The following is a 72,089-nucleotide window of genomic DNA, read 5'->3' on the forward strand; positions in this document are numbered from 1 at the left end:
CTCAAGTTTTATTTTTGTTGCCCAGTTTTGGAATCAGGATAATATTGGCTTCATAGAATGAGTTTGGAAGTGCTGCCTCTTTTTCTATTTCATGAAATAAATCGAAGAGTATTGATATTAGTTCTTCATTAAAGGTCTTGTAGAACTCTGCTGTGTATCCATCCGGACCTGGGTTTTTTTTTTTCTTTTTTTTTTGGTTGGTAGACTTCTGATGGTGTCTTCTATTTCATCACTTGATATTGGTCTGTTTAAATTGTGTATATCCTCTTGATTCAATCTGGGCAAATCATATGACTTAAGAAATTTGTTGATGCCTTCAATATCTTCTATTTTATTAGAGTTTAAGTTTTCAAAGTAATTTTTAATTATCCTCTGTATTTCTGTAGTGTCTGTTGAGATATTACCTTTTTCATCAAGTTTGCTAGTAATTTGAGTTTTCTCTCTTTTTCTCTTCGCTAGCATAGCTAAGGTCTGTAAATTTTCTTTATTTTTTCAAAGAACCAACTTTTTGTTGATTTTTTAAATTGTTTCTATTTCATTGATTTCAGCTCTAATTTTAATTATTTCCTGTCTTCAACTGCTAAAAGGCAAGTTTTAAGAGTATGATATGCTCATTTAACCAAAGTATGTCTGGTAGAATTATGAGGAATTTTATAATTTAAAATTATATTTTATTATTACAAAATTGTGAAAAAGCACAAGATGTATATGGAGGGGCATATTTGTTTTTAAATTAGCAGGGTTGCCCATGGTGGCAAAGCAGACTAATAAATAAGAAATGTAATCAGATACCCTTTTAGACCTATGGGCACTAGCCCTAATGAACCCAGAATGAGTATCAATAAAAACATAAAGAAAGAAACAAGGATGAAAAGGAGGGAAATGGGTAACATCCATTTATCAAAGTACATTGCAATGTAGGTCTTGTGGATTTATAGATATCCACACAGGGGTGTGGTAGGGTACACACTGAGAACAGTTGTTAACTATAGCATGAGCCTGTTGTAAAGAGATGGAAAACATCTTCATTAGTGTTCAAGTATTTTGATGAAAAAAATCCATGGGATTTTATAGCATCTTAAAAGACAAAAGGGATTTTACAGCTTTATCTGTGTGAGTGTTACCTTTAGTCAAAGGTTCAGCAATTTTGGTGTGGTTTTTTTATATGAGAGGGAGATAAAGGGTTAAAAAAGAGATAGTAAGTTGGAATCCAAATGAGGACATAACACAGCTATAAAAATAAGAGGAACAAGTTTAGTTATCTATGGGGACAAGTGCATGGACTACTGCATACATGGCATAGGTTAATGGCGTCTGAGTGGCAGGCCGCTCTGCTCATGCTCATGCCACTTACCCTGTAGGCACAGCCCTGGGCATGAGGTCATGTGTTGCAGTTTCTGCACTTGCTCCATGGCCTACTCCTGAATTGGTCACTGGAAGGACAGTTAGAAGAAATTGCATTGGTGGCTGCCTGAATTCTGCTTAGCTACTGCCTGAATATATATATATATATATATATATATATATATATATATATATATATATATAGTAATTGTACAATAAAATGAGACCTGCTTTCTGATTAGCGGCTCTGCAGCCACATCCTCTACCCTGTTCCGTGGACTTCCTTGATGGACAAGAGAGAGCCAATCTGTAATAATGTTTAAAGTATTAAAAAATATAGTCATAGTGCCAGGATAATGGTAGTTAACTTAGTTTGTTGTGGAGAGATTTGAGGTAGGGTATAATAGTCTATTTCTCATTAATAAGAACCAATATTATTATTTTTTGTTTACCTCCACCCGTTTATATTGTTATTTCATCTACAAGAGGAACAGTAGAAATCAAGGAAGAAAAAGTATGTGTAAGTGAGGCATGTAAGAATTAGTTGGTGTTAAAATATCTGTTAATATAACTTGATGGTAGAGATATGAAATTTTTTATAAGTAAGGTATAAAACATAAATGTCTATGCCTGTTAAGGATAAAATTTCAGTATGATCATTAGTAATTAATTGAGTATACATGTCAGTAAAAGGCAAAATATCATAGCCTGAAAAGTGAGGATTATATAATATATATATATATATATATATATATATATATATATATATATATATATATTTAGTTATGTTGCAAAGGCTCACTTGTGACCCTGAGTTTCATAGTATTTGTATATATATATATATATAAATTTTTTGGTTATATTAGTAACTACTGTTGTAAAAGCAATGACAATGGCACATTAGATATTGAAAGTTGACCCATCATTATTGTTTATAATCCTTCTTAATTTTCTGTAAAGTCTATTTTAAAAAGGAGTTAAATTAAAAAAAGGAGGTAGCATTCTGTTCCTTTAACAACTGGAAAAACTGAGAGATCAGTTTGGCATTAGCTGTAATTTTTAATTTACATATTGAAGAAACTAAACTCTTGATGATTAATCCCTTTTATGTTAAACATGAAAACATAGGAAAAACATGTTGAAAAGTATTAATCATCCCTGTTTTCTTGAAGAAAATTTTTAGAAGTAATGGACATTATATCACAGACATTTTTTTAGAAATTAAAATTTTATTTTTTGGTCACTAGAAAAACCCATAAGTTAGAACCTTAAAGACATTTATATTTTTATTTGATGACTTGATTTGAATTAAGTTATTTGGATTCATTTTTTAATTTCAATTTTTTTTCATGAACGCTCCTTTGTCTAAATGTCAACTTTGATATCAAGTACATAATATATAGACACAGGATAGGCCTGTGTATTTGGAAATGCTAGGTTTAATACCTAACGGCTATGATGGATACTGAAATCAGTGGTTTCAGATAGGCGGCTATTTGTGTGTGATGCTTACCAGAAACATGCCCAACATCATCAAGTCCATATCTTCCTAAGGATTTATTAAAAGAAAATTTCAAATGTATGTGAGAGTTAACTCTGGAGAAATTGGCCTTTGGATAAAGACAGAATGTAAAAACCTGTATAGTTAGATGAAATAAGACTGATCAGAAAAATACATCAGCTTAAATAGAATACTTAAAAACCTATATTGCCGTAATACTGACTATCAGGTCAGAGTGTACTTGTAGTTTAGATAAGAGTCAGTTGGAAGCCTGTGAAATTTTTAAGAAAAAACTTTTTCTCAAAAAGAAAGCTTGTATATTTAGAATGTTTTTCCTTTTGTCTTTCTGTGCTGTAACATTAGGGAGGAATTAGTCAAGAAAGCCAGCTGAACATAGACAGTAGCCATGTAGTTTGGATTTAAGAGAGACACTTTTCTCCTTTTGGCTTAACTAGTTTTTTATAAGTCTAGTAAATCTTGTAGGTCCTGTAATTTACATTTTAAATATAAGGCTAGGAAAGTTAGAGATCCAGCAGAAGTTGAAAGGTAAGTAAAACTGTTGTAACCATTTTTTTTTTCTTTTATAATTCTCTTAAAGCATGGTGTTGCAATTTATATACTTTGTGGAGAGTTCTTTCTTTTTTGTTTTAAATCTTGCAAATCTAGTAATACTTTCCATATACAGTTGAATATAAGTGATGATTTGTTGTGGATTAGAAAGGATAGAGCCTGGTAGCCCCAGGGAGCCTTTGGATATTTTTTATTTTTATTTCCTTTGCCCTAGACTGGGTGGCCTCTTGAGCCCATGCATAAAGCCATACCATAAAAGTATTACCATGACATTAGTATTTGTGTCTGATAACCCTGTAATTGACTGCTCATTTAAATAGTAAATTCAGGTCTACTTATAGTAACTGATAAACAATTTCAATGACATTAGAGTCAAATCTTGTACTTCTCCTTTCATTTAAAGGTTGTAATTCTTTCAATATAGCAAAAAGTAACTGTTCATGTTTTGGCTGGTTAGCAGAGTTTATCTTAATAGGATAGACAGGTAAGCTATGAGATTCCCCCTCTTCCACAGCTTGTCCAAAACACTAAATTAACTGAGAACTAGCTGGGGCTGGGCGTCTGCCTCAGACAGCCACAGAGGCAACTACAGTGAATTTGTCAGAAGAGTTGTATATATGCATGGGAGGCTCCAGGACAACTCCAGGCAGAATGTTGTTGCCAGGGCTGTTGTGCAGCTGCAGGAGGAGCAGCAGGGGATTTAAAGGGGCTGCATAGTTAGGCACAGAAAGAGAAGAGCAGGTAGGTTGAAAAAGAGAGGTTTTTGTCAATTGCATCTCTATAAAGAAACAAAGTTTGAAGGACTGGTATAGAAGTTTGTGGCTTCTCATGAAGTGTTTCGCCTATTTTTTTTTCCAGTCTTTCAAATTTAGTGTCCCACTTTCTGGGGAAAAAGGACAGCAAGAGCTTATCTCTGTCAGCAAGGCAGTAAGATCAGCATTATGTATGGCATGTCCAGTCTTGGGAAGTAGGAGAGAAAGCTCAGCTTGATGATGTCCTTGAGCATCATAAGATAGAGAATTACCCATAGCCTACTGATTAGGGATGGGTACCAGCCAATGAAAGAGATGCATGTCAAAGGCCTGTTCCAGGAATAAGTAAGTTATTTTTCCTCCCATTAACCTGTCAAAATCTGGAAGGGTCTCTATTAAGGCGGATTCTTTTGTCCCACTCTGTGGACTGGGAGGCCTTTTGGGGCAAGAACTCTTCTTGTGCCCCAACAGTGGTTGTCAAGCCACAGTGGCCAGCAGAAAACCACATGCATACTGGACACTACATCCCACAAACACCATCTACCTCCCAGTGTGCCCAGGTTCAAGTATATTGACTTGTGCACCCTAGAGAGGGGTGCAGCCATGTACCGTTCTGCCCCATGGGCCACCCAGCATCATATCAAACAAGTTAAAATACCTCTAACTTACACTGCCACACCTTACACCCTCCAAAATATACACTGGTACCACACCCTGGATTTGACAGCCCTGGATACATGGAGTTTTTCTTCAGCAGAGCACACAAGACTATACCTCCTAACACGGTATAACTAGGCTGCTTACTCGGTATAACTAGGCTGCTTACTCACAGAAAATCAGGTGTCCTCTCCTCTGAACCAACAGGAAGCTACTAGGGACCCAAGTATACCAAAGATGGAGGGAGCCTCCTAGAATTTTTTTAGAGCTGGTGTGAACACTATTGCCACAACCAGAGAAACATAGACTTAAAGCTGAAGATTGGTGGGCATCTTCTAAAGGTCCCAAATTCTGGTGAAATACAAACAAGCAAGACTCAATAAGAAATTTTTCCACTTTGGCTTGGATATTACATAGAGCACTAATATCAGTTTTGATCTTTTTGAATCCATAAATGTTATCTTTTATCAATATTACACCCTCATCAATATTTGATTGTATTCTTGTAATATTTTAAAGTTTGGAAACAATTTTATTTTTGTTTTTCTAGGTCAGAGTTGCTCCTCTTAGCCCCACTTTCCCCTCTTACATTATCTGCTACTAACACAAATTCCTCCATCCATCTTTCTTTTTAACTTGGTTTTTATTTTTATTTTTTCTTTCATTCTTTCTGTCCATTTAATCTCTTCTTTTCATCTCCTACATAATGTAACAGTAACTTTACTATCTTTAATAACTCATTTCCCAACCTATTCCAGAATGTTACAATTTTATACCCAGAATATGAACCTATTCCAGAATGTTACTACATTTTTATACCCAGAATATGATAACAGTAGAGAATTTTTTCATCAAGTTCCACTTGACCTAAGGTTTATTAGTGTAAAGTTTGCTCTGAAGATACTAAGTATACTGGTCAAAAACTACCCACAATCCACATGACTCCCACTTATCAAGAGTGAAAGATGGCCTGGCAAGGTGGTGCACACCTATAATCCCAGTGGCTCAGGAGACTGAGGTAGGAGGTTGGTGAGTTCAAAGCCAGCCTCATCAATAGTGAGGTGCTAAGCAACTCAGTAAGACCCAGTCTCTCAATAAAATACAGAATAGGGCTGGGGATGTGGCTCAGTGGTCAAGTACCCTTGAGTTCAATCCCTGGTACCAAAAAAAAAAAAAAAAAGTGAAAAATGCTTTTTAGCGGCCCCAGCAAACTTCCGGCTGATTGGCTCCTCTCCGGTGAAGCTGATTGGGCTGTTTCCCCACCCTTTCAGACCACAGAGCTGCTCACTGGGGTACACTTTTGGCTCTGCCCATGCGACCCAGCCAATCAGCCTCAAGAGCGGGAAGGGAGGGGGTTGAGAGGCTGGCAGGAAGCTGGTAGTGGCCTTTGGGCTCTGATGGAATTCCTGAAGAGGTCCTGTGGTGCGGTGTGTGCATTCTAAAAATAAAGTTCATTCCTGCTTGATAAGTGGCTTGTGAATTGTGCCCAGCCAGACTTCGGCATTTGGTGGCCTGTACGAGGACTGCTGCTCCTAGCTGGGGGCTGACAATGCATCCACCTGCCCCAGCCCCAGCTTCCCCTCTGTAAAAGCAGGAGTGATGGTTGCTGCCCCTCAGGACTGAAGACCATAAGGTAGTGTACAGATGCCCAGCACAGGGCGGCCTGGGAGCCGGTGCCTGGCAGGGCTGCTGGGCTGCCCTCGGAGGTGACTGGTTCTGTGCAGCACAAGATGGTACTGGTTTCTCTTGGGGCTGCCAGCTGCTTCTTTGATTCTCTTCTTCTTTCCACAGGACTCAGATATGCTTGCTTGTCATAATTATTGGCACTGGGCTTTATACTTAATTGAAAAGGTAAGATGGCCACCCTGTGGGCACCCTCACTGTGAAGACTTGGAGGAAGAAGTGCTGTCTAGGGTTTGTTGTCTGCCTCTGCCTCACAGTGGCTGGGATCATGGGTATGTGCCACACACAGCTTGTGCCTGTATTCTCACTGCACCCATCTCATGAGGTCTGGTGTGGGATTTTCCACTTGGGGTGTCATGTCAGTGCTCAGAGGTTCTGGATTTCAGGTTTGGGGTTTTCGGTGTAGGGCTGCTTCAGTGATGCTGAGAATGGGAACAGCAGATGATACATGCTGAATGGGAGTATCAATACCTGGATATTCACCCAGCCCAGGGCACTTACACAAAGAAGCTCACTCAATTGTCTCTTGTTTAAAAGTAGAAATAATAACTAGGCGTGGAGCCTCATGCCTGTAATCCCAGGAGCTCAGGATGTTTTTGCAGTAAGATCACAAGTTCAAGGCCAGCCTGAGCAACATAATGAGGCACTAGGCAACTGAGGAAGACTCTGTCTCAAAATAAAAAAATAATGGGCTGGAGGTGAGGTTCACTGGTTAAGCTCTTGGGTTCTATTCTTGGTACAAAAAACAATAGTAGAGGTAATAATCATCTCAGAAGATGGGTACACACAAATATAAAAAAACAAGTGAACCTACCACCCTACATAACCCACAACACTTCGACTGATCTCATTGACACCACAGTGAATAAAATGTTGAGAATTAAGAAAGTTCATAGTTAAAATACTCAGTGAACTAAAAATATGTAAGGAGTTTAAAAATACAGGAAGTAAAAGATGATTTCAAAAAAGAGATTCTGAAAAGGAATCAAAGAGAAATCCTGAAAAGATTCAGTAAACCAAATTAAAAATTAAGTGGAAAACATCACTAATAAATTAGACCACTTTGAAGATGGATTCTCAGACCTTGAAGTCAAAGTGTGTAATTTAAAAAAATAAAGTCAACAGTAAAGATGTTAAGAGGCCATGACCTGAATATTCTTAGATAACAAAGAATCATTGGCATAGATGAAGGCACCAAAATACAAAATATATGAATGCACAAACTTCAATATACCAAAAATTTGCAAAACATTTAAAATGAGATGGAAATCCAAATATAGAGCCTCTTAGAACCCAAAATAGGAGGGATCAATAAAGATCTTCTCCAAAACACAGTATAATAAAATGCCTAATATACAGATTAAGGTTAGAATTTTAAAAGGTTCAGGATGAAGGAGGATGTCACATTTTGAGGAAAACGAGTTAGAATTTCAAATGCATTCACAGTTCAAACCCTAAAAGCAGGGAGGGCTTGGAATCATATAAACCAACCAAGATTAACATATCCAGCAAAATTTGTCCTTCAGAATTTAAAAGGAAATAAAAAACTTCTATACTAAATGTAAAAGAATTCAAATAACCAAAAGCTTGCACTATGAAATTTACTCAATGAAATATTTCATGCAAAAGAAAGAATCAGAACCAGTAGAGGGATGAAACTCCCTAGAAGAATACTCAACTAAAAGAGAATCAAGTCTTGGCTTGAAGGCCAAAAAATAAATAAAAATGGCAGGAAATATAAATCATCTCTATATTATCAATGTAAATAAGAATCCTTTGCATGCCATGAAATCCTACAAACATTTCCACTAAGAGTTTGCTAACATAAATACAAAATTGGTAAGAACAAGTTGACAGGGATTCCAAACCCCATTACTCCTCTCAGTACTATGAGGCAGTACACTGCAGAAAACAATGGAAACTCAAAGTGTGTGAATTTTACCCTAGTGGCCCCAAGGTCAGGGGTCAGGTACCCTCCTTACTCAGAGTAGATGGTATCTTCTCTACATGGTCCTGCTCTCATATTCACCTGCTTAATGCCTACAGGTTCTGGCCTCACCCTCCCAGACTACTTGTCAGTGTTGCAAGTTCCTAGTTCCTGGTGTCTGCTGGGGCCCAGGTTTACGAAGCTTGCTGCAATCAGTCTGTGGGTACTAGCAGCCTCTTCACTGGTGGTCACTGTTTCCCAAATACCCTGTGAAACTGGAATATGATGAGTTGAAAAAAAACCTCAACTAGACTCTAACACAGCCTTGCTCAAACATCTATTTTTCTCAAAGAAAACAATCCTAGAAGCATGTTTACACGTTTAATTGTGAGAAATAGTGTGTATTTTGTGAATGCATGATTCCATTTGATTTGGAGATATTTGTTCATGTAGAAGAGAACAATAAACCCAAGAAAGTAAATATCCTTATATGAAACAGTTTAAATCTGACAGGATGTACTCTCACAGTGGTTGGATCACAACTTTTGCACTTGACTTTTGAGTGCTTGTAGTTAAACGTTTGTTTTTCTTCATTAATAAGTCAGAGGTTTGCTGCATTTTTCCAAATAGCATGGAATTTTCCAGAATTGTATCATAAATGTATAGAATATGTCTTCCAGCCCAGAATACACTAGTAAGATGGTATTAGGTGTTAGAAACAGAACTTTTCTCTGAACTCCTCACTCTATGACCTCAGTTCATGGAGAATATCCCCATAGGAAAACAAAAACCTGTAGGAATTTCCTTAGTGACATATTTGCCACTGGGCAAAGACACTTTGGTAAATATTCCAGTGCACATATACTGTTAGGAAGTCCTAGAAACTGCAGTAGTGATTATTCACAGTGTGTGTAGAGTTAGGCTTTGCAGTTTCATTTGCATCTTTTATGATAGCATGCTCCTGTGTGTGTAATTTACTTGATTCATTAACCATCATCCATAAAGCCATTCCCCTACCCCAGTGCAACTGAAGAGTGGGCATCCCTGATAAGGGAGGACCTTGGCTTGAAGGCCAGACTTGCCTCAGAAGGATCTGGTTTTGCCCAACACTTTTGGCTGCAATGGGCAGTGCAAATATCCCAAGTGATTTTGGAAAGCATTGGGCCAACTAGATGGTGCTTCATACAGCACTATGTCAAACAGAACATGTATTGTTTGCTCTAGAATCCAGGGTGCTCCTTGAGAGACTACTTACTGCATAGGCTCAGGAGGAGCTCGGGAAACTAGTGCCCTGTGGAAGGAATACTCCTTGGCTTGCTTAAAGTCTTCTGCAAAGTAAAGAAATCACAGTTGTGTTTGGACACATTTCTGGAGTCAATGCAGCTGATCCCCTCTCCCTCACTTTCCTATAAGAGCTACATTGAGTTACTAATTTTCAACTTCCAGTATACCCAGACATGATTACAAACTGTTTTTATTGATCAGTTGACATTGTGTTTAAAGTCTCAAAGCAGAGCAAGAAGGGTTGAGGGACAGGGAAGAGGAACAGGAAATGGAGAATTTAGAATTGCTGGAACCAAACTGACCAGTGTGCCAGGTGCCGGTGGTGCACACCTGTAATCTCAGCAGCTTGGGAAGCTGAGGATCACAATTTCAAAGCCAGCCTTGGCAATTTAGCAAATCAGTAAGCCACTTAGGGAGATCCTGTCTTAAAGTAAAACATAAAAATGTTCTGGGAATGTGCCTCAGTGGCTAAGTGACCATGTGTTCAAACCCCAGTACCAAAAAAAGAAAAAAAAAAAGAAAAAAAGAAAGTAAAAGAAAAAAAGAAAGAATAAGAAACAATTTTGACCAATGCTATGGACATATATATGTAAATAAAGTACAATGAATGAATTTCACCTTTATCTATAAATCAGTAGTTTAAGACGCTTCAAATAAATTGAAGGAAGGCTTGTAGATTAGAAGTATGGGAAAGGGGGTACTAGGAGAGCTGGGAAACGAGTAGTACTAGGGACTGAAGTGGAGGCAATTACGTTCTATGTATGTATGATTATGTAAAAGGAAAATTCTGATATTATGTGTAAGATATTAATGAAAACATTCAGAAAACTCTTCCAGACCTGTGGTTATTTATTGCTTTTTACTATTACTGTAGTTTCACTTGCCTTTTTTCCCCCTTAATTAAGATTGACAAGGGACTGGGGTTGTGGCTCAGTGGTAGAGTGCTTGCCTAGCACATGTGAGGCTCTGGGTTTCATCCTCAGCACCATATATAAATAAAACAGATAAAATAAAGGTATTGTGTCTGTCTACAACTAAGAAAAAAATTAAAGGTTGTTAAGCTGTGTGCAGTGGTGCATGCATGAAATCCTAGAGATTACCCAGGCTGAGGCAGGAGAAGTCCAAAATTTAAGTATCCTGGGCAACTTATTGAGAATGTATCTCAATATAAAGAAACTAAAAATAAGGCCTGGGACTGTTCTCAAGGGCAGGGTGCCCTGGGTTCCATCCTGGGTTCCCTCATTACTGCAGAAGAAAAAAAGAAGATTGAGAGCCACAAATTCAATGATTATTTGAATGTTTTATCAATTTATTCCTGATATTACATTTCCAAAGTCATTCATTTCTTTCATTTTAGTAATATTTTTGATACTTTTAAGATGAGAATGTTTTTGTCACTCTTGCTCATCTCTTAACATAAATACTAAGATGTCTTATTTTAAATCTGTCAGGTTTGTGTACGATACCTGCTCTGTCTTCTGACTTACCCTGTAGTGCTCCTTTAACTGACATACCTGTGACTATTTCTGTTTGGATATCCATACAGGGAAACCTTCACTAATAATCTCAGCTAGATATTTCATGACTTCTCCAATCTTTCTGGAAATTCAAATTCTCTGAGCCTTCCAAGCAGAGAGCTTGGAAGACCTTCTGTCACAAATGCATAACCTACTATTTCTGGTGTCTGTCTGCAGTACTCAGATGCTCAATCAGTTGCCACATTCTCTCCTGTTCTCAGGGTCCCCTATTTCAGCTCTCTGTGTCACAGGAGAAAGAAAGCAATCACCTGAAACACCAGAATGTTGGATTGATGTTCCCTTTTCTGACTCCCAAGGAGAACATTGAGAATTTGTTATTTTCTCCTGATCATACCAGATTGTGTCCACTTAAGAATAGGCTGTTCTGGGTACTTGTTCCTCCCCACTTTCAATAAGGCTGTTCTTACTTTTGCATTCTGTACTGATGTTGTCTTAGCTGTACTAACATTATTTGGATGGGATGGAGGGATGTCCATACCTCTAGGTATGGTTGTGAAAGAGAAGTCATTTTGCAGAGCTGCTAATTTACATGGAGTCTATGCCCTTTTTTCATTGTTCAGTGTATAAATGTAAAATGTGGTGAATGTAGTTTTGTCTAGATTTGCTAAAGTGAAAATCAATGGTAACTTTGGGTAGTAGAAGGTTAGAGGAGTACTTATGAACAAATGTTTAGCAAGTTCAAGAATGAACTAAGAGCCTGAGATATAGCTGAATGGTAGTGAATGCCCTGGAATTGACTCAAGGATTTAAAAGGACAATGAAGTCAGGGAGTACAGACCCTCCTTCTCAATGAATTAAAACTAAATGGCATAATTGTGGGTGATCTAATTTTTATCTTGTTTAACTGTATCTTTGAATTCTGATATAATAATCATGCAATATATTTACCACACTTCAAAGAGTCTTAAATTACATATATGGGGTACCAAAAATACTAGACTGAGGTTTTAAGTAATAAATTCATAAAATTATAAACTAAACAAAACCCCCTTGAATGTATCTCACCAATTTCTTATTAAATCTATTAATTTACTAGTTTTTGTGAATAAAGAGCATATTAAAAACAATTTGAGGGCAATATTTCTTGAATGATAAAAGTACTTTAATTTGAGGATATTTTAAGCTAATCAAACATACGAAGTATGCAATCATATTGAGATACTACATTTAATAACAGTAACCAAGGGAGAGAGATTCAGAAAATAATCTTATTTTATAAACTGAATTTTTGTGAATTGTATATGTTTTGCACAGCCACACCATCATCTATAAAAAGGAACGTGACATGCGTGCAGAGTGCCACTGAAGGGAAGATCCCCTGCATTAGCAGTCCCTTGGGTTTAACACAAGATCTGAAAATTAGTGCCTGTACACCCAAACGAGTTCATTGCCTTTTTTTGTAAATGGAGGTTTTTTTTTCTTTTTGTTTTGCAGTGGTTGTAGTGAACCCAGAGCCTGATGCCTTCTAGGAAAGTGCTCTACTACTGTACTATGCCTCTATCCCTGAAAATAAAGTTGTGTTGGATTACATTCACATACCTTCACTTAACATTTATAGCACAATCAGTCTACACCCACAGAGGAACTTCTGGTCCACACAGCCTAAACTATTTTCTATCTGGCGCTCTGCAGAAAACTTTTGTCAACTCCTTGTTTAGTATATCAAAGTCCCTTTAAGTCCCTTGTTTAGTATGTCAAAGAACCAATTTAATATGCTTTACTAAATACACTGAAGTATTAGTGGGGCATGGATCCCCATGGGCAATCCCTTAGTGACATTCAGATTAATTTGATGGCCCTCTATATGAGCACTCATGCACTGGGAACAAAAACCAAAAATATAACAACCAATAGTAACAAGGTACAGTGCCAGTAGCAGGCAGCTTCCTTTGGCAATTTAGCAATTGTTACAGATATTTGAAATAAATTTGCTTAAGATGTGTTATCTATCTAGAGTGCTTTAATTATACTTCACACTATTATTATTTTCTACAGTTCTAAAATTTTAAACATGGTTGCATACTACATTGTTTTATGGATGTGAAAATAGAATGTTTTTCTTATTGAGTAGTAATAAGATTATCTCCAATTTGATATGATAAATACTATAATAAATGCACTTAGAACACACGTATATATATGTGAAATAGATTTGTATAAATGTTCCTAACACATATATTACATATCCTTTATGCATGTTATCTATATGAAACATATATTCAGCTGTGTATGTTATATATAATATAAAATAAATGTGCTTAACACAACAATTCCAAGGGCAATATTCACAACTACAACAAATAGTGCTCACATCTTTCTCCCCGAATGTGAATCAGAGCTTCTCGGGAAAAAAAAAAAAAAAAAAAAAAAAGACTGATTCTGGGTCCAAAGTAGAGAAAATACAAGGTGATCTGGGGAAATGTTGTTGTGCCAGAGAGTCGGAAAGTACTCAAAGATGAGTGAGAACATAACAAATAAACATAGAATCACCTTGAAATGGCCACCATTACCCAAATTTGGGGTGTGCAAAATACCAAAACAATAAGCTGACTTTTCTCTCCCATTTGTGTTTTGTTGTATTTGTCTATGTTGACTAAATGAAAGAATAAGAAAATCATCATTGGGTAAATCACTATGGTAATAATTTGATTCAAACAAGAACCATCAATGAAATGCTAAATCTAGAGGGTGATATTTTGAGACCAGCCAGATTTCTACAGAGTTTCAAAGTATCTCTGCATAAGATGTTTATGAATCACAAAGGGAAAATAGAAACTATAGCATGGACCAAACTGGCAGATATTCCTTAACCAAATAGTCAAAGTCAATATTGGCCAGGCATGAAACCAAGTAATTGCCTCCATAGTTTCTTGTGACTGTGTAACTGAGGCCACCAGCTGTTTGCTCATTTGACTAGGAGCTTCCTTTAAGTCCTAGAGGATGCTTGCTCTTCCTGGAGGCTGTAAAGAGTTCTCAGCCATGTGGGCTTCCTCAACATGGCTGCTTGCTTATCAAATCAGGGGTCTGGCAGTGAAGACTGAATATGCTACATTGGGAAGAACTCAACATCACTAGTGGACATTTCTGCCTTGATGGCTGAACCTGAATCCAAACATCAGGAAACATCATCTGATCCCAGACTGAGGAAAAATCCATGAGACTACTGACCTATACCATTCAACATTATATATGTCATGAACAGCACAGAAAGTCTCAGTGCCTGTGTCAGATTAAAGGATACTAAAGAAAGAAGACCTCTGGACACAATGAATCACAAATTGTGAAAATCCCTAATCTTGGATTTACTATGGTTGTTAAGGGCATTGCTGAGATAAGTGGCAAATCTAAATGAAGTTTATATATTAGATATTCTTAGTTAAATTTTAATTTCCTGGTTTAGGTGATTATATTGCGGTTTTATAATACCTTGTTTTTAGGAGACCCTCATATTTAGAAATAAAACAGTATCATGTGTAACTCACAAACATTTCAGAGAAACTAGACTATGTTATATACCTACATTTATATTTATTTACAAAAAGAGAATAATGGGGGGCTGGGACTCTAGCTCAATGAAATAGTCTAGCATGTGTGAGGCACTGTGCATTCTATCCATCTACAATGACAAAAAAATTAGAAAAAAAGAGAATAGTGGAGAAGGGATAAAGCAATAATAATAAACTGTTAATATTTGGGAAGAAGTATCTAGAGATTCTTTGCATTATAATGTGTATAAGTCTGAAATTATTAAACCAGGGCATTTATAAAAAGAAAAATGAGTATAAAATGATATTAACACATAGTACATGAATAAGATAAGCCCTGGATCCATATGGGTAAAATAAATGAATAAATTCAAAGTTGCATGAGGAGCACAAACATTTATATAGTCTCAAGTTATATATCCATAAAACATGAAATAATTATGAGGTGAAAAGACAACATCACACAAGAGAAAAATCTCAAGATCCCCCTTTTTAGTGATCCCAGGTTAATATCATCAGTAATGGGAAAATTAAACTTATAGGATACATGATGGGTTTAGAAGAGAATCACAAAATTATTTGATACTCTTCACAGAAAGTGTGATCTAAGTGTAATCATAAAAAAACACATAAAAAATCCACTTGAGATAAATTCTAAAAGAGATGTCCTTAAAAGATTCCATCCATGTCATGAAAGTTAAGGAAAGACTGAGAAATGTTTGAGACTTCAGGAATCTAAGGAATACAATACTAAGTGCATTCTCCAGATCCCAATGAAATCCCTTTGGCTAGAAAGGACAAGTCACAAAACTTCAAAAGAATCTGAGGATTAAGTGATTGATAGAATGTATTAGTATTGACTTTTTCTTGTGAAAGTTGTATGGAAGTTATGGAGCATGTTCTGACTTAAAAGAAATATTTTAGTAATCACGAATGATGGCAAGTCTCAGAAATTTACGCTCAAATGGTTTAGAGAAACAAAGTTCTTTTTAATAGAACCTGGAACATTAATTTTAAAATTATTTCCAAAAAATTAAAGTTGAAGAACCAAACAAAAAGGGAAATATTTTAAGGCTTTAGACATTCTTTCTCATCAGGAAAAAAAACATGTCAATGCTTAAAATAAAAAATTAGAAAAAGTATATAAGGTTGACTGCACTAAAATAATTATAATACATTAAAACATTGCTATAGCTGCGTGGTTAGGATCCGGGCAGGAGAGGCGGCTGCTCGCAGAGCGAGAGCTAGGCCTCCCGGAGGAGCCGATGATGGAGTAGCTGATGGCTGCGGGACTAGACAAGAGGAAGTGAGGGGTAAGGAAAGAATAATACAAGTGGAAGAAGTGTTTTACAGTAAAGGGGGTTGAGAGAGAAGAGGGGAGGGGAGGGGAGGGGAGGGGGGATAGTAGAGAATAGGATAGAGAGCAGAATTCATCAGACACTAGAATGGCAATATGTAAATCAATGGAAATGTAATTGATGTAACTGATGTGATTCAGCAATCTGTATACGGGGTAAAAATGGGAGTTCATAACCCTTTTGAATCAAACTGTGAAATATATCAAATTAGATGTAATGTTTTGAACTACCAACAATAAAAAAAAAAAATTGCTATAGCCACAGTCTTGATGTGGCAAAATAATGTCTGCCTAAACTCTTAGGTACATATTTAGAAATAAAAATTGGGAAATAAAAGTAATCCATCAATAATGTGAATTTAATTCCATAAAGTTATTAACAACACTTGGTTGTTAGGGTAGTGTTTAATCAGTTGTCATTTGGGCAGTTTTAGTACATAAAACTCAAATTGATGTGCACTTGCACTTCAAATTTAGTTGTAGGTACTAAGAAAGTTTTAATTTTTTTAACTTAATATGTGCTCACTTTATTCAACTTTGTGAAATTGTATATTACACACACACACACACACACACACTCTCACACACACAAACACACACATACATACAGACATTATCATCACCAAAAAGAAAGTCTAATTCCATTGTAGTGGGAAAATATAACATAACATTTTAGGACCCCTAAGCTTAGTAAATAATGCCAGCAATTAATAAATGGGATGACATCCAATGAAAAAGCTTCTCCACAGCAAAGGGAGTAACTAGGTATGTGAACACAGAGCCTATAAAACAGGAGAAAATCTTTGCTAGCTACTCTTCCGATGGAGGATTAATACATAAAGTATATGAAAACCTCAAACAGTTTACACACAAAAAAATCAAATGACCCAATTAGTAAGTGGGCAAATAAAGTAAACAGAGGCCAACAAATTTATGAAAAATGTCCCACACATCACTAGCAATAAGGGAAACGGAAATTAAAACTATACTGATTTCATTTCAAACCAGTCAGAATGACAAATATCAAGGATACATATATAATAACATAACACGAGGATGTGGAGAAAAAAGAATGCTTGTACTGTTGTTGGGATGGTAAATTAGTATAACCACTACTCAGTATGGAGGTTTCTCAACATATTAGGCATGGAACTGTCACACGACCCAGCAATACCATCTTCCAGTGTTTATCCTGAAGAATTAATGTCATCTTTGTACAGTGACACATGCATGTCCATCTTTTTAACAGCACAATCCACAATTGCCAAATTATGGAAATAGCCTAGGTGTTCATCAAAGGTGAAAGAGTGAAGAAAATGTGCTGAATATACACAATGGAATTTTATTCAGCCAGAAAGAAAAATGAAATTATGTCATTTGCAGCAAAATGGATTATGTTAAGCAAAATAAACTCAGAAGGTCAAATGTTGTATGCTTTCTCTCACATGCAGAAGCTAGAGAGGAAAAAGGTAAAGAAATGTTGGAATAAAATCATGAAAATAAAAGGGAGACCAGTAAAGGAAAAAGATCTAGGGGCAGGAGGTAGGGATGGGCGGGGAGTGTTAGTGACATTGGCCAAATTATATTATAGTTTGGGTAGTTTGAGAGTACATAAAAGTCCAATGGGTACATATTACAACTAAATTCAAATTTAGTTGTAGGAGCCAAGAAAGATTCAATTTTTAAATTTAATATATGCTAATTTTATTCAACCTATTGAATTTGTGTATTCCATATATACATGGAAATACCCATTATCACCAACAACAATTAAATCCACTTGAGTGGAAAAAATAACAATTCATTTTTCTATATAGCCCCTGGATTAAAGAGGAATTTGGAATAATGACAACATATTTTGCTACAAAGAAATATTTTACAGTGAATATAGTAAAGTTGTACTGAGAGAAAACATAGTCTTCTATTTATTTTTGAAAGTCTAAAAATGAATAATATAAGTTTACTAATCAATGATTGACCAGGCTGAGTACATTAAATATAAAGTTAAAAAAGCAGAAATAATTTAAAAAGCATGATTAAGAAATATGTAAAACTAAATGTGTAGAAACGTAAATAAAAGCAAACTTGAAATGTTAAACTAGAAATACAGAAGCATTATAAAAACATAAAATAAAAATATAAGGTCAGAATTTAAAAAAGTAATACCCAAGGTAGAAAATATTCCTAAATGATAATAAAATAACTTGATATTTTTACTGGAATGTTTGCAGAAGTTCTATTAAGTCTAGGTACAAATTCTATAGCAAATGGAACAAAGTGCATTATTATTATATTCTGTCTCTCTAAGATTTCACAGTTTACTAAAACATTACTTTGAAATATAATTTGCCCATTGTTGAACACTGAGTTAATTATCAATGTGCCTGAGTAACAGAGCTTTGGGTTTCCCCATTCTTCATTCCTCAGTTCAACATTCATATGATCAGGTAGCATCAGAATGATAAGATTATTATGAGAATGTTCACTCTTTACATGTTCAATCCCCAGTACTGAAAAACAAAAACAAATAAATAAGTTCAATCAAGAGAATAATAATAAAATCATAATAAAAATCAAGTATAATGGAAATCCAAAGAATGCTAGGCACTGAAATTAGTATCCTAAAACGCTTTTTATTGTTTAAAATTTTTAGATTTTAGATTTTAAATGTCCATTTTCATACATATTTGACTTGTGACTTATCTAGTTTCTTCTTAATTCCCGTGTCTCCTCTTCTAAATTAAGGTGACAATCAGATGAAACTTCAAGTGAAGCCCGTTCTTGTTGAAGTGGTCTCACTGCCACCTGGTAAGATATTTCTGTTAATGATTTTATAAATCACCTTATGATTTCTGGATATTAACCACACTTAACTCTTACATAGTTCTCTGAAAAATATCACCACATACATCAATCTATCTTCTGTGGATGTGCTCTTATTTCTGGATTCTGTTGAGGACACAGAAGGTGTTGTCTTCAAGTATGATCACTTTTATGTTCTTTAGACAACAGATTCAGCCCTCTAACTGTTCCTACCCTGATGCAATGCTTGACAACCTACTGAATTCTCAAACATACATGAGTATGTGGATTGGATTTGGACTGGTGAATTCTACAGAGAACATTACCCCCTTTTTTCTTAGAGGCTCAAATTGACAGAGTTCCTCACACATTCACTCCTCTGCTCAAGTCTTTCCAAAATATTCCCAACTAAGAATAAAAAGGAGACCCTGGGTGACCTGGCCTCCACCTACTTCCCTGACCACAGCTCCTAAAACTTGCTCCACTCCTCACTCCATTCCTGGTGTACCTGAGTCCTGCCACACTTTGCTAGTCTCAAAATGGGGATTCAATGCCCAATTAGTGAACCACAGAGAGCTATAATTATCTTTGCATTGGACGAAGTTGTATCCTTTACGACACTAACAGTTAAGTCTGAACAAGTTGTCTGCAAATATGCACGATTAATGACAGAAACGATGGGTAGCTTAAATCAACTATGATTTTCCAGCCATTAATCCCATTATGATTTCACAAAAAGTAGATGCTTTGAAAGAGGTGAGTGGTCATAAAAAATTGAGATGGTGATTTTCAATTCTACTACTACTGCCATGAATAAAAGAACTAAGCAGAATAGATAAAATGCTAGTGAAGGAGAATTATTACAAAATATATCATCTGCACTTTGGCTCAGCTGTCAAAATAGCCCACTTAACTCAATCTACATATGAGCATTTCTTTTTGTCAACTTCATCATGGTCTTAAAACAAGGGAACATCAAGGTATTACAAATATTATTCAAGGGTGGGACATAGTTCACTGGGAGAGAATGTGCTAAGCCTGTGCAAGAACTTGGGTTCAATTCCCAGCAGTGTAAGAGAGAGTGATAAAGTAAACATGGTAAGTCCTTAACACATGAAGGCTATGTGGGAATTCTTGGTACTGTAGCAATCTTTCTGTAAGTCTAAAATTGAAAGATTATCAAAATATCTTTTCATGTTTGGTTTGCTTAATTACATTCCAATAGAGATCCATACATTATATTTGGTTGGTGTGGACCTTCTGGGTCTTCTAATCTACAACAGTTCATATTTCTTTTCTTAGTGCTGCTTATTTCTGTGTGAAAGTGGATCATTTGTTTGGTTTGGTTTGGATTTTTTCCTTGCATGACATGTTCCTGGAAACTATTTCATAGCTTGATTTAATATTGTTTTTCCTGAATGCATTTTATTTTTTATTTGTTTTAATTAGTTACACATGACAATACAATGATCTTGACATATCATATATTTGAATCAGATGGGGAATAATTTCTCATTTTTCTGAATGTACAGGTTGCAGAATCACATCGGTCATGCAGTCATGTATATACATACAGCAATTATAATGTCTATTTTATTCTGTTGTCCTTCCTTTCCTCCCTTCCCCTCTCCTCCCCTCCCATCAGTTCTCTCTACCCAATCTAACGTGACACAATTTTTTTCCCTCACTTCGTCATACATGTATTCTGTATAACGATGAGGGTCTCCTTACATTTTCCATGCAATTCCCCTTCTCCCTTCCTTTCCCTCCCACCTCTCTTCCCTATCTAGAGGTAATCTTTTCATGCTCTTCCTCCCTACCCCATTTTGAGTCACCCCTCTTATATCAGGGAAAACATTTGTTTTTTAGGGATTGGCTAACTTCACTTAGCATAGTCTGCTCTAATGCTATTCATTTCCCTGCAAATGCCATGATATTGTTATTTTTTAGTGCTGAGTAATATTCCATTGTGTATATATGCCAATATTTTTTATCCATTCATCCATTGAAGGGCATATCTAGGTTGGTTCCATAGTCTAGCTATTGTACATTATGCTTCTATAAACATTGATGTGGCTGTGTCCCTGTAGTATGCTGTTTTTCAAACTAATTTTTTTTTTCTCAGCAAGATAAATAATATGTGAGGTGAATAGGGAGCCTACATCCTGGGAACAAATTTTTACCCTCACACATCAAATAGAGCTCTAATCTCTAAGGTATAACAAAAAAATCAAATAACCCAATCAACAAATGGGCCAAGGACCTCAAAAGAAACTTCTTAGAAGAGGATGTACAATCAACAAATACAGGAAAAAATGCTCACCATCTCTAGCAATCAGAGAAATGCAAATTAAAACTACTCTAAGATACCATCTCACTTCAGTAAGAATGGCAGCCATTATGAAGCCAAACAACAAGTGCTGGCGAGGATGGTGGGGGGGGCAGGGAAGGTACACTCATACATTGCTGGTGGGACTGCAAATTAGTGTTGGAGGGCAGTATGGAGATTCCTTGGAAAGCTTGGAATGGAACCACCATTTGACCCAGCTATTCCTCTTCTCAGACTATACCCCAAAGACCTAAAAGCTTAATTAAATTTGAATTCAAGTGAATAACTACATTTTTAATATCAGTATAGGTATATTAAATATTTGTAAATTAACATCTTCAAGCTTCATAGGAAACACAATGCCTTTTTTACTCAATGTACAGCATTGAGTAAAAATATCTCAGATTCAACATTTTCAATTTTTTTGGTAAATTTTGAATGCAGTACTATGTGCCTCTGAATTTTTAGTTTTAATCACCACATAATTGTACATATTTATAAGGTACAGTGTGATATTTCAAAGCATGTATACAATGAATAATGACCAGAGCAGGGAAATAAGCAGACATCACTTCAAGCATGGATTATTTCTTTGTGTTGGGAATTAGGTCAAATGTGAATTTTGCAGAAGTGAGGTTTTTTGGAGTTGATAGAGCAAATACATTTATAGTGTATGGATTTTTCCACACAATTAGATTCAACATTTAGTCATAAGCAAATATTACTTTGAATTCTCCATTAAAGGTAATTCATATGTTTTTATGCTTGATACTTACTGTTCTTTCTGTCTTCTCATTTTCATATTGATTCAGTTTTTCTTCAATACGATCACATTTATTGATTAATTTGTGGTTTTTAGTTTCAGCTAGACGTTTTTCTCCAATATCACGACATTGCTGTTGGATACTTATTACTGTGTCTTTGTTGACAGATTCGTTGTGAGGTTTGTGCAATTGCTGTTGAAGCAATGTATTTTCAGTCTGTGGTGGTGATCTCTCCCCTATGGAATCCTGCTTCCCATCACATTTATTCACTTTAGTTTGTTCATTGTGATATGTGTATTTAATTTTCTTTATCTGACACTGTGCTTGCCTTAGGTCTCTACTTTGTAGAGTTTCTAAATTCAAAATCATTTCTTTAACAGCATGTCTTGTCTGACGGACATTATTTTTTAGGATACAGAATCTTTTTTCATTCTTAATAAATCGTTCAGCAACAAGGTCACTATGAGCTTTGAGGAGAGAGATAGCAAACTTCATTTTGGCCTGTGAACGCAAGTATTCCTCTCTGGCTGACTGGAAAGCAAATTCTTGGTATTCTCTGGATGTCTGGCCTTCATAATGATGGATGGGTGCAGCAGCCAACGTGGCACGGTACGACTTCAATTCTGTTTCCAGCCTTTCCCTGTTTTCTTTTTCATACTGCAGTTGAAATTTTAGGGTTGTTGTCTCATCTTTCATCTTATTAAATTGTTCATTATCCTGGAATGGATTCGCTCCAGCTGTTTCCTCTTTCTGCTTGATTGTCTTTTGAAGGTCATCATACTTACCTTTTAAAATTTCAAAAGCCTCAAGGTATTTCTTTTCCTTTTCTTGGTTCTCATGTTTTATTCTTTCTATTTCTAGTATTTTCCTAGCAATCATTTCCGCCTGACATTTATACAACAGATCTTTTTCCATTTTATTGCTAGTAGAAACCTAAGCAAAACCAAGGAAATAGTTAGCTAGCACTCAATTCCAAAAATTATATATATATATAATTTTCTCCAGTTGGATATCCATTCATTGCAACACTTAATATATATGGAGAAAAATTAGAGCTAAACTTCAGACCTTATAAAAGCATATATTCCCAGAAGTTCAAAAAGTTAATTGAAGAAAGGGAATCTATAAGAGTACAAAAGAAATGATGAGTTATAAGAATCTCAGAATTAAAGAACACTTTTCCTGAAGTACAACAGACCCAAGACATAGAATCAGTGATTAATGGCTGTGACCATGTTTAAAAAAAGGTTTACATTCTAATATATAGAACCAAGCCATAGTAAGAGCCTTAGCTGTACATATACTTGACTGATAAAAATTTTCCAAAATTTTTTGGTTCTCCATTTCTGAAAATGTTCTATACACATTCTACTTCTCAAAAATAGAAACACAAATTGACAAGAATATGTGAAAAATCTTCAGCATCTCTAGAAATTAAGGAAATGCAAATCAAAATTACACTAAGATTTCATCTCACTCCAGTTAGAATACCAATGATCAGGAACATGAATAATGACAAATATTGGTGAGGATGTGGGAGAAAGGCACTCTCTTTACATTGAGGCTGGGACTACAAACTAGTACAACCAGTCTCAAAAGCAATGTGGAGATTACTCAAAAAACTATGAATGGAATCACCATGTGATGCAGCTATTCCAACTCCTCCTTGAATATCCAAAATATCTAAAATCAGCATACCACGGCAATACCCTTCAAGGTTTATTGCAGAACAGTTCACAGTAGCCAAGCTATGGAACCAGGCCAGATGTCCATTAATGGATGAGCAGATTAAAAAAATGTGGTAAATATACACCACAGAGTTTTTACTCAGCCATAAAATAGAATGTTAGAAGGGCATTTGCCAGTAAATGGATAGAAATGGGGAAAATCATGCTAAGTGAAATAAACCCCACTGAAAATCAAAGGTGGAATGTTTTCTTTCATAGGTGGAAGCTAGAGCATAATATGGGAAAGAAGCCAGTGGGAGAGGAGATCAAAGAGCAGAAAGATACAGGAAAGATGAGTGAAGTAGATGTAGGAGAATGAGAGGTAGGAAGGAAGAAAAGGGGAAGATAAATGGAATGAATTTAACAAAATCATGTTATATATTCATATATAAAGATACCAAAGGCAATTTCACTTTAATGCATATAGAAAAGAAAGGATGCTTAATAGAGAAGAGAGGAGGATAAAAGGAAGGAGAAAGTGAGGAAAAGAGGGGGAATGGGGCTTGAAATCAAATTCCTTGCACATATGATTTTGATAAAATGAACCCAATTACTATGTATAATTATGGTACTCTGATAAAAATATTTTAAAAAGAAGGAGGCTATTAAAGCACATGAAACTTTATCCCACATGGATAGCTCAAATTTTAATCTCATAAATAACAGATAAATTTCTCAGAGCAAAAACATCTCCTAAAAGCAGAGTGAGACAGCATCATGAAATACAATATTTTACAAAACATTTAATAAGTTTCCTGATAGTTTCAAAGTAATTTAGCCTGTGTTATAACATAAAATGCCCAAATTAACAATTATGTTAGTGAGTTAGCTCCACTCAGCTTCCATTAGTACATTCAGAAATCATGTGGAACATCTATTAGATGTCAACATTGCAATAAAAAATTTTAGCCATAAAAGCCAAAAGATGCCTTTTGTTTTAAACCTAAATAATGTAGTCATGCACAGCATAACAATGCTTTGTTAGACAACAGACTGGTATGCAACAGTGGACTCATAAGATTATATTGCAGGGTAGACATCTTCTGTTTGTGCAAGTTCAAGCTTATGATTGCATGATGATGAAATTACTGAAGGAGACCTTTCTCAGATCTTATCCCAATCATGAAGTGAAACATGACCACATATATTAAATTATACAAATAGTATAATTAATGTTGAAATAAAGTAAGAAATTTGACACTTATTTTACCTGCTTTAACTTATTTATTTCAGTATTCAGTTCCATATCTCTTGTTTTCAGAGCCATTTCAAGTTGTCTTTTTATTTCCATTTCTTTATTATAATCCTCTTCTTTTTCTCTTAACTGGTGCTTAATTTCTTCCAAAAGATTATCAGCATTTTTTCTCTTCTTCTCTTCTTCTTGTAGTTCACATCTGCAGTTAAATAAGTTATCTTAAAATTCATTTTGTTAGAAAGAAAAAAGTTCACTTTATGAACTGCTCTTCATATGTTAATTTATTATCCTGATACAAATTCTGTGTTCTCAAATACATTTCCCTTCTTGTTTTCACACTTTATTTCCTACTTCAACAACTCTCAAAGGGGATATATCTATATCTAGAAATAAAAGAGATTTAGATATATAAAGGTAATAAAGAACATTCTGTTATTGGGCAAGATTCTGTTACTAATAACTGGTAAAAATTATGCAAAAGAAATTTTGAGATGATTCTGTAAATTCACAAGTTGAAACTTAACTTTAAGAATTCCTCCTGAATTCTAAATATGATTTAAAGTTGTTTTAAAAAATTATTGTTTAAAAACCAGTTTATAAGTTTACTGGAAATAAGGTTTATCTTCATGAAACATTAAACATATCCCTTGAAATGATTCACAATGTAATATAGTACCTTCATAGGTTTTCACACAACACATAACAGCACATTACTATATTATACTCCTAATCTAAGGAGTATAATTCCGTGTATTACACTTTTTATTATTTCTTTTTGGGTAACACTTTCAAGTGATCTTGTTGATTATTATGTACTTTATAAACAATGTAGAAATTAGTCTTGGAACAAGACAGAACCTTATATTTAATCCAATAATAAAGAGTATAAGTCCTTTTACCAGAGAAATTTGAACTTATTTTATTTATATATGAGATAAATCGAACAAAATAGTAATCACTTTTTAATTCATATTTTATTTCATGGGTCTTAAGAATAAGACAGCATCTGGGGATATAGCTCAGCAAGAGCAGACCTATACACTTGAACAAAATCCTGGGTTCCATCACAGGCACAAGAAGAAAAAAAAATGTGTAATTTTTCAAAACATGTTTCTTCATTGAGGAAAATGCCCATTTCATCCTCTCTTGGAATTGTAAATTTACATAATTTTTCTAGAGTACAAATTAGAAATACTGATTAAATACCTTTTAAAAATGTCTCTACTTTAAATAAATAATTGTATTTTGAAGGATGTAGTCAAAATAAACACATAGAAAACAATTTCTATAAATGAAGTTTCTTGAAGCAATGATTGCCATACAAATTTTTAAATGAATAAAATACAGTCGAAAATTTTTATTTGTTAATGAATATTGAGATTCCTGTAAAGTGGGCTTTTATGTAGCCAGTAGAATTGTGATTGGGAAGAATATGCATTCAATTGGTGGAACTAATCATTCCTACCAACTTGTTTTTATTTCCAAGATTTTCACACTCCAGAAGAATTAGAAGTTTTCTCCCTTATGAAATGCCAAAAGGTAAGTCAGGAAATACAAAATGTCCTGTGCTTGAATAATTTTATCAAAATGGATTTTTCTCTAATGTGTAACTAAGAAGAACTAATAAGATTATTTTTTTCCAGCAAAAAATGGATCATTCAAACATTTCTTTAAAGTTAGGATATCATACCTCAAATTAGAGAGTTCCTGTTTCCACTCTGCTTTTTCATGTTTTAGCATGGCATTTACTTTTTTTGCATCTAATAGCTGTATTTTCAGTTCACAAGCCTTTTCTATAAATAGTAAACACTGTGAACAGTGACATTTTCTATGTTCCATTGTTCTTTGAGATGAAATAACTGCATCCTCGATTTTGGATAGGCTCAAAGAATCTATATAATGGAAAAAAAAACATGAAGCAATGATTGCAATGCAAATTTTTTAAATGAATAAAAAACAGTAGAAAATTTATTTTTTAAAAACAAACAACAATAAATTTTAAAACAAACACGATAAAAGTCAAATATGTGAATATTTTTCATATATGAAGGACTGTACATTTTCCCAGGCACTCATGCACTGAAGAAATGCACGCAGAGTGCCTACAACTTTTGGCACATTATAATATATTCTGTAGAAAAACCTACCAGATGAGATCCATGTTCTTCTTTAGCTTAAAGTGTAGAGGAGAAGAAAGACAAATAAATGGATAATGTAGGGAAACAGAGTTCTGTAATCACATTATGGAATCAGAGCTACAGAAAGTTTTCCCTGAGGAAAATATGACTCCCCAGAGAAATGAAAATTATCAGGAAGCAGCTGGGCAGAGGGTGAAGAAGAGCATTCCAGTCAACATACAGCATGTACTGAGGCTCTACGACAATCTGCTTTTGGCCAAGAGGAAGTAACAGGTACTGCTTCCTGATCCCACCAGAACCTACCCAAACCAAAACAGGCCAAAGATATTAAACTGCATTTCCCAAGACCGTGGACACTTCAGACAATGAGGAAAATGATCCCCAGTAGACAGGAAACAAATGATGTAAGCTTTGTAAGTGTGCCATCTCCCTGTTGTGAGAGCTTCAAGGTGGTGATTCAAGAAGAACAAGCAGAAGGAGTCTACCAGCCTCTCTGAGCTGAGGTGATGGAGCTGAGATTCTGGTAAAACCAAGACACAGAGACATCACAGGATAGAGCAGGAGAGGAGAAAGTACTACAGAGAAAGAACCCTGGACATCTGCAGAGGACCCCCTTTGAATTTTTAGCAGACTAATGGACCACAAAGGAATGCCAAGAAGCAACCTGAGACCCAAAGAAAAAGCATTGCTTAAGGTTAGAGGAACTGCCTCCTGTTCACAGAGTGCCAAGAAGGGTGTCTCTGCCCATCAGTCAATCTGGAGAAATAGATATTTCACAGGATAAGGGGAGAGTCATCAGCAACTCCCAGTAGTGGAGAATTCGCAACCAGCTGATCACCTGAACAATCATAAAAACAAGACTGGGAAGGATATCAAGCTCATTATTAGTAACCTGACTCACTTCCAAAATAAAATTCAGAAGGAGAAGAGGAGGATGAAAGAGGTACTAATAGCCTTAAAAAAGAAACACAAACTACAGTTGAAGGGAGGAACACTGATAGAAATCAAAGAGCATGATGATAGGGTAGTCCAACTACATTAACCATTGAACAATACAGGATTAAACTCTGGGAGTTGTCTTATACACAGATTTGTTTATTTGTTTTAGGAAATTAGAAACAATTTGAAAGATCTCAGAGAAGTCAGGAGATGTCATAGTATATAACTGCACTACTCGAATAATTATGTAGTCACCTCCTATGGTTACTGAGTTGTTATGAACAGCTGCATAAAAGGCCCCTTGATGCTAATTATCTCCATGGGAGTAGTTGGTCTCCAGCATATTGGCTATGACAGTAAAAAATGATCTCTCACAGTTTTTATACATTTTCCCTCATATTCAACACCTTTAACATAAAACATATATTAATTGTTTCTATTAGGAAGACAGCTTTGGTCAACAGCAGGCTATTAGTACCTCTGATTTTTGCAGATTCAAATGTACACACAGATTTTCTTTGATTGCACAGGTCGGTCACACTCCTGACACCAACACTGTTCAAGGGCTAAATGTACATAACAAAAAGCTCTAAAAATTCAAATTAAAAGGCAGGTTGATAGTATGAACAAACTAGTCTGATTCAACTCTATGCTTTCTACAAGAAATGTGCTTTCTACAACTATGTGCTTCCCATTTCCTACATGAAATACTTTTTTAATGTAGACACACATTGGTTAAAAATATAAAGATAAACCACACTGACACTTGATAAAAGAAGGCTTCATGGGAATGGCTACATAAAGGCCTGATGAGATTTCATGTTACAAAACACTACCAGCAATAAACATGGTAATTGCACAGTGATAAAAGATTCAATTGATGAAAAAGTTGATATATCTATATGATCACAATTGTTTTTGTGTACCACATAGATACAAAATTCCTGAGGCACAAAACTGATAGAGCTCCAAACAGTAATAAGCGAATTTACAGTTATCATTTGAGGGGCCAAACTCCTCACTCGATAAGTGGTAGAAAAAGTAGGCAGAAAGTCAGCGAGAATGTAGAAAAGCTTAACACCACCATTCTCTACCAAAATGGAACAGATGCTAAGATCAGACAATAAATTGTAATTTAAGATGTCATAATAATTTAACCATGCACAATATGTTCCCTGATTTTGAAGCCATGATCAGAAATCAACAACAAAATATTTCTGGCAAATGACAAAGTTATTCTTTTTCTGGCTGACTAATATTCCATTGAGTGTGTGTCTATTTACTTCATATGTATAGGTATATGCATACATATATCCCATTTTTTTATTCATTCATCTGTTGATGGGCATCTAGGTTGGTTTCTTAATAGCTATTCCCTAGAAAGTATTTTGCATGATTCTAAAAGAGATAAGAGATATATGAGATATGAGATATCTTAATCATTCTGCTCTTATTATTACACAGTGTATCCCATCAATATACCCCCCCTACTATGTCAGCTTAAAATCAAATGGTTTATAAAAGAAATTAAAGTGCTATGACACAAATGACAAAATCTGTTATTTGCACAAATACATAAGTTAGAGTTCATCAAAATTTAAAAATGAAGCTCTTAAAAATAACTGTTAAGAGGAGAAAATATCAAGACAAAAAGTGGTGAAAATTTCTTGCAAAAAAATAGCTGATAAGGAATGGTATCCTGAGGAGAGAGTGGAATGAATCTGACATAACTTTCCTATCTAAATACAGGAATACACCAGAGGAAATCTCAACATTGTGTACATCCACAAGATTGGAAGCCTGATTAGAATAAAATATATTTCATGCTTGTATGAATATATCAAAATGGATCCTCCTGGAATGAATAATTTAAGAGAACAAACAAATTAACAGAGAATTAAAAGGATAAGTGACCAAAATGTCATCCAAATTAATAATAAGCACATGGAACATCCTCAACATTACTGGTCATTAGTGTAAGACATATTGAAACCGTACTGATGTGTGCATGTGTGCAGAGCACCCTCTTAGAAAGGTTATAATTATTAAAAATTGACCATACGACTTGATATTGAAGATAGGAAAGAATGGGACCTTTCATACCATGGGCATTGAAAAAGATGGAAATATTTTGGAAAGCTGTTTGAGACTTTCTTAATTAGGGAATATATAGCAGCATGAGGAGCATTTTGTGATTAATGGGTTTCTTAACTGTGTTTTAAAATTCGTTCTTTCTCAATATACATGACACTAGAATGTATTTTTTGAAATTAACATACATAGAGTATAATTCATTTTATTTAGGATCCTATTCTTGTGGTGGTACATGCTGCAGAGTTACCCTGGTCATGTATTCAAATACGAGTCTAGGAAAGTTATGTCTGATAATTCTATTGTCCTTCCTCCCCACCCTTTTCCTCCCTCATTTCCCTTTATCTAGTGATGGATTTCTATTCTTTCCCTCCCCACCCGCCTTGTTTTGGGTTAGCATATATCAGAAAGAACTTTTGGCCTTTCATTTGGGGGATGGGCTTATTTCAATTAGCATAAAATTCTCCAGATCTATCCATTTACTAGCATGTGCCATTATTTTCATTTTTCTTTACAGTGAGTAATACTCCATTCTGTATATATTTTGTACATATACCACATTTTATTTATCCATTCATCTGTTGAAGGACAATTAGGTTGTTTCCATAGCTTGCCTATTGTACAAATTGAGCTGCTACAAACATAGAGTTTGCTATGTCACTATAGTAGGCTGATTTTAAGGAGTGGGATAACTGGGACAAATGGTGGTTCCATTCTAAGTTTTCTGAGGAATCTCCATGATGATTTCCAGAGTGGTTATACAAATTTGCAGTCCCACCAGCAAGTATGAGGGTACCCTTTTCCCTACATCCTCAACCAATATTTATTGTTGCTTGTATTCTTGATTGTTGCCATTCTAATTGGAGTGAGATGAAGTCTCTAGTACAGTTTTAATTTGCATTTTCTCTAATTGCTAGAAATGTTGAACATCTTGATTATGGCATTTAAATGTGTTTAACTCGTATGTTAAAACTTGTCAAATTGCATACTTTACATATGTGCAGTTTATCATATTTTTAATAATATCTCACATTGAAACTTTTAAAACAAAAAGCTGTACTGTAAGGACAAACATCTAAGACAGTGGTTGGAACACAGCAATGCAGGATAAGCTAGAGAACAGAAATCATTTTCACCTTATAGCAAAAATATGTGAGAGCTAGGTTTTAAGGGTAGGGTTAACATGATCATATCTGAATTTTTAAAAATGTATAATTATGGTTGCAGGCTAGGGCATGGTTTTAGGAGGTGGGGTAGCAGGAAAAACAGGTTTAAGGTTACTGCAGACTTCAGATAGAGACAATGGTAACCTGACCTGATCAAGATCAAGGCACAAGAGAGCAACACAGCCAACAAAAGGAGCCAGGGTGCCATTCACAAAGAAAAGTGCAGTGGGAATTATCCTAGCTCTTTGGCTCAGAGTGAAACCCAGTTTTCCATCTATTTTAATATAACATACATTTCTGATAGGAACAGCTATGAAACATCACCTCTCCCTGGTGCACTGCTAAGCAATGTTATTGTATTATTATTATAACATAATAATATTTCTTATTTATGCATCTATTATTATAATATACATAAAAGGCCTAATTTTTATGCAAAGACCCTACCTTTACATGATGTTTTATGTTGTTCAATCAACTGTAAAATTTCCTTATCATTAGGGTAAGCCAACTCACAATTCTCTGAGGCTGTTTGACATGACTTACTTAAGTTATCAAGGTTTTCCATGAGATTGGCCGGTGTTTTGACCTGTAAAAAAATAATATGATTTCTAAATGTCCCTCAAATATTTATACCATGTACTAAATTCATAGAGGGAACATCTCTCTGTTATTTTATATGAAAAATACAGGTATTTGTTAAATAAGAGCTAGTTTCTGTCAAAAGGATGTCTTTATCAATGGTGACTGTTTCTTAATCACTTTCCCAAAGTAGAAGTCTTTACCTAAAAAGATTCTCTATTATTTCAGGTTACATGTTTTTTGTTTTTTGTTTTTTTTTCCTGGGGGCAGGTTGGAGAAACTGCGGATCGAATTCGGGGGCATCTGACCACTGAGCCACATCCAACCCTATTCTGTACATTATTTAGAGACAGGGTCTCACTGAGTTGCTTAGCACCTCGCTTTTGCTGAGGCTGGCTTTGAACTCAATCCTCCTGCTTCTGCCTCCCCAGCCACTGGGATTACAGGGATGCACTACCATTCCTAGTTCATGTTACATTTTACAATACAATATAAATTTTAAAATTATATCACTTAGCCTTTCACAGTGTGTTTTTGAATAAAATACTACCTTTTATTATTTTTAACAATACCTTTCTCTTTGAGTTAGATGCTTTCTGTCTGACCCTAATAAAAGAAAAGACACACAAATAAAATCCTTTCAGGTAAATATTAATATGTTAATAAGAATGTATAATATATTTTTATGTAAAATCTTTACATTTGTTATTATTTCTCCTATTCATAAGTTTTACAGGCTATTTAAAGTACAATCATTTTCTGCAATCATAAACAGAAAGAGGAACATTAAGGGACAAAGAATAATACTACATAAAGAACATTAGAAAAATAAAATTTAGATCACACTATTTGACAGCCAAAGGAAAAGTATCATGTTACTTGAATTCTTTAATAGAAATAAATACAGAAGATTCTGCTATTATAATCAAAATAAAAGACAAATTTTTACCAAGGACTCAAACCTCATAGTAAAATATGGCTTAAATCCTTATATAAGGGAAAGTCTTTTTGTATAATGATATGAGTTAATTTTTCAAAACCTACAATGCAATTACTGTGCATTTTTCTAACACTCTACATGGGTTCAACTTGTTTTCATCTTCATAATTCCATAAGGCAGATACCATATAATGTATTATATAAAGGAAGAAACTAGGCAAAGAAAGGCCAAGTAACTTGCTTAAAGGCATAGAAATGGTCAGCAGCAAACCCCAAATATAGATTCTAGGTTCTAAACGTGTGTATCACAATATACTATGAAAAGTAATAATTCTCTTCTGGTGTTTTTAAGACACAGAATAGCAGATCAATCTACATTATCATTCCATATCTGGTGATAATTATAAATAATAATTTTTGAATTGTGCCAATATGTTTAAAAACATAGTTTAAAAGCTAGTTTAGTTTTGGTAAACTAAAGATTTGGGTTTTTTTCTAAAGAAATTTATCAACAGGTATGATAATCCAACAGTGTATTCATGCATTTCACAAATACTTCCTGAGCACAAAATCCATTTTCAATGCCACTGTTGGTATGGGGAAGCAAGGTTTGTATACTTTAGAATATCAAAGCAATATTTAGTAGTAGGTTGTGGATAGTTCACTTTTCTGTTGTGCACCAACAAACTTTCCATTTTCCTGAGAATCTAAACACCTATCAAGTTGATACACCTGATATTTTAGAGTACCATACAAAATCATATCTATATACATGACGTTACTCTCAAGAATTAGAACAAAATTTGTTTAAGAGGTGTCATGCAACTGTTATAAGTGTACTTTAATGTGAAATTGACAGTATGTTATAGAACCAACCTCATTTTTTAAATGATTGCTTACTACATTACTTTATAGATATGGAAATTTAACTGTTTCCTTATTGATAGGAATTTAGATTCTCAATGATATAACAGTGCTATAATAAATACCCTTAAATAAATAAATAAATAAATGTGTGTGTGTGTGTACTTAACACATATATTGCATTTAATGTTCCTGTTATGCATATGAAAAATATTCATATATATGATATGCATTATGTATATCATATAATATTTGTCCTTAATATATGTGGGCAGGCATGCATTTACAAGTATATTTTCCATTCCAAGAAGGATCCAGGAATAGAAGTGAGGCTGTTAGGTTTGACGAATAATATTCTAAATCTTTGGTACATGCCTCTAAATTACCCTTCCAAAAGTGCTGATAAACTTAATTTATAAACACTGTATGAGAATGTTCTCTTCATCACAGTTCCCTATCTTAGTTATTACATTTTAAATAAAATTTATCAATACATTCATAATAAAATGGTATCTCATTGTTTACTTTCATTTTTTTCTGGAAACATTGCAAGTTTGAATATCCCCAGGTAAAGCTTAATGTTTCTCAATCGTGAATGTTAGACCAAATTAGAATGAGATTTAGAGGAGAATAACAATTATCTACTGTGGAGTACTGCCACACGCTTACCCATCATGTTCTTGACACTTCGTAAGACAAAACGGCTCATGATCATTTTTTCTTCTCTTTCTCTGTTCCATGGGTTCATCATTATAATCAGTGTCTTCAGTACGTTCACATAGGTTTTGTGATTCTTTTGTTTCAATTGGGTGCTTCATCTTTTTTTCCTCTACCTTTAATGAATGATAAGGATGATCATGCTACTTTCTAATAAAAAAGTTTTCTTTTTTTTCTGCTTTTATCCTTGATTTTACCTCCTGATTTAGTTTAATTGTCATTATTTCAGCCCATAAAATATTTTGAGCTTCCTTTAATTTTATAAAATATCATTGAAAATTTTTGCCAATTCTGCTTCATTTTTGTTGGAGCGGAAATAATAAGAGTTTTCCAAAATTTCAAATAGAACAATTTTTCATTCCATGCTTTTATTTTGAGCCATTTTTTCTATCTAGCATTTGCACTCCCTGTAGCTCTGGCAGACATAAAAAGAAAAGGATAGGAAAGGAGTCCTCTTCTGTCTTTCCTACCTGGATTGTACATTGAACACCCAAATTCAGGGACTGAGTCATTGTTGAGCCTCAGTAAAGAGAAAGATTTCCCCTTTCTGCATTAAGCTAGTCTCCAACCTCCCCCACCTTGCCTTGTGCAATTCTTTTGTCATTTGGATACAGGGAGAGCAAAACAGTGAAGGTGCTCATTACAACATATGAACTAAAATTTGCTGCAACACAAGGAGCAGGACAAAATTGCTACCTTGTAACTATGAAATGCTGGAAAATGAGATGCTTCCCAGACTGGTTATCTGCATTAGCCCCATTATCTACTTGGGAGTAAAACCAAGAAAGTTTTAATGACTCCCAATTGGCACTACCTAGCATTTTGGTAGCATGGAAAGTTACCACAATTTCACAACTCTGGATAAGATAAATTATCCAGAAAAAGTAAACCAATTATTTCTTGGGAGATAGGAAGCCTCCTAGTTCATATGCTACTACATTTATTTTTAAAAGGATATGTCTAGATTTTGTCTATATTTAAAACTTAGAACTTCAGACATCCATGTTCTGCATTGGAGTCAAGTACAAAATTTGGGGCTGAGATTTAATGCTTCTTTATGTGATAAGATCAAACATATCAAGATTAACAAATTTTTCAAAACAACCTAAAGTAAAGGGCTGACTGAAACAGAAACACTTAACAGAAGTGACTTTAAAAGAAGTATATATACTTGTAAAAGATATTTAAAGTGCTCATATTAGAATTATGTTTCAATGGTTTGGTAAAACAGATAAATTTATACAGATAAAAGCACAATAAACAGATTAGTTTGTCTGAAAACATATCTCAAAACTAGGCACATGGATATATTCCATCTCAGCCATAACTTTCCCTTACATTTCCTTTGTGTGTGTGTGTTGTGTGTTTGTATGTGTATCTATGTGTAAATAAATGTGAATTAATCTTACACCAAGAGGGAGAAAAAAAAACACCTCAAGCTTATTACATTCTGTCAGCAACTTCTTTATGCTTATCTTGGTTCAGAAGGTCATATGGTATAGGACTAAATTACTTTCCCAGTTCACAGGCAACTTGTAAGATTGATTGACTTAAGATGATGAGAAAGAAAGATCATGAGAATGTTTTCCTGAAATTCTCTTTATGGAGAGAGAAGAAAGCATAAATTTCTAGACAGAATTTCTTATTCAGATAATACCATTTAATACATGAGCTTTTTCAAAGCAGGAAATCAGAATACAATTGATACTGAGAAAAATCAAGAGTAGTAACAAGAGAATAGCTCTCCCATTTTGAAGGTGAACATTTTCTTTCTCTAATGTCAAGACCTCTACCTGAGACATGCCTATCTCATTCCTAAACCTTCCCTTGTTTTGCAGTAAGTGTTCACCTATACATCTTATCCTTTTATTATTCTATCACTAAGTGGTAGAGAGAAACTCACCTTTTCTAATTCAGTTCCCATGCTCTTACAGCTATAGCACTGCATCACATGATGGATTCTGGGACAAAATTTGATTTGATTTTGTTTTCTTACAAGTGTCATTAACAGTATAAATACTGTGCCTTTTTATTTGAGTAATTTGATTCACTTCTTGGGATTAGGTAAGATGTGAATCAAGATGGCTTTTGACTTACTAGACCCTAAGCATGGGTCCAGCATTTAAATTCCAACTAGGAGTACTTATGTTCATAGTTACTTTTATTTGTAGATCAAATCCTTGGTCTTCTCTCATTGTAACTATAACAACTTCTAGTTTTTAATTTTCTGTATTATTATAAAAATTCTCCTCAGTGTTAGAAGAATGTTCAGTTTCTAGTTTGTTATGTTCAGGCTTTAATTTATTTTCACTTCGATGCATCTTAGCAAATGACTGGTGAGAATGTTTTAGGGACCCAGAGCATATATGAGAAGGAGAGAATTTTGAAGACTGGGTTCTTTGTGTTTAAGACATTTCTGCATTACTACAGGGATAGACACTCCAGAAGCAACTTTTTCCTCAAATCAAGTACATAACTTCTCAAATTAGAGAGTGTTTTCCTTTAAATTGATTCTTCCTCTGGAGTTAACACATTTTAAGAGCCAATATCAATATGCACCAAGCAAGACAGTGTGTGGATGTGAAGGACCTGAGGAGCAAAAACAGGTGGTCTCCACTGGATGGCAGGGACACACATGGGCCTGTCAAAGTGAGTTGGGGTCCTCCTACCAGCACAGCTGGGCAGCCCCTCCTCACACACCCAGCTCTGACCCTGAGCCACCCTCCTCAGGGTTCAAATACCCTCCCTGAACTCTCCCTACTAAGGTGCTGTTCCTGAGTAACTCTTGACTTTCTCATCACCCTTCTTCCTTCATCTGGGCCACAGGAATTTTCCTGTGGAAATCAAAGAATTCTAAGTCCTTTAGAGACTGAAGATGGCAGAGCAGGCACAGCCCTCCACCCCTACAAAGTCCAGAAAGGAAGCAGTGAAGTAAGAGCTACCAGACAGAATGAGACTATAATTTTCTACCTGGCCTATAGGTAGCTACTCTCCTATCAAAGTAGGCATCAAGCCAGAATTAATCAGAAAAGACAAACTGGGTTATTTCATACTTATTAAGGGAATCAACCAACAACAAGATGAAACGATTGTCTTTGTGCCCCAAACATTGGTGTACTGATGAACAAAAAGCAAGCCTTTCTCAATATTCTAAAGAATCGAATAGAACTCAATACAGTAATACTGGGTGATTTCAACAAACCATGTCATTATTTGATAGGTCATCCAAACATAAACCAAGAGTAAAAAGTAGAATTAATGAAATAAATTAACAGACATCTATAGAATATTTCATCTATTGAAGTGAATTCATTTTACCCTCAAAGGCACATGAAACTTTCTCTAAAACAGATAATATTTGGGAGCACAAAGAAAGTCTTATCAAATACAAAAAGAGGTAATTCCTTGCATTCTATCAGATAATGATGGAATGAAATTAGGAGTTAAGAACCAGATAAAAATTAGAGGCCATTTTAACACCTTGAAATGAAGTAATACACTTTTCTATCAGGAACTGGCCAAAGAAGAAATTGGGGAAGAAATTAAATTATTAAAAACAAATGAGAATAGAACAATACCAAGACCTCTAGGACTGTATGAAGGCAGTCCTAGTGGGAAATTTATAGCATTTATACATTAAAATAAAAGAAAAATACCAAACAAAAAAAAATCTAACATTATATTTTAATACCATCAAAAAGAACACTATAATTCCAAAATCAGTAGAAGATAGGTAATAATTAAGATCAGAGCTTAAATTCATGCAATTGAGAGTTAAAAAGCAATACAAAGGATAAATGCAACAAAGTTGATTCTTAAAAAAGATGAACAAGAGTGATAAACCCTTAACCAAACTAATCAAAGAGAGAGAAGTCCCATTCACCTTAAAACACTGGAGAAACTTAGGATAAAAGGAACAACCTCAACATTGTAAAGGCCAATATGAAAATCCAAAGCCAATGTCATACTGAATGGAGGAAAACCTCAGAGCATTTGCTCTGAACACTGGGAAAACTACACACCAAATAAAGAAGAATGCAACTAGATCCATATCTTCACAATGCACATGGTTCAATTCAAAGTGGATCAAAGACCTAGGAATTATACTAGAAATTTTGCACCTGCTAGAAGAAATCATAGGCTCAACACTCCAACAAATTGGTAGAGGCAACAACTTCCTTAACAAGACTCCTAAAGGGCAAGGAATGAAATTAATAATCAATTAATTGGGACAGCATCAAATTACAAAGCTTATGTAAAGCAAAAACAAGTAATAAATGGGAAAAATAACTAAATTTATAATTCTCAAAAAAGAAATGCAAATGGCCAACAAGGATATGAAAAGATGTTCAACAACCCTAGAAATGATCAAGAATACAAACCATAATAAATGTTAGTGGAACTTCAAATTAACACAAACACTCTGGAAAACAATATGGAGATTCCTCAAGAGACTAGGAATGCAATACCCTATGACCCAGCTATCCCATGCCTCAATAATTATCCAAAAGAACAAAAGTCAGCATACTATAGTTGTATAGCAGCACAATTTACAGCAGCACAATTTTCAGTAGCCAAATATGAACCCCGCCCATGTGCTTGTTAACAGATGAATGGATAAAGAAAAATAATGTGGCACATGTACACAATGGAGTTTTACTCAGTCGTAAGCAATAATGACATGATGGCATTTGCTGGTAAATGGATGGAATTGCAGAATATCATGCTCAATGAAATAAGCCGGACTCAGAGAGTCAAGAATGTTTTCCTATATGCAATATTCTGACAAATTGACCTCTTTTCTAAGGATAAAATTTAGGTATAAGTTGCTACGTTACCAGACATATTTTAAGATTAATCATAAGTTAAAAGACTTTGAAAATCAATATTAAAATATTATCTATTGATTCTGAAAGAATATTCTGAATGGTAATTGCATTTGGCATATACTAATTACTAAGCAAAGAAAACAATATGAGAGCAGGAATTTAAATGTACATGTTTTACATACCAGTAACTGGTTACTTTCAGATCCTTCAAGTATATTTTGCTCTTCATTTGATGTAATTTCTAAATGTGGTGCTGTTGAAAAATATACTGGTAACAATAAAAAGATGTAATACTCTATCAAATTGGAATTAAAGAAGCCAACCATCATCATCAGTATCATCATAATAAAAATTTATATTTATTTTCCCAATAAATAATTCAAATGAAGCTTAATCTTTATCTGAATATCTACTTCTTTTTATCTTATTTTATTTTGTTGCAGTTCATCTCATTTGGTTTGGTTTTCACTGATATGTGTGTGTGTGTATGTGCTACAGGGTAGAACCCAGGGCCTTGTACATGCTTTGCAAGTACTCTACCACTGAGTTCCATCCCATGCCTTTTAATTTTATTTTGAGACATTGTCTTTCTGCAGTGTGTAGGCTGGCCTCAAACCTTCCATTTTCCTACCTCAGCCTGCTGAGTAGCTGAGATTACAGGTGAGCTCCAAGTCACTAAGCAAATATGGATTTTTCCAGGAAATAATTCTACTTATCTAAAAGAAATCACTTGGACAGGCTCTAGAGGTCACCAGGTTCCATGCATACAGTGGTTTCAAAGACTCATCCACAAATGCACCCATTCAATAGAAATGATCAAATACTGAGAGACAAAATATAAAAATACCAAAGAAACAGACGTTTACACTGTCCTCTGTTTTCTAACTCACATCTCATAAGAGTAACTTATTAACAACTTTCAACTTTTCATCATTGATACTTTCAAAAATTACTGATACTTTCTATACTTTCATTTGTAAACACCCTCTTCCTTATTTCTGAAATAGTTTTGTGGACTTTTCTGACAAACTACTTTTCTAAATTTTAGAGTCAGTCTGCTAAGTAAATTCTTCTATTATTATGAATTTTGCACAAAAAACTGTTATTTCTTTCCTTGGGGTAATTGGTTTTTCTTTATTGATTTTTCTACCATAACTTTACCATCTGAAGATAAAAATTATTTATTTACATGTCAATCCTATTTGAACCTAGACTTGTGGGGACAATCTTTTGTGTCACCTGGTATGAATAAACAGTCTTCATTTCTTTATTGAATTGCTTATTGAATTCCTTATAAATGCTAGGGTGACTAAAAGGTGTCTGGGATGGCTTTTCTAGAGATAATACCTGAGTTGAGACTTACAGGGTGATGGTAGCCTGCCAGAGTGCAGGAAAGTGTGAGAGCATGACAAGCAATAGCAGGAGAGGCATTCAAGTATTAAACAGGTTGTTTGCTTGTTTAAAAATATAGGTTACTGGTGAATAGTAATGCCAGAGGAAAGTGTAGATAGGGGAAAGGGCTAAAGACAGAGTTAGGCAAAAGTCATATTACAACAGCATTAGTGATAACTTTCTGACACTTGCCCATTAATGTTGTTTAAGGAATGGTGCAAGGGCATAACTGCAAGGGAAAGAAGATTACATAAACACATTTCTCTAAATGCTATGCATACAGCGAATGTCAGGGGCATTTGGATAAATGAAAGAAGATGAACAAGCCTGAGGGAATAGTGCAAAATTCAGATGATGCATGCCTGAAATGAAGGAATTCTTATAAAAATATTTTGTGTGTCCTCTGTAAAATTCATTTTAATTGAATGAATTCATGTATAAATCTGATTCCCTGGTAAATGAGACTCTGCTCAGTCTATAAAAAGATACCAAATGATATGTGAAACAAATAACATGGACTAAGTTGCTTTTTTTCACTTTGTATTTGTTTACTTTTATACATTTATATTACAGGTATGGAACATATTCCTCAAACTGTCCTGCAATTTAAGAAGTACAAAGTATGCTAAAAGCCTGATGGAATGAATATACACTTCTCATTAAAGAAAATTTGCTCAATTGATCAGTTTAGCTATTTGCTTTGAGAAAAACTGTTCACTAAAAAAATATTCTTGATTTTACATACCCTCACGGGATCCTGATGCATTTACATTTCTTATGTAAATGTAAATTTTCAGGCCACTTGATGCACTCATGTAAGAAGATGTAGGAACTTCACCTAAGAAATTATATATAGTAATCTTACAATTTTAGAATATGATAATCAAAAAGAAAGCAGTAAATACAGTCATAGAATTAGATATCAATACCCTTTATATTTCAAAATCAGCATGATTGATATTCAAAGTAATAATTTTGGTATTCAAGGAATAAACTCTCTAATTTATTTTGTTTCCAGCATTACTCTGGTGTGGTGTATCTTCTCAGTCTTTAAAAGATTTTAGTAAAATGACTATCTCATTAAAAATTAGGTTATAGGGCTGGGGTTGTAGCTCAGTGGTAGAGTAGTTGCCTAGCACATGTGAGCCACTGAATTTGATCCTTAGCACCTAATAATAAGGAAAGAAAGAAAGAAAGAAAGAAAGAAAGAAAGAAAGAAAGAAAGAAAGAAAGAAAGAAAGAAAGAAAAAGGTATATTTTGTCAATCACAACTAAAAGTTATAAGAAAAAAGTAGGTTATATTACCAAGGATGGGATGTAGCTCAGTAACAGTGTTCATTCCTATCAAGACCAATGGCAGGGGTTCCATCCCAAGCCCCAATAAAAAAGGAGGTAAAAAATACTAGGGGAACAATTAGCTATCATTTCAAAAACAGTCAATGCTCTTATGACAACATAAGTCTCATATGAGTAGCTAATATCAATGAAATATATGTCCCTGTTACTCCAATCCCAACAATTCCTCCTGCTTCCAATAATGTCTGTAGCAGCCATAACCTAATATTTGGATTAAAAGGGAAGAAATATACTGAAGCCACATGAATTAAATTTTATCAAATTTCCTCATCATTAAGTTCCAAGTTAATTAGCTTACATTTTTTCTTTCCTTCCTTATTTATGCTGCCATTCTGCTTTTAAAAAAACAATCTCTAGACTGGTTGTTTTGATACTTTCCATTTTACATTCTTTGGATTATTCCCATTACTTTCTTCCTCCCTGTTCATTTAGCAATAGCATCTGAGGCTTATAACTTCTACTACTGCATCTTTCCCCCCTTCCTCTTGACAAGGAACATGCATAGATATAAAAGCAAGCTTTTTTTCTGCCTTGATCTTACTATATCTTCAACTATTATTCCAAGGCCCTTCTTCCAGATTTCTTTAAAGGTACACTGGGGCTAATTAGAATGAGATCTGGAAACCAGAACTACTGCAATCACCTTACAATGTATTCAAAATGTAGAACCACCATCCTAATTATTCACAATGTGCAATTTTAACATGCCCCCCCCACACACACAGAGATGATTCATTAAAGATTGAGAATCTCTGGTCTGTACTGAATCTGCCTTCACTTCCTCTAACTTCTCTCTTTTTTGTGTGTGTGTGAAATCTAGCCTCATGTTCCTCCCTATCACACCCCCCAAGTTGAAACTGTATAAGAAGTCACAAACTGTCTAATGAACATTTTATCAGGTTGTGATTTTCTTGTCTTTCCATAAATAATCTTACAATTTCTTCTCCATTATCTAGTACTGGACTATATGATCCTGTCCTAGGAAATAGCAACACTTTAAAATGACACCTAACTATAGATGCAAAAAGCTGTTATATGTGGTAAATTAAACAGCTTTGTGTGTTCAGGTATTTCAATCCCTAATGCTTTTCCAACAGTGAGGGAGATGAGAGGAATGGGAAAATTTTGTTCTACTTCTTGGACAAGTTTTGGTTCTAGAAGCTCACAAATTCTTCCTACATTTAATATGCTGCTCATGCTCTTTCTAAAGTAGTAATGAATTCAATTGTATCAGACTGCTCATTTTTCCTTCATTTATTCCCTCTATCTTCTGCCTTTCTTAGTCTCCATTTCCTCTTCTTTCTTTTTATTATTTACCAACTTTCCTCTGGGATTAGCATGTCTAGAAAAGGAACTAATAATTAATTTCCTTTAGTGACATTCCCAACTTAACCTGTAGTTGAAAAGTAATAAGTTATACCACTTAGTATCATTTCACTTCTCTTCTTCCTTACTATTTAATAGTCACTTTTGTCAGTTATTAAAACATGCCAGTGCTCATGTCTTAAGCAAACATTTAGTTCAAAGAACTTGGAACTAAATTGTTATACTGCATAGTTCTTACCTTTTATATGACCACTTACTGTACGCTTTTCTCTTTGATCTGAAGGCGCAGATAGATGTCCAACATAGCTCAGTGAAGGACTCTCACAAATATTCTGGTGGAATGAATGTCAATAGTGAGTTGCATAAAGATTTCCTATTCACATACTCTGAAGACATCTAAATTACCATTTTGGGAATCAATGAAAATTAAAAACAATTATTTATTGAAAACCAAAACTTTTCAAGAAAGGAACTTCATATAAGCACTCAAGATGAAGCCTAACTTTTGTCTTCCTATGGCTACTGGCTCTGAACACTGAGCATGGAAGGAAACACAGAAAACATATTTAGAGAAAGTAGAAACCAGTGTCATGTTTCAACAAAGAACCAACTTCAGTATGCCTAGCTACTTTACATTCCCCACCAATAACTTTTAAAAACTACATAGTTTACCATAATTTTATAGATACACTTTTTATATAAACATTCAACATTTAAAATACTACAATGACAGACTATTTTAGTGCTAAAATAAGATAACTGACAAGACTTTGGAGGATGTCATGTGGGACTAAAATTAGAATATGTCACAGCTGCTTCACTTAGGTTAAAAAAGGCTTAGGAAAATTTAAATATTTTTTGCAAAATTTTTTATTGCAATGAAAGTAGTTGAGGCCTGGGGTCATGGCTTAGTGGTGGAGTGCTTGCCTAGCATGTGTGAGGCGCTGGGTTCCATTGTCAGCACCACAGAAAAATAAATAAAGGTTCATCAAGAATTAAAAAAAAAACATTTTATTTTATTTTTTAAAAAAACAGAAAGTAATCAAAGAGATGGATAAACTACTGAGAAGAATTTTTGTTTATTTAGATAACAGTACTTATCTTTTAGGTACAGTGGGTACATTTTTTTTCATTTAAGAAAGAACATCAGGGCTGGGGCTGTATGTAGCGCAATGGTGAAGCATTTACCTACCACAGGTGAGGCACTGGGTTTGATCCTCAGCACCACATAAAAATAAACAAATAACATAAAGTTATGTTGTCCATCTACAACTACAAAAACATTTATTAAGAAATAATATTAAAAATATATACTCATGTAGAAAACAGGCAGTGTAGAAACATTCAGTACCTCCTGAAAGCTATCTCAGTGGAATTTAATCAACACTTGTGTAAATGCACAAGGACATGGATGGGCATCTGTGGGTAAGCACTGGGTCACAACTTTAGAATAATAACAGAACTCATAAAAAGTAAACAGCCTAGGAGTGCATAGGACAGAGTGATGTTAGAAAGGGGAAACTCCTCTAAATGTGAGAAACCCATCAATCTCAACAAAATTTAATCTACTATAGGCCAAATGAACAGTCAAGGCAAAGGCTGACTTGGATTCTGCACAAGCTGGCACTAGAAATTTGGGGCTCTTCAGGTTCTTCCTGACAGATTCTAATGCTTGGACAGGGAAACATCCTCACCAGGGCTCCTTTGTCTACACCTTCTGAATAGTAGATCAGAAACCCCTCTAATTATTAATAATTATAGTTCCAAGATTAAACTAATACACTAATTCACTGGATGAGCAGAGACCTACCTCAAGATCATGTCAGATCATGCCCCATAGAGAAATTGAGACACAGATCTGTTGAGAACTCTGGGCAGCTGGAGAAGCAGTCAAGTGGTTTTCATAAGGGACAAAAACCCAGGGCACTTTCACTTAAATGCTGTTCAAGCTCTGTGAGTATCAAATTTGTATCTACTACAAACCCTGGGCTTGGATGTGAGAGTCTTCTGTGTGCAAAATCTGCCACCTCATGGATCCCTAGTGTTGATTCACCTGATCTGTCTTGCTAGGCTGTGTCATATTTTCTTCCTAAGTGCTCATTCTGTGTCCTTCCTAAGGGTGCCAATTTGATCTAAGAGCAACCTTAAACATTTGTAGGAAAACCATTCTTCCAACATAGATAGCTTGCTCCCCTGCTAGAATGTCCAAACAAGCTCTCCAAAAATGTTGGTGAGTGCAATCCCCACTAGAGACCAGATCTACCAGATGTGGACACTCCACCATATTCTGAGACATTAGGAGAAGTGTGGCCACCTCCACCAAGAAAGGGGGTCTAGTCACCTCCCTACAGATTCAGAGAGACCTTTCAGGGGTAGTCACAATGGGAAAAGGTTCATGGCTGACACTTTGTGCAGGGGAAAAATCTTCCAACACACAGTGGTCATCTCTCTTAACTGGGTTGGTGGGCTCCCACTCTGAAAATTAGTTTGAGCCAAGAAAAGAGAGTGTTGTACAGAAATGTTGAAAACTCTGGTTGGTAGGAAATACAATCCATTTGATGGCCAGTCTGTAGATTGGAGGTCAAGGAAATCAATGCCCATTTCTAATATGTGGTTTGAACTTCATGGCAGGGATAAAAGTAACTGTATATTGTATCCTGAGGGAGAAGGGTCCAGGAACAGTGAGGCAGAATCTGGAAGACTAATGGTCTGTAGTACTGAATGGTCCACAGCCTCCTTAGGCAAAACGTTTGAGCACCCAGCTCCTACAAGAGCAATGCCTCCAACTGAGGTATAAATACGTACATAAAAAATAGCAATTTTTAAAAAGGAAGGTGAAATTACTATTGTGACTGGCAACTTTTCCTTAGTAAGCCCTATAGGGAAAGGAAGAGAGGAGCTCAGCCTACACTGATTTACTACCAGGGTTAACCTATTCAGTCCGGTGATAGAAAGGAACATATTGACATGCAATCACTCCCATGAAATCTCCTTCCAATGGTGGATTATAAAATTACAAGACTCAGAAGAATGTGTTTGTATCTTAATTACATCAGTAAGGAGCAATGTTAAACTTTTATGGTTTTTGATCTTGCTTTCTGTAACATTTTGATACAGTTTTTACACATTATGTGTCACATTTCTAAGTTTAGGTAATATTTGCATTATCTCTTTGGTATTTGTAGCTTTGTACTCATTTTCACATGTACTCCTATCCTTTCTCTTCTTTATTTCCTTTTCTCCTCAGGTTTTTTTTTTTTTTTTGAAATTTTTATTTGCTCTTTTTAGTTATACATTACAGTAGAATCTATTTTGATATACTGATATAAGCATGAAATATCTTATTCTAATTAGGATCCCAGTCTTGTGGATGTACATGATAGTGAGATTCATTGTAGTGTATTCATATGTACATAGGAAAACTATGTCAGACTAATTCCACTGTCTTTCCTATTTCTACCCACCTTCCTTCCCTTCATTCCCCATTTCCAATCCATTGAACTTCTATTCTTGCTTTTCACATATCAGAGAGAGCATTCAACCTTTGGTATTTGGGCATTGGCTTATTTCACTTAACACGACAGTCTCCAGATCTATCCCTTTACCAGCAAATATCATAAAGTCACATATATAATATATATATATGTTATATAAATACATATATATTGATATATCTCACAACTTCTTTATCCATTCATCAATTGATTAGCATCTAGGTTGGTTCCATAGCTTAGCTATTGTGCATTGTACTGGTACAAGCAATGATGTGGTTGCATCACTGTAGTAGGCTGACATTAAGTCTTTTGGATATATAACAAGAAGTGAGATAACTGGGTCAAATGGTGGCTCAATTGCTACTTCATGAGGAATCTCTGTACTGTGTTCCAGAGTGGTTGCACTATTTTGAAGTGTAGCCAACAATGTCCAAATGCTCCCTTTTACCCACATACTTGCCAACATTCATTGTTACTTATAGTCATGACAGTTGCCATTCTGATTGGAGATATAATCTCAGCATAGTTTTATTTTGCATTTCTGTAATTTCTAGAGATGTTGAACATTTTTTCATATATTTTTTGACCTTTATATTTCTTCTTTTGATAATATCTGTTTAGTTCTTTTGCCCACTTATTGATGGTGTTATTTGTTCTTTTGGTGTTGAGATTTTTTAATTCTTCATACATCCGGGAAATTAATGCCGTGTCTGAGGTGTGGTCGACAAAGTTTTCTCCCATTCTTCAGGCTCTCATCACATTCTTGATTGTTTCCTTTGCTGTGAAGAAGTTTTTAGTTTGATAGCATTCCCTTTATTGATTCTTGTTTTTAATTCTTGTGCTTTAGGAATCTTGTTGAGGAATCCGTTCCTAAGCAGACTTTTTCTTCTAGATTATGAAGAATGTCTGGTCTAATTCCTAGGTTTCTGATACATCTTGAATTGACTTTTGTGCAGTGTGAGAGATAAGAGTTTCATTTTATTTTTCTACTTGTGCATTTTCAGTTTTCCCAGCGCCATTGGTTGAAGCAGTTTTTTTTTTTTCAGTGTATATTTTTGGCGCCTTTGTCGAGTGTGAAATTACTGTATTTGTGTGTTTATCTCTGTGCCTTCTATTCTATTCCTTTGATCATCATGCCTGTTTTGATGCCAATATCATGCTCTTTTTGTTACTGTAGCTCTGTAATATAATTTAATGTCTGTGTTATGATGCTTCCTGATTCACTTTTCTTGTTCAGGTTTGCTTTAGCTATTCTGGGCCTCTTATTTCTCGTAACAAATTTCATGACTGCTTCTTCTATTTCTATAAATAGTGATATTGTATTTTAATAGGAATTGCACTACATTTGTACTATGCTTTTGGTAGTATGTCCATTTTGATAATATTAATTGTGCCTATTCAAGGACATGTGAGATCTTTCCGTCTTCTAAGGTCTTCTTCAATTTCTTTCTTTAGTGTTCTCTAGTTTTTATTATGGAGGTCTTTCATCTCCTTTGTTAGATTGATTCCCATGTATTTTTTGAGGCTTATATGAATGAGATATTTTCCTTAATTTCTCTATCAGCTGATTTATCATTGAAATATAGGAATGTATTTGATTTCTGGTTGTTAATTTTGTAACCTGCTACTTTGCTGAATTCATTTTTGAACTCTAGAAATTTTCTAGTGGTGATTTTGGGTCTTCTAAATACAGGATCATGTCATGTCATAGGCAATCATAAATACTTCTAGCTCTTCTTTTGTATCCCTTTAATTTTGTATCCCTTTCCTTTCTTTCTTTTTCCTAATCACTCTGGCCAGTTTTTCTAGAAATATGTTGAATAGAAACAGTGAAAGGGCAGCCCTGTCTTGTTCCAGTTTTTAGAGGGAATGCTGTCTTCATTTAAAATGACATTGGCCTTGGTTTTGTCATATATATAACTCATACAATTCTGAGGGATGCTCCTCATTTACCTAACTTTTCTAGTATTTTAAAACTGAGTGAATGCTGTGCTTTATTGAGTACTTTCTTTGCATTTATTGTGATACTCATGTGAGTCTACTTATGTGATAAATACATTTACTGACTTCCAATGTTAAAAAAGCCTTGCATGCCTTGCATAAAATCCTCTGGATCATTGTGCACTGTCTTTTTAAAGTACTTTTTTATGTGATTTGCCAGTATTTATTAAGAATTTCAGTGTCTATGTTCACCAAGAATATTGGTCCCAAGTTTTCTTTCTTTGATGTGTCTTTGTTCAGTTTTGGAATCAGAATGATACTAAACTAGCTTCATAGAATGAGTTTGGATGGGTTCCTCATGTGTTCTTATCTGTCCCTGCCCTCCCATGCTTTTTTTCTTCTTCTAATTTCTGGCTAATGATGGTTGCACTATTACTAATGATAAATTCTTTAGCCAGTTACTTTTAGATTGTTATTCTTACTTCATTTCATTGTAGATGGTAGTTTAAAAAGGTTGTTTTCAATAAAGAATTGTTTTAAGCATATATATGTTTTGCATGTTAGGTTGTCAAACTGACTGATGGTTGTTATCTCCTGTGAGAAAGACATCAATGAGTATGGAAACTAAATTGGGGATTTTACACTGAGATGTAACCTGTGACCAGGATGTAACCTGTGACTACCCCATGGAAAAAGTGGTTCAGTAAAAGACCTATCTATAACAGTGGAAGAGGAATCTATCTGTACATAAGCACAAACCTCAGCATAGAAAAAAAAGGCAACATGAGTGAACAATGCATTGATAAGACACTTCCAAATCTTCATTACTACCAAACAACTGAATCTGTAGATTCATTTTCTATTGTCCTCTTAAGATGATGGATAAAAGTGTTTAATGAGATGTATCAATTGCTACACTGAATGCAAATGGGTGTTTGTACTCTAATAACAAAGATTCAATTCTGGTAGGCATGATGACCTTCATTTTCATTAGCGTTTTTATTATAATCCTTTTATCTGCCTTTCCATATGCTCCAAAGTCAAGCAGAATAAGCTCTTGAACTATGGCAATTAGTCACTGGTTATATTAAACTAAAAGTTTTGAGTGACTGGGAATGACCACTCTCTTTCACAATGAGTATAATTAAGCTGCCATCAACTTGACATTTGTTCCTAATTTCAATTGTTTATTCATAAGCCCAATTTTTTCCTTTATCATTTACAGATATTATACAAATGGGAGCACATTCAATAATCTTAAAGTGGCCTCACTTCAAAGGATAAATGTTTTGCCATTTTACTATGGAAAATAAACACATTTTAAGATACATAACCATTTATAATGTTTTAAATTAAAAATTAATCTATGATGTATAGATATATAAATCAATTCTGAAAGGCAATTGCATTTGAACTACTCTACATTACTAAAGCATAGTAACCAGTATGAAACCATATATAATTACACACATGTGGCTGTTTCTTTTCTGGGCCGTTAAGCCTTCTCTGGTGGTTCTCTGATTCTACTTCCACATGTAGTGCTGCTGAAGAAAAGTAAACAGTTATTAAACAATATAGAGGGCACAGAAAGAGCAATAGTCTAATAAAACAATAGTAATATCTTTTTATTTTATCAATTAGTAATTTTAATGGACCATAATCTTTAGTTAAATATGTACTTCCTTTATTCTTATTTTATTATCTTAAATCTCATTTGATTTTATGTCTGTGATTGTGTGTGTGTGTGTGTGTGTGTGTGTATTGCTAGAGATTCAACCCAGGGTCTTGGTTGGCACCTGCTCTACCACGGAGGTCATTCCACAGGTCTTTTTAGTTTATTTCATGACAGGGTCTGTCTCCAGCACCCTACTGGCCTGAAACCTACCAGCAGTCTGCATCAGCCTCCCAAGTCACTATAAATGTAGTGTGCTCCACAGCACCACCTAGGATTATTTCTTTAGGAAATACTTCTATTCATCCTGAAATTAATCAAAACACCTGGTGGGACACTACATGTCACCAGCTTTAATGCATACAAACATCTCAAATGTTAATCCACAAATTCATCTACTCAAATGAAAAAAATCCCCAGAAATTAAATTTGAAAGTGCCATAAAAATAAAATTCAAGCCATACACTCTTCTATACCTCTTGATAGAGAATATGAATCATCTACTTTTCACCATTAATGGCTTCAAAAATTACTGATAACTTCTCACATCTTTATCAGTTAACTCCCTGTTAATCATATCTGAGGTGGTATTCCTTTTCTGTCCCTGAGACTCAGTTTGCTCTGTGAAATCCTACTTGATTATGGCTATCATTCCTTATGATGACATTAATGAGGGCTTCTTTCCTTGAGCCTACTTTACCAATTCATCAACTTCCCTACTATTATTTCACCACTAGAGACATCAACGATTTCTTTACAAGTAAATCTCTTTTGCTGCTTAACTGGAAGGGACAATCTTTTAGGTCATCTGGTGTAAACTGTCTATTCATTGGACCCTCTAAGTGTTGATTGAGCTCCTGGTAGTGCTAGTATGAATAAAAGGTGCCAGGGATGGTTTTTCTGGAGGTATTCCTGAGCTGAGACTTAAGAGGTGAGGGTAGCCCAGCCAGAGTGCAGGAAAGGGTACAAGCAAGACAGGAAGTAGCAAGAGAGAAGGATGAGTATTAAATGGGGTGTGTGCTTGCCCCAAAATATAGGAATTAGTGAGGAGTAAGGCCAGAGGGAAGGGAAGACAGGAAAGGACTAATGATAGAGAGTTGGGCAAAAGTCATATTATGAAAGCACTAGAGGTAACATTGAAATACTTGCCCATTCATGTCCTTTAGTGGTTCATGAACATAATTTCATGGGAGCTAGATTTTTCTAAATGCTATGTGTATAGTGAATGTCAGGCACATCTGGATAAATGAAAGGAGATGAACAAGTACAAGGGAATATGCAACATTAAGAAGATGCCTGCCTGAAATGAAGAAATTCCCACCAAAAATATTCAATATAAACAATAGTATAAAATAAGTTTTTATTCAATGAATATAGGTATAAATGTGATTCCCTAGTAAATGAGAATCTGCTTAATTCTCTACAAAAGTATCAAATGATTTGTGAGGTGAATTACAGGGACTGTGTAAGTTGCTTGTGTTTACTTGGTTGGTTTTCACTTTTATATGTTCCTAGGTCCAGGACACTCATTTAGGTGTTTTGTTAATAATTTCCTGATTCTTGGATCTATCAAGCTCAACAATGAATAAGACAAGGATAGGGGTGAGGCTCCGTTGTAGGGAATCTTCTTAGCATGCAAAAGGCCCTGATTTCAAACCCCTTTCATTAAAAAGAACAAAAGGAAGTAAGAACACTAAATTCAATGGTACAAGTAAGTACCTGTAAATTTATAGCTCTTAGGAAATACCCTGGAAATAATTGCTTTCCTTCTATAAAAAACAGTACAAGATGATAATGTACAGGAAAGAGAAACACATGAAATAGGTGTGATTTCAAAGTACAAACCCAATCAAGTCAGGGAATAAGGGCACTGACTTAACAGATACATAAAGTTGAACTAATGTTCAATGATATTATCTGCATAAACTTGGTGTCAAGTTAGTACTAAAACTGGTTTTTAAGGAGAGTTGTTCTCTCAGTTTTAAAAACTTGTCTCTAACTCATGGAATCAGGGACAACTTTTGTTTTACCCCAAGAATAAGAGATTGTAATGTGCACCAATGTCCAGCAATTCAGTAAGAATTTTTCTAACATATTACAGTCTAAAAACATCAAATTCTGAATCCCTAAAAATTTCTGGGAATTCAAGTGGTGTAAGGATAAGTGTAGGAACATTCAAGATTAAGATCATTTTTTTGTAATTGTATATATCTTTTTTTTTTTTTTCAAACACGGATACTAAACATTGGCATTTTCCAAGTTTTCTCAAATATTCCCACCAAACATGGAAAAAGAAAAGAAATAAAAATCGAAAGTCTTGGATAAGCAGGATTAATATTATCAAAATGACCAAACTACCAAACGCGCTTTATAGATTTAATGCAATTCCAATTTAAACCAATGATATTCCTCATAGAAATAGAAAAAGCAACCATGAAATTCATTTGGATAAATAAGAGGCACAGAATAGCCAAAGCAAACCTTAGGAAGAAGAGTGAAGAAGGTGGCATCACTGTACCAGAACTTAAACTATACTACAGAGCTATAGTAATAAAAACAACATGGTATTGGCACCAAAATAGATATGTAGATCAATGGAACAGAATAGAGGACACAGTCACAAATCTACATAAATAGAGTTATCTCTTACTAGACAAAGGCACCAATAGCATGCATTGTAGAAAAGTGGTACTAGGAAAACTAGAAATCCATATGCAGCAAAATGAAATTAAACCTCTATCTTTCACCCTGCACAAAACTCAGCTCAAAGTGGATCAAGGAACTAGGAATTAGACCAGACTCTGCACCTAATAGAAGAAAAAGCAGGCTCAAATCTTCATCATGTCAGCTTAGGATCTGATTCCTAAAGTGCAAGAAATAAAATCAAGAATCAATAAATGGAAAGTATTCAAACTAAAATGCTGCTTCTCAGCAAAAGAAAATATCAATGAGGTGAAGAAAGAACCTATTTAAGGAACAAATTTTTAGTACATTCACATCAAATAGAGAAGTAATCATCAGGATATATAAAGAACACAAAAACTTAACACCAACACTTAACACCTACCTAAAAGCAAGCAACCCAATCAATAAATGGGCTAAGGAAATGAGCAGAGACTTCACAGACGAAGATATACAATTGTTCAACAAATGTATGAAAAACTGTTCAACATCTCTAGCAATTAAAGAAATGCAAATCTAAACTAAGTTTTCTTCTCACTCTAGTAATAATGGCAATTATCAAGAATTTAAGCAACAATAAGTGCTGGCAAGGATTTGGGAAAAAACGTATACCATTCATTGCTGGTGGGATTGGAAAATAGTGGAAGCACTTTGGAAAGCAATATGAAGATTCCTTAGAAAACTTGGAATGGAACCACCATTTGACCCAGCTATCCCATTCCTCGGCATACACCCAAAAGACTTCAAATCAGCATTCCATAGTTATGTAGCCATCTCAATATATATAGCAGCTCAATTTACAATGGCTAAACTGTGGAACCCACATAGATGCCCTTCAATAGATGATGGAAAGAAACTGGTTTATATACACAATGGAATATTAAAGATCAGCCTTAAAGAATGAAATTATGGCATTTACAGGTAAATGAATGGAGTTGGAGAATATCATACTGTCTGAAGTAAGCCTACCCCACAAAACCAAAAGGTAAATGTACTCTCTGATAAGTGGTTGTTCCTCCATAATGGGAGCAGGGGGAGGAAAGGGAAGAATGGAGGAACTTTAGGTTGAGCAGAGGCAGGAAGGAGAGGGGAGAAGGTGTGTGTTGGGGAGAAGATGGTGGAATGAAACAGACAGTATTACTCCATGTAAAGGTATGATTCCATGTATGATGTGACTCTACATCATGTACAACCATAGCAATGAAAAGTTGTGCTCCATTTGTGTAAAAAATTAAATTAATTAAAAAAACCAAATGTGACACAAAAACACAACCAAGAATGTAGGTTTCACAAAACATGCAGTCAGAATGCCAAAACTAGATTATGATTTCCATAACCAGAAATCAAGTAGGACAGTGTTCATTTTCCAATGGCAATATGCTGATTGATGCAGAGAAAGTCTGACCACAGGATAAAATCTTGGCCCTAAGAGGATCGCTGCAGGAGGACTGTAACATTGTGTCTCCTAACAGTGACACACCAGAATTATTTGCACCTGTTTATTACAATGATGGAGCCTATCCCTCAAGTTCTCCTGTGATTTAGTATGTGAAAAGTTGTGATAAAAGCCAGTGGAATACACAATTCTCATCAAAGAAAGCTTTGTGAACTGTTAAACTGAGATACATATCTTTAGAATAACAGTTTATTTTAAAAAGTTATCTTTTTCCATACCTGCATTGGACACCAGTGTGCCTACATTTCTTGCATCATCTGGCCGAGTTATGTTCGCTGTTCTCAATCTATTCCTATGAGAAGATGTACCAAGATCATCTAAAAAATGAGGTAGAAGAAACTCAAATTATTTGAGTTTGGAATAAGAAAGGAGAGATAAAAAGATATATATGAATGATTAGATATGAATATCCTTTACTTTTCAAAATCCATGTAGTTGATTCTCAAAGTAACAAATTGGGTATTCAAAGACTGAACTCTAGAATGTGTTTGGTTCCCAACATTACTCTGCTGTGGTATAACTTGTTAGTCTGAAAAATTTTAATGAAATGACTACTTATCTATCTAGGGTTGAGCATGTAGCTCAGTGACAGAATGTGTTGCTTGTATGACCAAGGCCATGGGACCCATTGCCAGCACCAACATCAGAGGGAAAATATGAGTCATGGGGAAATAGTCCCTATCTTTCAAAGTCCAGCCAATGTTCCTGTAACAATACAACATATATCCCCTCCCTGCATATTATGGAAGAGGAAGAATGCATAACTTAGGTGTCTTCCCATGCCAATGTACCCTCCGGCTTCCCATAATCTCTGGAACAGGAATAATCTAATCTTTGCTTCCAATGAAATGTTTCATTTGCTTTCCAAAATGCATTTTCACAAGTTTCCTTATCATTTCTTAAATTACCAAGCTAATTCCTTCCTTCCTTCCTTCTTTCCTTCCTTCCTTCCTTCCTTCCTTCCTTCCTTCCTTCCTTCCTTCCTTCCTCATTTCCCTTCATTTCAGCATTTTCAAAGTATCCTCTTGATTGGTGGTTGTCATCCTTACCATGTTACATTCTCTGTACAAACTAGTTCCACTTTGTCTCTTTCCTCCATATTTAGCAATTGTATTAAAGAATTATACTTTCTGTCACTTCAACTTTTGGGTCCTCCATATTTGTCAGAAAGCATGTTTGGTTATAACAAGAAAATATAAGCCATCCCTGGATCTTGTTATTCCTTGAACTTGTATCCAACAGATCTTCATCCAGATTTTTCTAAAAGGAAGTCTATACCTTGGCTAAATAGAATGTGGTCAGGATACCAAAAATTAAAACACATGTAGAAGCCTTTGGGAATGTAGAATTCCAGACCTCCTCTGCTCAGACAGAGGAGGCAACAGAAGCTCTGATGAACTGTATCAGCTTCCAATTCCCATAGTTGATCTATTTGGCACCCACCCTCCCTGTCATGACCCCAAATTGAAGCTGTATGAGAAGTCACAGACTATTTGATGGACATTTTCCTGCTGTGGTTTTCCTGATGTCTCCAGAAAAATCGTACAATTTTTCTTTTCCTAATTGTCATGTGCTAGACTATGTGGCTCTCTCCTAGGAGTACCAACATTTTAAAATAACATCAAATTACACACATGTATGGCTTGCTATGTTCAAAGATTCATATTCACTTAAGGAAAAAAAAACAGCTCTGCATGATCAGCTACTTTAATCCTTGCTGCCTTCCCAATAGTGAGGAATACAGGCAGTGTGGGGAATTTCCACTTCTCAGACAAGTTTTGAAACTGGAAGCACACAAATTCTCCCCACACTTGGAATAGCCTCTCCATCATCTTCCTAAAGTATTACATGAATTTCACTCCCACCAATGTATGCACCACCTTCTTTTCTTTTATGCACTCTGTCATTTCTCCCTTTCTTATTCTTTGTTCCCAATGCTCACATCCTTTTCTTTATTTTTTAACTTTCCTATCTGAAGGTGTTTGAAGATGGAATCAATAATTCAGCTCTTCTAGTGATACTCCTAATGAAATGTCTTGCTGAGCCTTTATCCAATATGCCACTCATATATCTTTCATTTCTTTTTCCTTACTACTTATTAGGTGCCTTCCTTCATGTGTTAGAATATACCAGTGTACATGCTTTAAGTAAACATTCAACCTGAAAATTGTATAGGACATGTAACTCTTACCTTCTTTATGTTTATTTATTTTCTGTTCACCTCTTTGATCTTCAGCTGCAGTAAACTTGCCAACACAGCTCAGAGGAAGAGGCTCAGAAACACTCTGGTAAAATTAACATTGATAATGAGTTGCAGAAAGATTTCCTTCTTGCTTATTAAGAAGAGATCTAAATTCCCATTACTGAAACCAAGGGTACTTAAAAAGCAGACAAGAATTTATTGCAAACTAATACCTTTCCAAAGAGAACTTCATATATGCTCTCTAGAACAAGAATAATTTGTCTTCTCATGGCTTTTGTCTCTGTTAACACAGCATGGAAGGAAAGAGGGAGACATATGCAGAGACAAGGTCCTAACTAATGTGTATATTTTAGGAAAGAAATAACTTTACTACATGGAACTCTACTTATGCATTCCCCACCAATAAGAAGAGAGATATTCTTGAACAAACCCTTTACACAAATTCTCATCTACAAACTTGTTATAATACAATGTTTAACATTTAGGACACTCAAATGACAGGCATTGTTTTAGTGGGATAAAATAAATATAGTTGGAATGATAAAAGACTTTGAAAATATCATGTTGTATATAAATGGAACATTGTAGCAGCTGCTTAATTGGGTAAACAAATACCTAGAAAACTACATATTTTTGGTACTCATTTGATAGAAAAAGGAGTTGAATAAGATGACAAAATAGTAAGAAAACATTTCGTGACATACATTTAAAAATAGCACACAAGTTTGTGTAGACTCTGCAACTCTTTTCTTTCAAAAAAGAAACTTGAAAGATATATACTAAGAAAAAATGTCAGTCTAGAAGTTTATGGCACTACAGAAGCTGACCTGAGATTTAACCTAATTGACTGGCTTAGAAATCCATGATGACACAGGTTACTGAGCAAAAACTTTGCAGTGCAACCGTATAGAGTCAGAGACCAGGTGAGATAGAGAACACATTGGTTATTGGAATATTAAGAGAATTCCTAAAAATGTAAGCTACTGTCACACAATGGTAGGTGGGAGACTATAAGATTCCCCTCCAGAGATAAAAATAAAAAAATTACAACAATCTCAGGAAAACAGAAACCATTTACATAGACTGTCCATCACACAGTCTATGACTTCTAATACAGCTTCAATTTGGGGCTAAAAAGTCAGTAGAGTTAACTCCAGGACATACAAAGAACTTAAAGAACTTAACACCAAAAAGGGGAAAAAAAACAATAACCCAATTAATAAGTGGGCAAAGGACCAGAAAAGACACTTCATGGAAGAAGAAATACAATGGTAAAAAATATATGAAAAAAATATTCAGCATTTTGAGAAATTTAAAATAAAACTTTAATGAGAATCCATCACATTCCATTCAGAATGGCAATTATCAAGAATGCAAGTTACAGTAAATATTCATGAGGATGTGGGGAAAACGTTCACTCCTACATTGCTGGTAGGACTGTGAATTGATGCAAGCTCTATTGAAGACCGTATGATTCTTAGAAAAATTGGAATAGAACTTCCAATTATGCCAGTTTGCGTTCTCCCTGGAATATACCCAAGGGAGTTAAAATCAGCATACTATAGTGACACAGTCACATCAAAGTTTAGCCCCTCAATTCACAAACACCAAGCTAAATAATCAAACTAGGTTCCCTTCAACAGATGAATGGATCAAAAAATGTGATATACATACAATTGAATATTACTCAGCTATAATGATGAATAAAACTTTTGACAGAACTAGAGACTATCAGGCTAAACAAAATAAGTGAATAAAATGAAACAATGGTCGAATGTTCTCTCTGATATGTGGATGCTAATCCACAACAAAGGAGGGTAGAGAAGAGAAGAATAGAAAATCATTGAATTAGAAAAAAGGAATAAAAAGAAAGGAGGGGGAGTTAGTAGAGAAAGTCAATAGAGTTAATTGGACTTAACTTTCCTTTTTTAAACTGAATACATGACCAGTGTAATTCCTCATTATGTACAACTACAAATATTGGATCCTAACGAAATGGGTTACACTCCATGTATTTATAGTATGTCAAAATATACTCTACTGTTATGTATATCTAAAAACACCAAATAAAAATTTAAAAAATAAAATAAAATGATAAAAGAGAAAAAAAATCAGTAGAGCTGAGGATAGTTTTGGAATTCCATGTGTGGCCCTGGAGACATGGGGTATTGCAAATTCTATCCTACATATTCTTAGTGGCTGACCAGGGAACCTTTTTTTCCAGGGTTTCTTTCTGCAGGCTGACTGTATTGTTAAATCATGCAGTTTTTTATACCTGCACAACCCATCTGCATCATTAATTGACTGGGGCATCAGATTCAACTTGTCTCCTTCCTTGTCTCTCCTTGAAAATCCTTCCATCTCTTTTCAGCCCTGCACTCCATTAAACCCTGCCACCCTCCTCCTATCTTCTCCCCCACAAGATCCCATCCACAAATGCCTGGAGGTATTAGAGATGATTTTACCCTGCCCTACCACCATTTCTGAGGGACCCCGCCCTCTTCGGACCTCATCTGATTCTCAGATGGTAGCTCCTTTATACTGAAGGGGTTAAAGTAGCAGGGTATGCTATAATTTCCCTCTCATCCATCATAGAGCCAAAACTTCTCTCACCCAATATCACCAACCAACAAGCTGAACTCATAGCTGCCACAAGGGCATGAGAGCTAGCAGAGGGAAAAACCCTCTCCCTATATACCGATCTCCCATGAAGCCATTTGGAAGAAAGGGGGCTACTGAACACCAGAAGGAAGGCAGTCAGTAATTCCACACATATGTCTGGCCTACTATGGGCCTCCAGGCTGCCTTCGCAACTGGGAATAATCCACTGCAAGGCCTACCAAATTGACTCCTAAATCCAGGGTTCTATCCATCTTTGTCTCTCACTGAAACTCCCTCCATCTCTTTTCAGCTATGCTGGCTCACATGATCCTGCCAGTAGATAAGAGCCAGTTGAGGGTGCAGGCAAATAAGAGAGAGGAACCAGGGTCTGAATGGTGTAAAAAAAAAATATGTGTATGAATATATCCATAGGAACCCAACTATCATGTACATGTTTAATCCAATGCAAAAGCAAAACAAAGGATGGAATTGGGCAAACTGGATATCCATTTCAAGAAGAGTGAAACTAGGTGTCTGTTTCTCTTTATGCACAACACAACACCACAGGGATTAAAAAACTTAGATATAACAAATGAGAAACATGGCAGCCATTGGAAGGAACACAGGGAAAACACCTCCGGATAGAGGCATCAAATAAGACTTCAGGAAGAGGAATATTGCAAGGGAGAATGTGCTCGCAAGAAGGGGTGAACATGAGTGCGTCCAAATTCAATCTGCAGAACAGCAAAGAAAACCATTCACAGGGTGAGGAGAAGGCATATAGCCTAGGAGATGAGTTTTTGCCAGTTTCTCTTGGACCGTGGATTGCCATAATAATATGTACATAAACAGCTAAAGGTACTGAGCTGTGGGAAGACAAACAACCCATTTACCCAATGGCACATGATCACGAAGTACACAAAGGAACATGGATAATCGCTCAGCTCATCAAGGTCGTAACAATCCCAGTCTTCACACATGAGGGACATGCAAATCAAATTTCAACAGCGAGTCCATCTTCCCCCATTCGGGAAGGTAATGTTGAGAACACAAATAACACACTCTGATGATCATGTGGAAATAGAAATGCTTCAACATTGTTGGTGAGGATGCTTATTACTACATCCACTATGGGAATCCGAATGGAGCTGACTCCTGAAACTCAAAAGGGCCCAGCTGTAGCAATGCCCACTCTTGACTGAAAAACTCTAGTCAGCACTCAAACAATGGTTTATTTGGGCTCATGAAAATCTCTCTTCCAGCTTCCAGTAGCTACTTATTGGCTTTGCTTTCTAGTTCTTTATTCCCCATTCGCAGGCCTGACAGTTCTTGACTCCCACAAAGCACAGTCCTGTCCTTATGCCTCTCCTGGTGAGACACTTATTTTCTTTTGTGGCCCTGAGGTTAGGGGCCCTCTATGTAGGATCATTGTCAACATTATGAGGATATAACAGATGATATAATAGATGAAAACACCAACAAAAAACAGAAGAAGAAATCAAAGATGTGGCCAGGGGACGGGAAACAAGTATTAAAACATGCCTTACTTTGGGGTCAGGTGATGAAGGGGTAGCATCACGCAAGCCCTTCTTCGTGGAAGGCACTAAACGGGGGGTGGAAACCACATGTTCTCTTTCAGTCTCAGTAGGACTGTTGTCCAGCAAGGCTCGGTGTTGTTGTTTCCCGAGGTCGATTTTTCCTGTTTTGGGAAGAAGTCAAAGTAAAACACACATGAAACTCTGTGTAACTGTAAGTCAATCAATAGCACATTTGGCACTCTTCAAAGACATTACCATGATTCCTGGACTGCCGGGGATTTTCACACACTTCCTCTTTTTCCTCAGGGGCATTCTGGGAAGGAAAAACACAGGATGCCAGGAATTAGCAAGCACTATAAAGACACTTTCCTCTCGGAAGCACAGAGATAGTTTCCTGAAACACACCACATCTGATGCCACAAAGCAAGGATCAGTTCCTAGGAAACAATTAGGGAGAATGCCTGGCATTCCATCAGACTTTTATGCAATGAAATCAGAAATCAACAGTAGAAATAAAACACAGGAGCCCCTCACGCCCCCTCGACTGAGTGATCAACGACTGGAGAGCAGAAGACTCGAGAGATGAAATAAACCATACTTCAAGGTTACTGAGAAGAGCCACACAACCTACCCACAACCCATGGTTACTCGGAACGTGGTTCAGAGAAGAAGGTTCAGAGCCCGGATCTTATTCCTTAAGAGAACAGAAAACCTCCCATTACATTTCAAGGCCATGGAGAAAGAAGAAATCAACACTGAAAGCAGCCCTTGATGGCAAATAATTGAAATCAGAACCAAACTTTACGAAATGAAAACAAGGTTCCAACAAAAGCAACAATATACAAACTTGGTTCTTTGAGAGCAAACGTAAAATTGACCAAACTTTATGCACACTATCCAAAGACAGGAGGACAAGACTCAATTTCCTGAAATTTGGAATGAAAAGGATCCATCACCGGAGAGCACAATGAAATACAGAGGATAATCAGAAACTCTTTGGGAAACTTAACCAGCATTGCAGACCCAAATGCACATCAGAAATTTAAACAGATCCAAATCAAGCAATGAGATTGAAGACACGCTGAACCCTACCAACAAAGGAAAGCCCAGGACCTGATGGAAGCTGAGCCCAGTTCAACCAGTCCTTTTACAAAGAGTTAATGGGAAAGCCCCTGAAACCATTCCATGAAAAAGAAATGGAGGGAACCCGCCGGACAGACTCATTCTATGAAGGCCGCATCACCCCGATTCCAAAACCAGACAAAGACCCATCAGGAAACAAAACTTGAGGCCAATCATCCTCATGAAAATAAATGCAGAAGATCTTAGTAAAACATCGGTAATTCACTTACCAAAGCACAGGAAAAAGACAGGACACCACTAGGATCCCATGCGATTCACCTTGGGATGCAATTTGGGCTCCAGAGATGCAAAACAACAGACAATAGGGCAACCACACATTAGGGCAACCACCCATTAGAGCAACCACTGTGGGAAGCACTATGGAGATTCCTCCGAAAACAAGCAATGGAGCCACCCCAGGATCTGGATGTCCACGCCTCTCTTGTGTTCAGCTGACCATCAGAGACACAAGTGTATCAATGTCTGCAGCCGCACAAACCTTACCAGCAGCGACATGTTGAATGGATGATACAATGAGGCGTATATACACGAACAAGTTTTAGCATTTGTTGAAGAATGAACTTATACCATTTTCGATGAGAGGAAGGAAGTGGAGAATCCCATGCTCAATTCAATAAGTCATAGGAGAATATGGAGCATTGAAAAGATTCCAATCAAGGCTGAAGGTAAAGCAACCTACTAGGAACAAGGTAGGCATGGATATCCTGAAGTGAAAGCAAAGCCTGGTAGAGCAGAAAAAGATCTTTGGGGGGACACAAGAGTTAGGGTAGTGGAGGGAATGTTGATGACAATTCTCTACAAGCCTGAAATTATATCATGGTGAATTGCAATTCAATGTATATCTATCAAAAACCACTAAATAAATGAATGCATGGTAGGTAGACCAGTAGATTAGAGCCAGTTGAGGGTGCAGGGAAATAAGAGGCAGGAACCAGGGTCTGTATGGTGTAAAAAAAACACGTTTATGAATATGTCCATAGGAACCCAACTATCATGTACATGTTTAATGCAATGCAAAAGCAAAACAAAGGATGGAATTTTGCAAACTGGATATCCATACCAAGAAGAGTGAAACTAGGTCTCTGTTTCTTCTTATGCACAACACCACACAAGAGGGATAACAAACCTAGATATAACAAATGAGAAACATGGCAGCCATTGGAAGGAATACAGGGAAAACACCTCCGAATAGAGGCATCAGATAAGTCTTTAGGAAGAGGAATATTGCACGTGAGAACGTGCTCGCAAGAAGGGGTGAACATGAGTGCGTCCAAATTCAATCTGCAGAACAGCAAAGAAAACCATTCACAGGGTGAGGAGAAGGCATATAGCCTAGGAGATGAGTTTTTGCCAGTTTCTCTTGGACCGTGGATTGCCATAATAATATGTACATAAACAGCTAAAGGTACTGAGCTGTGGGAAGACAAACAACCCATTTACCCAAGGGCACATGATCACGAAGTACACAAAGGAACATGGATAATCGCTCAGCTCATCAAGGTCGTAACAATCCCAGTCTTCACACATGAGGGACATGCAAATCAAATTTCAACAGCGAGTCCATCTTCCCCCATTCGGGAAGGTAATGTTGAGAACACAAATAACACACTCTGATGATCATGTGGAAATAGAAATGCTTCAACATTGTTGGTGAGGATGCTTATTACTACATCCACTATGGGAATCCGAATGGAGCTGACTCCTGAAACTCAAAAGGGCCCAGCTGTAGCAATGCCCACTCTTGACTGAAAAACTCTAGTCAGCACTCAAACAATGGTTTATTTGGGCTCATGAAAATCTCTCTTCCAGCTTCCAGTAGCTACTTATTGGCTTTGCTTTCTAGTTCTTTATTCCCCATTCGCAGGCCTGACAGTTCTTGACTCCCACAAAGCACAGTCCTGTCCTTATGCCTCTCCTGGTGAGACACTCATTTTCTTTTGTGGCCCTGAGGTTAGGGGCCCTCTATGTAGGATCATTGTCAACATTATGAGGATATAACAGATGATATAATAGATGAAAACACCAACAAAAAACAGAAGAAGAAATCAAAGATGTGGCCAGGGGACGGGAAACAAGTATTAAAACATGCCTTACTTTGGGGTCAGGTGATGAAGGGGTAGCATCACGCAAGCCCTTCTTCGTGGAAGGCACTAAACGGGGGGTGGAAACCACATGTTCTCTTTCAGTCTCAGTAGGACTGTTGTCCAGCAAGGCTCGGTGTTGTTGTTTCCCGAGGTCGATTTTTCCTGTTTTGGGAAGAAGTCAAAGTAAAACACACATGAAACTCTGTGTAACTGTAAGTCAATCAATAGCACATTTGGCACTCTTCAAAGACATTACCATGATTCCTGGACTGCCGGGGATTTTCACACACTTCCTCTTTTTCCTCAGGGGCATTCTGGGAAGGAAAAACACAGGATGCCAGGAATTAGCAAGCACTATAAAGACACTTTCTTCTCGGAAGCACAGAGATAGTTTCCTGAAACACACCACATCTGATGCCACAAAGCAAGGATCAGTTCCTAGGAAACAATTAGGGAGAATGCCTGGCGTTCCATCAGACTTTTATGCAATGAAATCAGAAATCAACAGTAGAAATAAAACACAGGAGCCCCTCACGCCCCCTCGACTGAGTGATCAACGACTGGAGAGCAGAAGACTCGAGAGATGAAATAAACCATACTTCAAGGTTACTGAGAAGAGCCACACAACCTACCCACAACCCAGGGATACTCGGAACGTGGTTCAGAGAAGAAGGTTCAGAGCCCGGATCTTATTCCTTAAGAGAACAGAAAACCTCCCATTACATTTCAAGGCCATGGAGAAAGAAGAAATCAACACTGAAAGCAGCCCTTGATGGCAAATAATTGAAATCAGAACCAAACTTTACGAAATGAAAACAAGGTTCCAACAAAAGCAACAATATACAAACTTGGTTCTTTGAAAGCAAACGTAAATTTGACCAAACTTTATGCACACTATCCAAAGACAGGAGGACAAGACTCAATTTCCTGAAATTTGGAATGAAAAGGATCCATCACCGGGGAGCACAATGAAATACAGAGGATAATCAGAAACTCTTTGGGAAACTTATACCAGCATTGCAGACCCAAATGCACATCAGAAATTTAAACAGATCCAAATCAAGCAATGAAATTGAAGACACGCTGAACCCTACCAACAAAGGAAAGCCCAGGACCTGATGGAAGCTGAGCCCAGTTCAACCAGTCCTTTTACAAAGAGTTAATGGGAAAGCCCCTGAAACCATTCCATGAAAAAGAAATGGAGGGAACCCGCCGGACAGACTCATTCTATGAAGGCCGCATCACCCCGATTCCAAAACCAGACAAAGACCCATCAGGAAACAAAACTTGAGGCCAATCATCCTCATGAAAATAAATGCAGAAGATCTTAGTAAAACATCGGTAATTCACTTACCAAAGCACAGGAAAAAGACAGGACACCACTAGGATCCCATGCGATTCACCTTGGGATGCAATTTGGGCTCCAGAGATGCAAAACAACAGACAATAGGGCAACCACACATTAGGGCAACCACCCATTAGAGCAACCACTGTGGGAAGCACTATGGAGATTCCTCCGAAAACAAGCAATGGAGCCACCCCAGGATCTGGATGTCCACGCCTCTCTTGTGTTCAGCTGACCATCAGAGACACAAGTGTATCAATGTCTGCAGCCGCACAAACCTTACCAGCAGCGACATGTTGAATGGATGATACAATGAGGCGTATATACACGAACAAGTTTTAGCATTTGTTGAAGAATGAACTCATACCATTTTCGATGAGAGGAAGGAAGTGGAGAATCCCATGCTCAATTCAATAAGTCATAGGAGAATATGGAGCATTGAAAAGATTCCAATCAAGGCTGAAGGTAAAGCAACCTACTAGGAACAAGGTAGGCATGGATATCCTGAAGTGAAAGCAAAGCCTGGTAGAGCAGAAAAAGATCTTTGGGGGGACACAAGAGTTAGGGTAGTGGAGGGAATGTTGATGACAATTCTCTACAAGCCTGAAATTATATCATGGTGAATTGCAATTCAATGTATATCTATCAAAAACCACTAAATAAATGAATGCATGGTAGGTAGACCAGTAGATTAGAGCCAGTTGAGGGTGCAGGGAAATAAGAGGCAGGAACCAGGGTCTGTATGGTGTAAAAAAAACACGTTTATGAATATGTCCATAGGAACCCAACTATCATGTACATGTTTAATGCAATGCAAAAGCAAAACAAAGGATGGAATCGGGCAAACTGGATATCCATTTCAAGAAGAGTGAAACTAGGTGTCTGTTTCTCTTTATGCACAACACAACACCACAGGGATTAAAAAACTTAGATATAACAAATGAGAAACATGGCAGCCATTGGAAGGAACACAGGGAAAACACCTCCGGATAGAGGCATCAAATAAGACTTCAGGAAGAGGAATATTGCACGTGAGAACGTGCTCGCAAGAAGGGGTGAACATGAGTGCGTCCAAATTCAATCTGCAGAACAGCAAAGAAAACCATTCACAGGGTGAGGAGAAGGCATATAGCCTAGGAGATGAGTTTTTGCCAGTTTCTCTTGGACCGTGGATTGCCATAATAATATGTACATAAACAGCTAAAGGTACTGAGCTGTGGGAAGACAAACAACCCATTTACCCAAGGGCACATGATCACGAAGTACACAAAGGAACATGGATAATCGCTCAGCTCATCAAGGTCGTAACAATCCCAGTCTTCACACATGAGGGACATGCAAATCAAATTTCAACAGCGAGTCCATCTTCCCCCATTCGGGAAGGTAATGTTGAGAACACAAATAACACACTCTGATGATCATGTGGAAATAGAAATGCTTCAACATTGTTGGTGAGGATGCTTATTACTACATCCACTATGGGAATCCGAATGGAGCTGACTCCTGAAACTCAAAAGGGCCCAGCTGTAGCAATGCCCACTCTTGACTGAAAAACTCTAGTCAGCACTCAAACAATGGTTTATTTGGGCTCATGAAAATCTCTCTTCCAGCTTCCAGTAGCTACTTATTGGCTTTGCTTTCTAGTTCTTTATTCCCCATTCGCAGGCCTGACAGTTCTTGACTCCCACAAAGCACAGTCCTGTCCTTATGCCTCTCCTGGTGAGACACTTATTTTCTTTTGTGGCCCTGAGGTTAGGGGCCCTCTATGTAGGATCATTGTCAACATTATGAGGATATAAGAGATGATATAACAGATGAAAACACCAACAAAAAACAGAAGAAGAAATCAAAGATGTGGCCAGGGGACGGGAAACAAGTATTAAAACATGCCTTACTTTGGGGTCAGGTGATGAAGGGGTAGCATCACGCAAGCCCTTCTTCGTGGAAGGCACTAAACGGGGGGTGGAAACCACATGTTCTCTTTCAGTCTCAGTAGGACTGTTGTCCAGCAAGGCTCGGTGTTGTTGTTTCCCGAGGTCGATTTTTCCTGTTTTGGGAAGAAGTCAAAGTAAAACACACATGAAACTCTGTGTAACTGTAAGTCAATCAATAGCACATTTGGCACTCTTCAAAGACATTACCATGATTCCTGGACTGCCGGGGATTTTCACACACTTCCTCTTTTTCCTCAGGGGCATTCTGGGAAGGAAAAACACAGGATGCCAGGAATTAGCAAGCACTATAAAGACACTTTCTTCTCGGAAGCACAGAGATAGTTTCCTGAAACACACCACATCTGATGCCACAAAGCAAGGATCAGTTCCTAGGAAACAATTAGGGAGAATGCCTGGCGTTCCATCAGACTTTTATGCAATGAAATCAGAAATCAACAGTAGAAATAAAACACAGGAGCCCCTCACTCCCCCTCGACTGAGTGATCAACGACTGGAGAGCAGAAGACTCGAGAGATGAAATAAACCATACTTCAAGGTTACTGAGAAGAGCCACACAACCTACCCACAACCCAGGGATACTCGGAACGTGGTTCAGAGAAGAAGGTTCAGAGCCCGGATCTTATTCCTTAAGAGAACAGAAAACCTCCCATTACATTTCAAGGCCATGGAGAAAGAAGAAATCAACACTGAAAGCAGCCCTTGATGGCAAATAATTGAAATCAGAACCAAACTTTACGAAATGAAAACAAGGTTCCAACAAAAGCAACAATATACAAACTTGGTTCTTTGAAAGCAAACGTAAATTTGACCAAACTTTATGCACACTATCCAAAGACAGGAGGACAAGACTCAATTTCCTGAAATTTGGAATGAAAAGGATCCATCACCGGGGAGCACAATGAAATACAGAGGATAATCAGAAACTCTTTGGGAAACTTATACCAGCATTGCAGACCCAAATGCACATCAGAAATTTAAACAGATCCAAATCAAGCAATGAAATTGAAGACACGCTGAACCCTACCAACAAAGGAAAGCCCAGGACCTGATGGAAGCTGAGCCCAGTTCAACCAGTCCTTTTACAAAGAGTTAATGGGAAAGCCCCTGAAACCATTCCATGAAAAAGAAATGGAGGGAACCCGCCGGACAGACTCATTCTATGAAGGCCGCATCACCCCGATTCCAAAACCAGACAAAGACCCATCAGGAAACAAAACTTGAGGCCAATCATCCTCATGAAAATAAATGCAGAAGATCTTAGTAAAACATCGGTAATTCACTTACCAAAGCACAGGAAAAAGACAGGACACCACTAGGATCCCTTGCGATTCACCTTGGGATGCAATTTGGGCTCCAGAGATGCAAAACAACAGACAATAGGGCAACCACACATTAGGGCAACCACCCATTAGAGCAACCACTGTGGGAAGCACTATGGAGATTCCTCCGAAAACAAGCAATGGAGCCACCCCAGGATCTGGATGTCCACGCCTCTCTTGTGTTCAGCTGACCATCAGAGACACAAGTGTATCAATGTCTGCAGCCGCACAAACCTTACCAGCAGCGACATGTTGAATGGATGATACAATGAGGCGTATATACACGAACAAGTTTTAGCATTTGTTGAAGAATGAACTCATACCATTTTCGATGAGAGGAAGGAAGTGGAGAATCCCATGCTCAATTCAATAAGTCATAGGAGAATATGGAGCATTGAAAAGATTCCAATCAAGGCTGAAGGTAAAGCAACCTACTAGGAACAAGGTAGGCATGGATATCCTGAAGTGAAAGCAAAGCCTGGTAGAGCAGAAAAAGATCTTTGGGGGGACACAAGAGTTAGGGTAGTGGAGGGAATGTTGATGACAATTCTCTACAAGCCTGAAATTATATCATGGTGAATTGCAATTCAATGTATATCTATCAAAAACCACTAAATAAATGAATGCATGGTAGGTAGACCAGTAGATTAGAGCCAGTTGAGGGTGCAGGGAAATAAGAGGCAGGAACCAGGGTCTGTATGGTGTAAAAAAAACACGTTTATGAATATGTCCATAGGAACCCAACTATCATGTACATGTTTAATGCAATGCAAAAGCAAAACAAAGGATGGAATTTTGCAAACTGGATATCCATACCAAGAAGAGTGAAACTAGGTCTCTGTTTCTTCTTATGCACAACACCACACAAGAGGGATAACAAACCTAGATATAACAAATGAGAAACATGGCAGCCATTGGAAGGAATACAGGGAAAACACCTCCGAATAGAGGCATCAGATAAGTCTTTAGGAAGAGGAATATTGCACGTGAGAACGTGCTCGCAAGAAGGGGTGAACATGAGTGCGTCCAAATTCAATCTGCAGAACAGCAAAGAAAACCATTCACAGGGTGAGGAGAAGGCATATAGCCTAGGAGATGAGTTTTTGCCAGTTTCTCTTGGACCGTGGATTGCCATAATAATATGTACATAAACAGCTAAAGGTACTGAGCTGTGGGAAGACAAACAACCCATTTACCCAAGGGCACATGATCACGAAGTACACAAAGGAACATGGATAATCGCTCAGCTCATCAAGGTCGTAACAATCCCAGTCTTCACACATGAGGGACATGCAAATCAAATTTCAACAGCGAGTCCATCTTCCCCCATTCGGGAAGGTAATGTTGAGAACACAAATAACACACTCTGATGATCATGTGGAAATAGAAATGCTTCAACATTGTTGGTGAGGATGCTTATTACTACATCCACTATGGGAATCCGAATGGAGCTGACTCCTGAAACTCAAAAGGGCCCAGCTGTAGCAATGCCCACTCTTGACTGAAAAACTCTAGTCAGCACTCAAACAATGGTTTATTTGGGCTCATGAAAATCTCTCTTCCAGCTTCCAGTAGCTACTTATTGGCTTTGCTTTCTAGTTCTTTATTCCCCATTCGCAGGCCTGACAGTTCTTGACTCCCACAAAGCACAGTCCTGTCCTTATGCCTCTCCTGGTGAGACACTCATTTTCTTTTGTGGCCCTGAGGTTAGGGGCCCTCTATGTAGGATCATTGTCAACATTATGAGGATATAACAGATGATATAATAGATGAAAACACCAACAAAAAACAGAAGAAGAAATCAAAGATGTGGCCAGGGGACGGGAAACAAGTATTAAAACATGCCTTACTTTGGGGTCAGGTGATGAAGGGGTAGCATCACGCAAGCCCTTCTTCGTGGAAGGCACTAAACGGGGGGTGGAAACCACATGTTCTCTTTCAGTCTCAGTAGGACTGTTGTCCAGCAAGGCTCGGTGTTGTTGTTTCCCGAGGTCGATTTTTCCTGTTTTGGGAAGAAGTCAAAGTAAAACACACATGAAACTCTGTGTAACTGTAAGTCAATCAATAGCACATTTGGCACTCTTCAAAGACATTACCATGATTCCTGGACTGCCGGGGATTTTCACACACTTCCTCTTTTTCCTCAGGGGCATTCTGGGAAGGAAAAACACAGGATGCCAGGAATTAGCAAGCACTATAAAGACACTTTCTTCTCGGAAGCACAGAGATAGTTTCCTGAAACACACCACATCTGATGCCACAAAGCAAGGATCAGTTCCTAGGAAACAATTAGGGAGAATGCCTGGCGTTCCATCAGACTTTTATGCAATGAAATCAGAAATCAACAGTAGAAATAAAACACAGGAGCCCCTCACGCCCCCTCGACTGAGTGATCAACGACTGGAGAGCAGAAGACTCGAGAGATGAAATAAACCATACTTCAAGGTTACTGAGAAGAGCCACACAACCTACCCACAACCCAGGGATACTCGGAACGTGGTTCAGAGAAGAAGGTTCAGAGCCCGGATCTTATTCCTTAAGAGAACAGAAAACCTCCCATTACATTTCAAGGCCATGGAGAAAGAAGAAATCAACACTGAAAGCAGCCCTTGATGGCAAATAATTGAAATCAGAACCAAACTTTACGAAATGAAAACAAGGTTCCAACAAAAGCAACAATATACAAACTTGGTTCTTTGAAAGCAAACGTAAATTTGACCAAACTTTATGCACACTATCCAAAGACAGGAGGACAAGACTCAATTTCCTGAAATTTGGAATGAAAAGGATCCATCACCGGGGAGCACAATGAAATACAGAGGATAATCAGAAACTCTTTGGGAAACTTATACCAGCATTGCAGACCCAAATGCACATCAGAAATTTAAACAGATCCAAATCAAGCAATGAAATTGAAGACACGCTGAACCCTACCAACAAAGGAAAGCCCAGGACCTGATGGAAGCTGAGCCCAGTTCAACCAGTCCTTTTACAAAGAGTTAATGGGAAAGCCCCTGAAACCATTCCATGAAAAAGAAATGGAGGGAACCCGCCGGACAGACTCATTCTATGAAGGCCGCATCACCCCGATTCCAAAACCAGACAAAGACCCATCAGGAAACAAAACTTGAGGCCAATCATCCTCATGAAAATAAATGCAGAAGATCTTAGTAAAACATCGGTAATTCACTTACCAAAGCACAGGAAAAAGACAGGACACCACTAGGATCCCATGCGATTCACCTTGGGATGCAATTTGGGCTCCAGAGATGCAAAACAACAGACAATAGGGCAACCACACATTAGGGCAACCACCCATTAGAGCAACCACTGTGGGAAGCACTATGGAGATTCCTCCGAAAACAAGCAATGGAGCCACCCCAGGATCTGGATGTCCACGCC

The 72,089-nt window shown here is 36.4% G+C and overlaps 1 protein-coding gene across 1 annotated transcript; it reads right to left on the minus strand.

The window, feature by feature from the left end:
- Positions 1 to 18,249: 18,249 nt before the first annotated feature.
- LOC144254933 (ankyrin repeat domain-containing protein 26-like) lies at positions 18,250 to 56,750 on the minus strand. The gene is made up of 13 exons (XM_077798927.1): positions 56,691 to 56,750; positions 54,718 to 54,816; positions 50,160 to 50,233; positions 43,493 to 43,586; positions 41,318 to 41,410; positions 39,363 to 39,448; positions 34,304 to 34,467; positions 32,404 to 32,437; positions 31,697 to 31,838; positions 26,606 to 26,807; positions 24,931 to 25,114; positions 22,006 to 22,926; positions 18,250 to 18,903 (listed from the first exon to the last, which is right to left on the minus strand). The coding sequence occupies exons 5-13, from the start codon at positions 41,385 to 41,387 to the stop codon at positions 18,802 to 18,804; spliced, it is 1,905 nt and encodes a 634-aa protein (XP_077655053.1). The 5' UTR covers positions 41,388 to 41,410; positions 43,493 to 43,586; positions 50,160 to 50,233; positions 54,718 to 54,816; positions 56,691 to 56,750; the 3' UTR covers positions 18,250 to 18,801.
- Between the last annotated feature and the right edge of the window lie 15,339 nt (positions 56,751 to 72,089).

Source organism: Urocitellus parryii, chromosome 5 (assembly GCF_045843805.1).
Source record: "Urocitellus parryii isolate mUroPar1 chromosome 5, mUroPar1.hap1, whole genome shotgun sequence".
NCBI lineage: Eukaryota > Metazoa > Chordata > Mammalia > Rodentia > Sciuridae > Urocitellus > Urocitellus parryii.

Coding starts and splice junctions, on each gene's coding strand:
- LOC144254933 (XM_077798927.1), bottom strand. CDS start 41,387: ATGAGTGCATCAAGTGGCCTGAAAATTTACATTTACATAAGAAATGTA. Junction 26,808..31,696: donor ACATAAAACATCATGTAAAG/GTAGGGTCTTTG, acceptor TCCATTATATAG/ATTCTTTGAGCCTATCCAAA. Junction 18,904..22,005: donor ATGAGAAGACAGAAAGAACA/GTAAGTATCAAG, acceptor ATATCTTACCAG/GTGGCAGTGAGACCACTTCA.